The sequence below is a fragment of the Lepisosteus oculatus genome, chromosome 28 (assembly GCF_040954835.1).
Source record: "Lepisosteus oculatus isolate fLepOcu1 chromosome 28, fLepOcu1.hap2, whole genome shotgun sequence".
NCBI lineage: Eukaryota > Metazoa > Chordata > Actinopteri > Semionotiformes > Lepisosteidae > Lepisosteus > Lepisosteus oculatus.
The window spans coordinates 10,721,416-10,793,504 of NC_090723.1; the positions used below are offsets into that span (position 1 = coordinate 10,721,416).

At 45.5% G+C, this 72,089-nt stretch overlaps 6 non-coding genes across 6 annotated transcripts; 3 read left to right on the forward strand and 3 right to left on the reverse strand.

Moving 5' to 3' along the window:
• Positions 1-22,930: 22,930 nt before the first annotated feature.
• LOC138225522 (U4 spliceosomal RNA) lies at positions 22,931-23,072 on the reverse strand. The gene has a single exon (XR_011183960.1). It is a non-coding gene; the product is annotated as a U4 spliceosomal RNA (small nuclear RNA).
• An 8,983-nt stretch (positions 23,073-32,055) lies between these two features.
• On the forward strand, positions 32,056-32,128 carry trnar-ccu (transfer RNA arginine (anticodon CCU)). The gene has a single exon. It is a non-coding gene; the product is annotated as a tRNA-Arg (tRNA).
• A 14,484-nt stretch (positions 32,129-46,612) lies between these two features.
• LOC138225520 (U4 spliceosomal RNA) lies at positions 46,613-46,753 on the forward strand. The gene has a single exon (XR_011183958.1). It is a non-coding gene; the product is annotated as a U4 spliceosomal RNA (small nuclear RNA).
• A 2,197-nt stretch (positions 46,754-48,950) lies between these two features.
• Positions 48,951-49,023, forward strand: trnar-ccu (transfer RNA arginine (anticodon CCU)). Its single transcript has one exon. It is a non-coding gene; the product is annotated as a tRNA-Arg (tRNA).
• Positions 49,024-51,762: 2,739 nt separating this feature from the next.
• LOC138225518 (U4 spliceosomal RNA) lies at positions 51,763-51,904 on the reverse strand. The gene has a single exon (XR_011183956.1). It is a non-coding gene; the product is annotated as a U4 spliceosomal RNA (small nuclear RNA).
• An 18,880-nt stretch (positions 51,905-70,784) lies between these two features.
• On the reverse strand, positions 70,785-70,855 carry trnas-acu (transfer RNA serine (anticodon ACU)). Its single transcript has one exon. It is a non-coding gene; the product is annotated as a tRNA-Ser (tRNA).
• Positions 70,856-72,089: the final 1,234 nt, after the last annotated feature.

Below are 72,089 nucleotides of genomic sequence, written 5' to 3' on the forward strand. Positions count from 1 at the left end.
TTACTGGTGCCTTGTGAGAGGATGCCTACATTGTTGTGTATTTCATGTTCCTTGGGCAGGTAACACTAGAAGTGCAGATAGCTGACGTTTGATACTTGCAATTACAGGCAGGCAGATTTAGCTCTTTCTCTGGGGCCTTGGTCTGTAGTTGGATGATTACATATTATAGCGTTTACAGGTTCTTTTCAGAACAAAGGACGACTGGATACGCGATTAACAAACAAGCATTAGCTTTATTCGTTAACAACCACACACAGGATATACATGCACATGAGGAGACTGACGGAACACGTACACATCGTTAGGGTGGTAATTACCTAACAACACACTATACTTTTACAAGAATACACAGGGCACTCGAATTACTAGGACATTATTTACACAGGTAGGATCAGCCGCTGGTCATCGTGCTGACCCTCAGACTCTCCCCGGCTACCACTCCCAGCATGCCCAGCGGTACTACGAGCACCTAGGGGCGCTTCCTCCTCACCGCCAGGCGAGGGCGTTACACTGCCCCCACCTGAAGCGTCTGGCGTCTGGCGTCTGGCGTCTGGCTTCGAACACCCCCCTCAGGCTGTACTCGTACTCAGCTAACTGCTGTGGAACCCTGCGTGAGCGGCCGCTGAGCCACGGTGACGGCTGGTGACCCACGGACGCCCCACTATCGGCCGGCTCCAGCCCCGGCTGCTCCTCTAGAGCCTCCCCACACGGCTCCTCCTCCCGGGCCCGGTAGGGGGCCAGGCGGTCTCGGTGCAGGACCACCACTCTCCCCCATGTTCGCAACCAGACACGGTAGCAGACCTTGCCCACCACCCCTAGTACCTCTGCGGGCCCCTCCCACGACGGGGCCTTTGCGGCGGCGCGGGTTGTAAACCCAAACCGAGTCCCCGGGCTGGAAGGCAGGCCCCCTGCAGCGCAGGTCGTAGTGCCGCTTCTTCCTGTGTCAGGTGGGTCCGTGCAAAGCTGTGCACCCGTTGCATCCGCTGCCGCAGGTCCCACTCGTAGTCCAGTCCAGCCGGCGGCTCCAGGCGGCGGGCCGAAGACCAGGTCCACTGGGGTTCGCATTTCCCAGCCCAGCATGAGCGAGGCTGGGGTGCACCCGGTGGATTCCTGGACTGCGGTCCTATACGCCCAGAGCGCAAGGGGGAGGTGGCGGTCCCAGTCCCATTGGTGCGAGGACACCAGGGTGGCCAGCTGGGTGGCGAGCGTCCAATTAAACCGCTCCACCAACCCGTCGCTCTGGGGATGCAGCAGTGTGGTCCGCGTCTTAGTGATCCCCAGGCGCTGGCACACTCTGGCGAAGACCTGGGACCCGAAGTTAAGCCCCTGGTCACTGTGTGACTCCTCCGGCACCCCCAGCCTGGCAAACATCCCCTCCAGCAGTGCATCGGCCACCGTGGGGGCACTCTGGTCCGGGAGGGCGTAGGCCTCCGGCCACTTCGTGAAATAATCCATGGCCACCAAGACGTAGCGGTGGCGTGAGGGGCGCTGGTCTTAACAGCGCTCTTCGGAGCGGGGGTTGAGGTGTTCGAGGGGCGGCCTTCCCCACGCTGAGTCGCCCCGTTCCCGTTTCCAGACGCCGATCGAGGAGTGCGAGGTTCGGGTGCCCAGCAGAACCGGGCTCGGTGTCCCGTCTTCCCGCAGCGGTTGCAAATCACCGTGCCGGGCTGTTCCGCGAGGGTAGCTGCACGGGCTGGCTCCTCTTCCCCCTCGCTGGATTCCTCCATCGCCGCCTCGGTCAGCCGGCAGGGTACACTGCGTCTGCTGGCGCTTCCAAACACGGCCTCAGCCCGTGTAGCAAGGGCCAAGGCCTGCTCCAGGGATGTTGGCGCGGCCAGCTGCACGTGGCGCCACAGCTCCTCGGGTGAGAGGGCCTTGAGAAAGGCCTGGAGAGCCATCTCCCTCTGCGCCTCCCGGGGGAAAGTTGAGTATCCTCGGCGGGCGAGGAACGTGACATCAGCGGCAAGAGGGCCCAGTCGCTCTCCTGGTCGGCGCCGCCGCAGGGCCAGCCTCTCCCGCATCAAGTCCGGCGCCTCCTCCACACCGAAGCGCAGCTGGAGAGCTGCTGCCAGCGCTGTGTATTCGCCTCTCTCTTCCTCCGGGACGTCCAGGAGCACCTGGCAGGCCGCTCCTTCCAGCGCCGCCCGGCTCCAGCCATTCGTCCGGGCCGCGAGCTGGAACTGCGCCTCATAGATTTCCCAAGGCGCTTCCCCATTGTAGTGACCTGGTCGCAACCGCGCCGATGGGTGTGGGAATCTCTGATCGGCTCCGGTAGGGAGAGTATCCTCTATCTGGGGTGCCCGCTGACCAGGAGTAGCGGCCAGTCGCCCCAATTCTACCGGCGGGACCACTATTGAATAGCCCTGGTAAGGGCTGTAGCCACCTGTCACACCCAGGAGTTGCTCAGGCTCCCTATGTGTGCTGCGGATGGGTTCTGTTTCTTCCAGCGTCAGCCGGCGCATAATAGAATCGGGTAGTGTCTGCCACGAGTTGTCCATTCTGCCCACTTCTGACACCAATGTAACACAACGGGGGCTCAGGCGGGCGCCCTTGCCGCATTTGGTAGGCCCCCCACTGTCGGGGGCTCGAACCCGGGACTCCCGTGTCACTCTGCAGCGACCCAGCCCGGTGAGCCAAAGAGAGATCTCTTTACAGCCCAGTAGCTGTAGTCCTGCTACCACAGGGAAGGGCGGTGACATCACCTGCTATGGTACGCCGGCTCTTACACAGTACCTGTTGGCCGTAAGTGTTACAATATTCAGAGTGTTGTACTATTGCCATCACTTTGTCACCTAACAATGAATGGGGGTGTAGGGGGGTGAAAAAAGAAACTGGTGCTATTTTGCCAGAAAGATTGTTGACAATCTCATTGCCAGCTGCTCATTATTAAACATAATGAAAATCTTATTTTCAAATTTTGTTTTTACATTCTATTATTTTATTTTTAGTGAGGACATTAAAGAACCCCCCATCCCCTCAACAAGTCAGCGCAGTCGGAGTATTGACAGTCCTCAGATAAAGGGAAGATGCATCAATCTCGCGGTTGATGAGAAGTTGGTGGCCTCAAAGTCCAGAATCGGCTTCAGGCAGTATTGAAGCTGAGGAAGAGCACTATGAAAAATACCGAAGCCAACAAGTGAGGTGGCTCTTGATTTATTATTATTCCATCCATCACAATTGGTCACGTGTGTGATTATGTCACATCTCTACTACAGCAGCATTGATAAAAGACCTTCTGAAAGGAATAAAGCACTGCAAAATTGAATTTGGGAGAATCATATTGGAAATTCTGAGAGATGTCTGCATACAAGCAATCCAATATGGACGTTGAAATCTTTGAGAAGTCTTTGAGCATCAACTCCATGTTGTGCTGACTTTTTCCTGGAGTTAAACTATTGAATTTATGGAATGATTATCACATGTTTAAAACGTTATTTGGAAACAATCAACAAATTTGTAAACTACTACGAATAAGGTTTTACATGCTGGCCATAGGCACAGAACAAAAACACAACTGATGATTTCCTCGAGCCAAAGCACTGTTGAGCTTTGTGTGAGAAAACCCACACTCTAGCAGAAAGTGGAAGGATGATCAACTTTGTAACTACTGCAACCACAGGAACAACAGCAAGAAGCAGAATCAATTCCCCATTGAATGCTGTCTGTTGTGTGAAGACGTTGTGAATGCATGCGTTAATTTGGCATGTGTAAGCAGAGCATTAACATTTTAAAGCTAAAAGCAGCACATTGCCACAACCAATATTACATCTAATTGATGGCACACTACTACTACTCAAAAGTGATCACAGGAGACAGTTGACAAAATAATATTTTTTCTGCCTTTCACATCAGTAGAAGTAGCATTTTTAACCCAGAAGCATTTGTCTCTTCAGCAAAGAGACTGGCAAGAAAATGACAAGAAAATGCCAGTGATTTGTCTTTTTTCAAAAAATTGCCAATGGAGAAGTACAATCCATGTGAGTCTCTATGGTGCAATCAGCATGTTTGGCTATTAAACAAAAGGTCAGTAGTTCAAGCCCACCCAGGGGTGCAGTTTGTCACGAACCATACTCCCGCATGCACCTCCCGCCGTACACACCTGTGCCGCTGTTAGCAATTAGCACTGCACTCCCCGCATTCACATATAAACCCCTTCACTCCGTCCACTCCTCGCTCACTGTTGAGTTAGTCTTTGCCTTTCTCTTGTCCGCTTTTCTTCATTTACTGTTTACTGGATACCGACCCCGCTCTGCCTCCGACCTCGACTCCGTCTCTGCCTCACGTCTCTTGGATTTGTTTACCTCGCTGCCTCGACCTCTGGACTCCCGACCTAGCCTGGCTACCCCGACCTTAAACTTCGTCTCTATTTTTAAATACAAAATAAACATTACCCCCACTTTATAAAAATCAAGCCATTCAGAATATGTTATGAATAATTTGTCATAATGTATCAAACACATTTTTTAATATTCTGTATTTTGTAATAAATTATAAAAAAACGTAATCACACATTTTGCCATCCATATGGTACTTTATGGAGCTTGTTTCTGAACTGAGCTGATATTTTGGAAACCAAAAGGTAAAGAGCCGCAATCACACCCCGGCTACATGAGTAAAAACTAGGATTTCTAACTGCTAGACCATAGGGGTAATTGCTGTTCTGTGTGTAACGTGCTTGTTAGAGAGTTAGCTGGCACCCAGGGTCTATTTACTGAGACTCAGTAGATATACAACATCAGGATCTATCAGATCCCTGGCTCACGATGAGATCACCAAGGTGTCCATGTAGGCATGACAAAACAAAAGCAGATCTCAGCAGCTTGCTGTGATCATATAGTGATCAGTACTTTGCTTTGTGGCTGTGACAACCTCTGTTCAAATCTGGGTCATGGCAGGAGAAAACTGGAGAGTCCCCTTCTGATATTTGTTATAATGAAGGGGCATATGCCCCTCTGGGGCAGTGCGGTGGCTCTGTGGCTAAGGCTCTGCACATGTGATTGGAAGGTTGCTGGTTCAAATCCCATGGCTGGCAGAGGAATCTTCCTCTGTTATGCTCCTGAGCAAGGCCCTTAGCCCCAACTACTCCAGGGGTACCATATAATTGGCTAACACTGCACTCTCACCCCCAGCTTCTCTCCTTGTCTGTGTATCTCATGGAGAGCAAGTTGGGGTATATGAAAAAAGACAAATTCCTAATGCAACAAACTGTATAGGGCCAATAAAGTGATCGCTGAAGTAGTGTACTGCCCCATATAAGTGATGTTAAAAATTAAAGGACAACACCTGTTGTAGTTAGATGTTATTTATTTAACTTTGTTTGTCTGACAGTGGGTTCTCCAAACTAATTTCCAATTAATGTTTTTATATATTGAACTCCAGAAGGATATACAGGAAAGAATGAAGCAGGGGTTACACAGATGTGAATATTATTGCATTTCTTATCTTTCATTTCCACACCATCCAAGAAAAGATTAACTGTAAAATCAGGCAGGTCAGTACTGATACAGTGACTTTCTCATGGATAACATCAGTGAAATATTTAAATTAATCATATTTTGAAGAAAAGCTGATGGGAAAGCTATGTGTACGTCAGCGTCCACATATCTTTCCCACCACCTTTTCTTCAAAATATGTTTAATTTTTAAAATATGTTTGAATCGAAGTATCCAAGAGTATATATGAGTGACAGATGCACTCATCAGTTAATCCCTTACATTTTGAGATACACAATCAGTACAAAAATACCAACATAATCATGAAAATAAAAGAATTGTCTTCTAAAGAAATAGAAAAGCTATATATGTAATAACAAAGTAAGTGTTATGCAGGAAACAATGTCTCCTGTGATCACTTTTGAATCAGTGCAAATCAGTGTGCCATCAATTAGATGTAATATGTAATATTGTGTAGTGGTTTGATGGGTTTACTGAGACAATTATTAATTGTAGCAGTAATCACGAGGTTGTTCGTTGGGGCTTTTAGAAAATCAATCGTCAGAACAACTAACAACGCACACACACGGGTTTAATACACGGGATACATTTATTAATATAAATTGTGCACCAAACATATACTAGTCTGCCTGGATACGAGCGGCAGACCTTACTGTGAGGGTTATCAATCTACAAGGTATATAATCTCGAAGAGATGCAAACAAAAAGAGATACACAACAGAGTAAGCGCTCCGGGCTGCTAGGTGGGCTGGCATGCAAGTGGGATCTAGCCTGTTTTGCTTCCAGTACGGCAGCATCTAGCTCCTTTTGCCTTTCCTGGCTAAGCTCATTTAAACTCTCAAGTTCTTTTTCTTTTTCTTTCAAGCTCGCTTCCAGGTCTCTCCTAGCTACCTCAGCCGCAGTTTCTCTAGCAGACAGGTCATTTAGTTTACCTAAAACTTCCCTGAGTCTGTCTTCACTTTCCTCATTTTTCACTCTCTTTTCTCTGATTATATCCAACAACTCAACTCGCTCCGCCTTATATCTTTCTAGCTTTCCCTGAAGCTTTTGAAACTTTGTCAGCTCGGAAAAAGACAGTTCCAGCTGTTTAGCTAGATTTAAGGCGAAACTCGATAGGACCTGAACTGCGTTCACAGACCCTCCTGTGTTAAGCTGGTTCGCTACCTTAGCTACTAAATCTACTTGCAGCTTCTCAATATCATCAAAGTTCAACTTTTCGATACCGCTCCAGTAACCAGGATTGTCGTCGCTAGAAATAGTACTTATAAGCGACCCCACTTCAGACATTTTAGCAGCCATTGTCATTACGTCAGAGAAACTTTAAGAGTATTACTTTTTTTCCTTTTACCAAAATACAGTATGGAATCTAAACACCCGAGCAGATGGATTTCCAATCAGCACACGTTACACTAAATGCTAGAAAACAGGGGGATTTCTTTACGCAGTTATCAGCACACCCAGTATTCGCGTATAGAAGCCGCGGTGCTGTGCTGAACTTGAACTCACAGCAACATCAGTTATTCTGTGCGATTGATTCTCATTTCATTCTAAACTCACCCACCCAGGGACGCCATTAAATGTAGTGGTTTGATGGGTTTACTGAGACAATTATTAATTGTAGCAGTAATCACGAGGTTGTTCGCTGGGGCTTTTAGAAAATCAATCGTCAGAACAACTAACAACGCACACACACGGGTTCAATACACGAGATACATTTATTAATATAAATTGTGCACAAAACATATACTAGTCTGCCTGGATACGAGCGGCAGACCTTACTGTGAGGGTTATCAATATACAAGGTATATAATCTCGAAGAGATGCAAACACAAAGAGATACACAACAGAGAATATATGTCAATATATATTGTTCAGTTACCAAATCGCTAATCAGTGTTATTACCCACTGTTAATCTAAACTCGGAAGTAAATACATTTCTCATGAATTAAATTGATAACAACTTGTGTTGAGGTACAACTGAATTCTCGAGACGCAATGTAGAACATGGGGTTTACTTATCCACTGTGTATGGATTTGGAATTTCCCGGCACGAACACCAAACCAGCTGACAGGCTCTGTTGCAGCCTCTGTTCCAGCGGTTGTCCAATGGGCGTTGTCCGGGCGTCCTCTGGCTACCGGCCAACCAGTCGAGGTGTAGGACGGGCGGAGGAATCTGACTGCGGCGAGCAGGGCAGTCGTTGCTCTGAGGGGATCTACCAGCAGTCCGGCTGGCTAGTAGAAAGTCTCTATGCACAGAGTGTGACCGCGAGTCCTCACAAGTCACTCTTTTGCCTGGGAAGAAGCTGGTTCGTTCCCCGGTCCAGCGCTGCTTCTGAATAAGCTATTCAGGTTGTCGACGAGGGTCCAACTGTAGGCTGCCGTTGATCAAGCGGAGCATTCACGTTGGTAGAATTCTGAGTACGCACGGGATCCTCGGCCTCACGCTTAGAACAAAGTCCAAGTCTTCTTGCAGACAACAGCAGTTGTCACGTGATTGTCTCTGAGGATGCGCGAAAATGGCCAAGGAGAGCCCCGATCTGAGCTTGCGCTCCCTTTTTGACCAAGACACAGATGTGTGCTGATTGGTTGAGAGTTTGGTGGGCATTGGAGACCCACGTGGTATTACCACGCCCTGCCAGTCCCTGATTGGTTGGTCAAGGTGAGATATAAGTCACTTACTCTTGACACTTAGGAATGCAGTCCAGATGTCCATTTGGCACTCCCTAGACAGATAGGCGCCAATGGATGACCATTGATCATCCATTGATAGCCAGGCTTAGTTAAGTGCATCAACGTCTGGGAGCTGTTCCTTATCAAAAGAAAACATCTTAAATCAACCTGCATGAATACTTTCTCTGTGGCTGCACCCCACTGGAGGAGGCGGGGATCCATCCCAAGCCCTCAGTCTATCTGATTGGGTGGGAGGGTTCCTGCCTGGAAGAAGGCTGTGACTCTGAGTTGGGCGCTGACCCCGCCCCTGAAGTCAAAGAAAAGGCAGGCTTCCAACAATTCTTAGGGAATCTCAGCCAGAAAGGCAAAGCAAGGCGTATTTATATCAAGGTTTCTCTTGAAAACGTCTTAGATAGAGAAGCACTGATTGACACTGGGGCTGAAATTAGTTTGATGTCAGCCGATCTACTCAGCGAGCTCAAACGAGTAGCGAAAGGAAAAGGCATCAGACTTAAGGTAGAACCGTGTAAGATAGATATTTCCAGCTATACCCAGGATCATGCCAGGATCACACACCGAGTGTGGGTGGCACTTAGGTTCGGGCCAATGAACGTGGTGCATCCTGTTTACATCTCTAGGTTTAAAACAGAGCCACTACTCATTGGCCAAGACCTGCTTGACAGGCTGGAGCCTCTGGTGGACTGCCAGGGTGGAAAATTGTGGGCTCAGGTCAAAAACCCTAAGCCTGTCGCACAGCAGAAAGGGGGGTTCAGTGGTTATGCTGTGCTCACACAGTGCACATTGAACACTATAGCTGAGTTGGAGGTTCCTCCTTGTTCCTCTTGACGAGAAATAAATGTCTCTTCTTGCTTTCCAAAACTACAGGGAAGTCCTGCCCAGGCCAGCACTCCCAGGGTCTCACAACTACAGGAGCAGTGCTCCGAGCAGCTGCTTGACCCGCCAGGTAAAGCACACCCCTTTTTCATCCCTGAAGAAGAGTGGATCTCCCTGTCCGGTTATGAATGGGAGCCCTTTCTGTGCACCCTGGTACCTCAGGGGGACCAGGAAAACCACCCCATGGTGGTGGGAAGGGTCCAGGTGGCAGAAGTGCAGGTTGATGATGTAATTCTCAGCCTCAGCTCTGAGAAGTCCATAATCAGTGAAGGTCTGTTCGAGGACCTGTCGCGAAGCCGTCAGGTGACCCTGGTGATGCAGTCACAGGTTCTGTGGTGGGCACCCCCACCTCATAGGTCCATTTGGAGCAAAGGAAGCTGTGTAGCTTCCATCTCCATCGGAAAGAGGAAGTTTGCTCACTACTTCCAGGTAGCACCTCAGCTGACCCATTCGGTCTGTATTGGTGCAGACCTGTTGGTTCGACTGGGCGCCCAGCTGGAGACAGTAAACAGTGTGCTGTGGACACGGGTGAACCCAGATGCCCACTCTCTAAGTGGCGACCCCGAGAACATTCGGTCAGGTCAGACGATTCCTCAGGCCTGCCAGGTAGTAAACAAATCGGACCTGATCGTTCCTGCGTCAACAGCAGGGTTTCCGGTACGCTTTTTCCTAAAGAAGGGACAGAGAATGGATGCTGAGATGGTTTTCTTCCAACCATCAGCTCAGTTTATCAGACTGAACCTAGCAGTCTGTGGTACCCCCAGACTGGAACGGAATGGCCGAGCCACCGAGAACATTCGGTCAGGTCAGACGATTCCTCAGGCCTGCCAGGTAGTAAACGAATCGGACCTGATTGTTCCTGCGTCAACAGCAGGGTTTCCGGTACGCTTTGTCCTAAAGAAGGGACAGAGAATGGATGCTGAGATGGTTTTCTTCCAACCATCAGCTCAGTTTATCAGACTGAACCTAGCAGTCTGTGGTACCCCCAGACTGGATGTCAAAATCCCTGCTCGCACTGACATGGGACTGGTAATTGACAATGGTTTCTATGATTTCGAACTGGCCATCCCAGTACTGGGGCAGCTCCCTGGTCCCTTGGCCAGAGAGGGGGAAACCGAGCAGGTGTACTACACCTACCCCTGGCGGATGATTGCAATTATGCCAATAGAGGGATTCTGCAACCAGGAGGTGTGCAGAGTGGACCTTAGCGATAAGGATGAGATGGTTGTGTACATAGTACACGCAGGTGTTCCGTCGGACCACTCAGCCGAGAGTGCGACCCGGGATACCGCCATGCCCTCAAAAGTGGGGTTCCTAGAGCAGGTACAGGAACAGGTTGGTAAGGCAGATGCCCTGGAAACGGAAAGCCAGCGTCAGCAGCTGCGTCAGATCTTCCAGGATTTCCAGGAAGTGTTTGCACAGGACGCCTATGACTGCGGGGTGACGGATTTGCACACAGTGCGCATTCCCACGGCCCCTGGCGCCCGCCCAACCTATGTCAGGCAGTATCGCATTCCCCTCACAGCATACGAGTCCATAAAGCAGACGTTGGATGCTCTACTAGAGCGTCAGATCATAAGGGAGTGTAACTCCACTTATAACTCTCCACTGTGGCCGGTGCTGAAACCCAATGGTATGTGGTGTCTGACCATTGACTACCGGCAGCTGAATAAACAGGTTCCTTTGTCACAATGGCCAATGATCTACCTAGATCAGGAGCTAGCCAAGGTGACAACAGCGAAATATTTCACCACAGTGGATGTGGCCAATGGGTTCTGGACCCTTAAGGTAGAACCGACAGACCAGTGCAAACTGGCCTTTTCCTTTGGAAACAGGCAGTTCACCTGGAATCGATGCCCCTTTGGGTATTCCAACTCCCCAGCGGAGTTCAACATATTTCTGCACAAAGCCATGAGTGATGCAGCCGCCAGGGGCAACCTGGTCTATGTGGACGATATTCTGATGCGGAGTCAGACCTGGGAAGAACACATGGCCGAGATCAGGCATGTGTTGACCCAGCTCTCCCGTGCAGGGGCCAAACTGTCCCTGGCTAAGGGACAGTGGTGTAGGACCCAAGTGGAGTACGTGGGACTATTGGTTGGAGCCCAAGGCATACAGCCACAGTCCAGCAGAGTCCAAGCTATCCAGAATATGAAGTCGCCCACTAACCTGTCTGAACTGCACAGCTTTCTGGGAATATGTAATTATTCCCGGCAGTTCATTGAGGATTACGCTGAAATAGCAAGGCCCCTCCACAAGCTGTTGCAGAAAGACATGCCCTTTGAGTGGGGGCCTTCCCCTGAACAGGCTGTGATGGAGCTGAAGCGCAGACTCGGTAGTGCGCCGTGCTTGGCCTACCCTGACAAAAATAAAGTCTTCTACCTTGAAGCAGGGTTCTCAGAGCACTGCCTTGGGGCTGCTCTGAGTCAGGAAATTGACCAAGAGCGAAGGGTGGTGGCGTATGCCAGTCGAGCCCTGAGCCCAGTGAAGCAAAAGTTCTTGGACTGCGAGAAGGCCCTGTTGTCTACGGTCTGGACGGTAGAACACTTCCGTAGTTATGTTGGGGGACAAAAGATCATCATGGAAACCTGCCACCAACCTGTGACATTCCTGCAAAGCCAGAGACTGAAACCGGGCAGGGTGTCAAATAGCAGGATTGTGGCATGGATGATGGCCCTACAAGGCTATGAGATAGAGGTACGTTATGCACAGAGCAAGAAAATGTACCTGGGACAGGGCCTGGCTTTGGGCCAAGTGTGTCACGGCTGTGACACTGACATGGAAGCTCCAGAAACTATTCCCACTGCTGAGCTACCGAACAATCATTGGTACTACGATGAGAACGTGGGACAGGGCTTACTCATGGCCTATGTTGACGGTTGCTCTTTTTGCCACGAGCAGCAGGTGCTAGCAGGGGTAGGAGTAGTCTGCCAAGACAATACTCCCTGTGGGCCGACCCGCTATAAGCTAGGACCAAAGACTAGTCAGTATGCGGAAGTAGCTGGGGTGCTGATCACCCTCCAGCAGTCCCTGACAAATGGCCTTAAAGAGTTTGTCATCTGTAGTGACTCGAACTACGCCCGACATAGCTTCGTGTCCCATCTTCCGTATTGGAAGGGTAACGGCATGAAAAATGCCCGGGGCAATGAAGTAAAGAACAAAGAGTTGTTCCTGGCCAGTGACAAGCTCACGACCGAGGCTGGAATGATGGTTTACTGGAGGAAGGTGAAGGGACACTCCCAGGTGAAGGGACCCGACAAAGATGGGAATGATGAGGCCGACCGGCTGGCCAAATCTGGCACCTTAGAGGGTGAACCCTGGCAGTTCCAGCAGGAATGGCTACCCCAGAAACCGTGGCTGAGGTCAAGGCGGTCACCCGAAGCAGGGCTAGACAGGATGTCGGAGCTGACCCTCAATCTGTAGTGCTTGGGTCACAGGGTTTTAACACCGATCTTGCGGAAATGCAGAAACAGGACCCAGCAATTGGGCAAATGTATCAGCATATCGCTGACCCAGTGCGTCAACCTCTTTTGGAGCAGGTGCTGAGCCAGTCTCCAGAGCTAAAGGAGCTGGCAGAGGTGAAAGACAACCTAAAAATTATAAAGGGGTTGTTGGTTTGCGTACCAGTTGCACAAGGTGTCCCAAAGTGGGTAGTTCCCCGCTGTCATCGGGGGTCATGATCCAACACGCTCATGACGAACCCTGTGGGGGTCATCGGGGAATCAATGCTATGCCATATCACCCAGCCATATCACCCTGCAACTCACAACTGGCAACCCACTGAAGCTAAGCAGGTGTGAGCCTGGTCAGTACCTGGATGGGAGACCTCCTAGGAAAAACTAAGGTTGCTGCTGGAAGAGGTGTTAGTGGGGCCAGCAGGGGGCGCTCACCCTGCGGTCTGTGTGGGTCCTAATGCCCCAGTATAGTGATGGGGACACTATACTGTAAACAGGCGCCATCCTTCGGATGAGACGTAAAACCGAGGTCCTGACTCTCTGTGGTCATTAAAAATCCCAGGGCGCTTCTCGAAAAGAGTAGGGGTGTAACCCCGGTGTCCTGGCCAAATTTCCAATTGGCCCTTACCAATCATGGCCTCCTAATAATCCCCCTCTATGAATTGGCTACATCACTCTGCTCTCCTCCCCACTGAGAGCTGATGTGTGGTGAGCGTTCTGGCGCACTATGGCTGCCGTCGCATCATCCAGGTGGATGCTACACACTGGTGGTGGTGGAGGGGAGTCCCCATTACCTGTAAAGCGCTTTGAGTGGAGTGTCCAGAAAAGCGCTATATAAGTGTAAGCAATTATTATTATTATTATAATGCTACGTACGACACTATCCAGCAGGTGGCATTCTGGCCTCACATGGGCCAAGACATCGCTGCGTATGTAAAGGGGTGTCTGACGTGTAGCCAGTTCCAACCATCACGGCCCTTGCACCGTGCACCACTCCAGAAAAAGGACATGACATTCCCCTGGTCCAATCTACAAATGGATTTGGTGGGGCCGCTGGTGAGGTCATCCAGAGGGAACAAATATTTCCTCACTGTTACGTGTGCATTCACAAAATGGATTGAGTGCCTCCCAGCACCCAACGACACGGCAGAGACAACTGCAGTGCTGTTGGTGAACCATGTGTTCAGTCGATTGGGACTCCCCCAATATGGAATATGCTTGGGGTCAAGGCCCAGTTCCATATCTCCTACCACCCTTAATCCTCGGGCCAGGCAGAAAGGGCAAACCGAACGGTGGTTAGTATGCTCAAAAAGTTTGTCTCCACCAGCAGTAGGGACTGGGACATTAAGCTGCCCCTGGTTCTGATGGCCATCCGAGCTACGACCCATTGCTCTACGGGGGTCCCACTTTTTGAGACGATGACAGGTCGGAAGATGACTCTTCCCCTACACTATCTTTATGGGGTGGAGGACCTGAGCTCGACGGGGGCTGCTATGGCCCATCAGTATGTGTCAGACCTGCGAGCACATCTGCAGGCAACCTTTGCTTTTGCCCAGAACAATCTGGGAAGGAGTGCAGAGGGTAGGAAAGCATACTATGACCGAAAGGCAGTTAACCAGGAACTCCAAGTAGGAGACAAGGTCCTGTACTTCCAATTTGCCAAACCCACAGGGGTGGCCCGAAAGTTCTTACCCAGTTGGACAGGACCCCACAAGATTGTAGATAAGGTATCACTGGTAGCTTATCGAATTCGGATTGAAAAGGGAAGGCAATCTCTGGTCTACAAATGGGTGCATCACAACCACCTCCGGTTGTATCGCCCACCTCAAATGGTGCCGGAGGACACAGAATAGGGTTAAAAGTCCAAACCTGATCAAAGAGGGGGGTGCCCCTTTGTAGCTGCAGGTAGTTAGGTACTGTAGTGTAGGTCCTGCTATGAAAATATATTCAAACTTATAGTGGAACTGTACCATGTGCCTCATCTGTGTTCCAGAATGGGAATCCTAAAACTGCCACGGCTGGTCCTGACAGTACTGTGGATCGCCTCGACACAGCCCCTTGAACTTGTGGAACGCAGTCCTCCTACTGGCATAGTCCTGCAGGACGCTCCCGGATTGTTGTTAACAAATTGCAGAACATATACTCAGCGAGTGTATGTACGGCTGGACCCACATGATGTGTTTCGGAAGCACATCAACATGAACAGTAGGGTGTCCTATCATGGTAGGCAGTGGGCTGGGGATACTATATGGCATGCCCAGCTAGACACTATACACATGCTCCACCAGCTGAGTAAGGCAACAGTCACGCAGGAGGAGATGACAGGCCTCAGCCGCCCCAAAAGGTTCTTGGGGGGTCTGATTTCTGTGGCATCCGCCGTGGGTTCGCTATTTTCAGCGGGTCTGTTTGCTGCTAACACTGTCACCCTGACCACCCTGAGAAGGCAGGTGTCTGGGTTACGTAAGGAAATGCCAGAAATTTATGACAGGTCTTTATCAACAGCAGCAGCGGCTGGAAAGCCTAGGGAAAACCTTACAGGGCACAATTTTAGCAGTAAACCTTCATGCAGCAGTGTTAAATAACACCCTCCACACCGTGGGCAGGATTGTCGACGTGTTACAGTGGGACTATGCTTATGTGCAACAGGTCAGAATGCTGATGCAGGATCTGCTTAGGGAGCTTAGTGCCACGGTAACCAGCCTAGACATGGGACAGATTCCAACCTACTTGGTTCCACTGTCCTTAGTAGAAGAAGTACTGAGGACAACCACTTCCGAGATGGTGCAGCCATTGCAAGTACATCTTGCATACAGTCTAGGCAGTGCCGTTCCCATGCATGTCAACCCCGAAGCCAAGGAAATAGGTTTCCTGTTGAACCTTCCCATCATGAGTAGCAAGGATATCTATAGACTCAAGTCTATATCGAACGTTGGCTTCTGGAGGGGGGACATGCATGTGAAGTTGACCACCCCACCGCTCGTAGCTTACCAGGAAGATGATCCAAATTTGTACCTTGTTCCAAACCTGGAACTGTGTATATCAACCAAGGATATCCACTGGGTATGCCCAAGTAAGCCATTCCTTAGGGACACAATGCAGAGGTTGTGTGGTATCAGAAAGGGGGCTGCCACTGAAAAGTGTAAAGCCACAGTGACGAGCAAAAGTGAGGTTAACGAACCCCAGGTTGAGCAGGTGGGAAAGATTTGGCTGGTCAGCACACCACAGTTAACGGTTACAATAACATATGACAGGCATGATACAGTTACCGAAGTGCAGCTACCCAGCCAAACAGTTTTTCTACAAGTTCCTGAAGGAGCTATAGTGCATCTCAACAATTTAGCACTATATCATCTGGAGTCAGAACTGTATGAAATGGAACTCGAGATTGTGGACGCTTTCAGAGAACACAGCGTTGACTTGGATGAGAGAATCCAAGAGACAGTAAGTCTTGAGGGTTTACAGGTAGTCGAATTTGTTCTCAACGACACAAACTTAAAAACTACACTGGTAGGTCCCAAGCACAGTCGTTGTGGATCCTCTGGGGGGCTAGGAACAGTAAACGTGGTCATCTTGACACTGCTGCTGGGTAGCTGGATCATGGCTTGTATCAAAGCCTTGCGGGGTAGTTTGAATGAGACAAAGGGAGCAATGGTGTATCACCGAAATCAGGTAACCACTCCCAAACGTCTGCCTGCTGCAGAGCTATCTGATACTGATAGTGAACTGCCGGAAGTTTAAGGTCTAGGGCTAATGATAATGCCCGATGCCTCATTTCTAGGTACCTTATAACTGAGAGCAGATATACGCAATATTCTTTCCAACACTATTTCCTGTACAAATTCTCGAGAGGTAATGTGAATATTGGGTGGTAGAATCCACCGTGGTACAACAGACATCACTTAACTCTGTTTTTGTTTTGAAGGCAACAACGCCTCAGGACCTCGTGACCTTCAAAAAGGGGGGATATGTAGCGGCAATGCTTGTTAATAAGACAAAATTAAGCGTTGGAATGCTTTCCTAAAGGAGGCCCCATCTCACTCTCCATCTCTGTGGTGCAGCCACAGAGAAAGTATTCATGCAGGCTGATTTAAGATGTTTTCGTTTGATAAGGAACAAGCTCCCAGACGGGGATGCACTTAGCTAAGCTTGGCCATAATGATCAATGGTCATCCATTGGTGCCTATCAGTCTAGGGAGTGCCGAATGGACATCTGGACTGCATTCCTAAGTGTCAGGAGTAAGTGACTTATATCTCACCTTGACCAACCAATCAGGGACTGGCAGGGTGTGGTAATAACACGCGGGTCTCCAATGCCCGCCAAACTCTCAACCAATCAGCACACATCTGTGTCTTGGTCAAAAAGGGAGCGCAAGCTCAGATCGGGGCTCTCCTTGGCCATTTTCGCTCATCCTCAGAGACAATCACGTGACAACTGCTGTTGTCTGCAAAAGGACTTCGACTTTGTTCTAAACGAGAGGCCGAGGATCCCTTACATACTCAGAATTCTACCAACGTGAATGCTCCGCTTGATCAACGGCAGCCTACAGTTGGACCCTCGTCGACAACCTGAATAGCTTATTCAGCTGCACCTCGACTGGTTGGCCAGTAGCCAGAGGACGCCGGGACAACGCCCATTGGACAACCGCTGGAACAGAGGCTGCAACAGAGCCTGTCAGCTGGTTTGGTGTTCGTGCCGGGAAATTCCAAATCCATACACAGTGGATAAGTAAACCCCATGTTCTACATTGCGTCTCGAGAATTCAGTTGTACCTCAACACAAGTTGTTATCAATTTAATTCATGAGTAATGCATTTACTTCCGAGTTTAGAGTAACAGTGGGTAATAACACTGATTAGGGATTTGGTAACCGAACAATATATATTGACATATACTCTCTGTTGTGTATCTCTTTGTGTTTGCATCTCTTCGAGATTATATACCTTGTATATTGATAACCCTCGCAGTAAGGTCTGCCGCTCGTATCCAGGCAGACTAGTATATGTTTTGTACACAATTTATATTAATAAATGTATCTCGTGTATTGAACCCGTGTGTGTGCGTTGTTAGTTGTTCTGACGATTGATTTTCTAAAAGCCCCAACGAACAACCTCGTGATTACTGCTACAACTAACAATTGTCTCAGTAAACCCACCAAACCTCTACAAAACGATGAGTAAAATGTGAAGTAAACCACTTAAGGACGGTTCCAGATAAGACAACCTCAAACTCAAGCCTGTGTAACAAAACAGAGAGGTCAACCGTGTCAAAGGCAGCTCTAAGATCTAGAAGCACAAGCACTGTTGCATTCCCCACATCAGTAGCTAAGAGAATATAATTTGCGACTCCTGTTAATGTAGTTTCAGAAAAGAGACTGAAATTTCTCAAGTATATTGTTTGAATCCAGATACAACTAATGTCTCAAGACATTTAGATTGAAATGGGACCTTTGAGACAGGCCTGTAGTTGTTAAGAACTTGTGGATCCAAATTTGACTTCTTAAGGAGCGGTTTAACAACCACTACCTTAAATTGATCAGGTACAACGCCTAACGCAAGCGATGCATTCATCATACTAATTATAGGTCCTGCAAGTCCTTCGAGGGAATCTTTGACTAGCTGAGTGGGGATGGGATCTAGCGAACAGGTGCTTGACTTTGTCTTACGTCTGTGTTCATGAGTCCACCATAAGAAGAAATCTGAACAGGAGTGGTGATCATGCGAGGTCACCACGGAGGAAACCACTGCTCTCCCCACCAAAAAAACCACCACTGCCCCTCTCAAGTTTGCTAAAGACCACATGGATGTTCCACAGCAACTCCTGGAACAATGTTCTGTGGACAGACGTGACAAAAGTTGAACTTGTTGCTAAATGTGCACAGCGTTATGTTTGGAGATAACAAAACACTGCATACCAACTCCAAAACCTCATCCCACCTGGGAACCATGGCGGAGGCTGTACGGCTTGCAATCATCGAGGGACCGATGAATTCCAAGATGTATCAGGAAATTCTACAGCAGAATGTCAGGGTGTCTGCCTGTGATCTAAAACTCGAAAGACGCTGCGTCATGCAACATGACAAAAACAAAGGAGTACATCAACAACATGTCCTCCTTTGAATAGAAAGCCGTGTAATTCCGTGTACGGGCTTTCTCGTGCAGTTTCATGGTTCTTGTAACCCAAATCCTACACTGGCCTGAAGTTCCCCCTCATTTCACAGCATTTTTCAGCTGATTTAAAAAGTACCTAAAGGAGAAGCATTATTGAAGACCATCAATTACCAAGAGCTTTTGTCAAAGGCTTTGGTGGTCATTTTTAATGACCACAGAGCAGTATGACCTCGGTTTTACATCTCATCCAAAAGACAGCGCCCTTTTACAACACAGCTTCTCCGTCACCATATTGGGACATTGGGACCCACACAGACCTCAGGGTGAGCACCCCCCCACTGGCACCATTAGCACCGCTTCCAGCTGGAAGCTTTGTTTTTCCCTGTAGCTCACCCTCATCCGGGTACTGAGCTGACTCACATCTGCTTAGCTTCAGTGGGTTTTCAGTTGCGAGTTGCAAGGGGATGCAAGTGATGGAGCCGCTTGCTGCAAAAGCCACTGCTTGGCCGGGAATCAAACCCAAGCCTCCCGCGTGGCAGGCAAGAATTCTACCACTGAAACACCAATGCTCAGTGCCTGAGCCTTCAAAAAAGACGCTTTTTGGTGCTCTGTGCAAAAAGCGTCGACATGCTTCCAGCTGCAAAATGGCATTCGCGGACGCTGAAGAACTTATTTCCAAGGCAGCGGGTACAAGCGATTTGGTGTTTTAAAGCCACCAGGAACAGCAAAGAGGCGCGCTTCTTTGCTTGCGCCGGAACACACCGACTGGAGGCAGACAACGTAGTCGGCAGGATTCAAACCTGCGCGGGGAAACCCCAATGGATTTCTAGTCCATCGCCTTAGCCACTTGGCCACGAATACAGCAAACCCCACCGCCGCTGCATTCTTGCTACAATCTTATCTGGATCGCGAGGCGCCGGCGGAAGCCTATTTCAAAGTCGTTCTCCGTTTCAAAAAAACATTTCCAAAATACAAGCCTTGCAGACAGACACGCCTCGGAGGACTTAAGGGTGGCTTCATGTCTGAATGATAAAGTCTCCCCGTTCGGACATGAAAATGCCACTTTGTTACACACAAAAAAAGAATCAACAACAGAGAAATGCCCACAAGCATTTGAAAAGCCGCACCTCGCCGCACTTGAAATAGCTCTTACGTTAGTGGTAGATGCAGGAATCGCCTTTTTATTTACGCTCTTACCAACGCGATGGAAAGCAAAACAAAGCAAAGCAGAGCAAAACAAAACGAACAAACGAAAACCCTCACGTCCCGCACTTGCACGTGACGCCGTTACGTGCCCAAGCGGTATTGTACGTCATCCTAACACTGCATCCCGGGGCGTACGGTATATGGGAACGAACACAAACCACAAATTGTCTTGGATCACTCCCTACAGCTGTAAGGCGTCTTGAAGCGTGCACCCCCAACATTCTTCTTTGCGCATCTGTGAAAGGTAAACTCTTGAGCAAACTCTGAACCAGCTCTAAGGAAACTAATCCGATTAGACGTTACTTTGACTCATCCTTTAAGGCACCCTTGTTAATTGGAGAAATCAATGATTTCGAATGAATTCTGTATGCTATACACAGAAAACATGCAGGACACTGCTCATGATGTTTTCCGAGCCGAAACACAGTGAGTTCTCAAGAGAGAAGTAGAGTCTGGAAGAAGGGACAATTTTCTGATGCTTTGGAAGGTAGTTTTTTTTTTCTTTGAAATCGAAATGAATCAGAATATCGGTGCAAAAGACAAACTCTTGGTTTGGTTTAAAGAGATATGGTTTTAAAACAGACAATATGTAGAAAACAGGTGTTTCTCACTTTTGGAAAAGAATGGACCGGGGGTAATATTTTACTAGTTGCAGTGCTGAGCTCACTGGGTTACAGTCCTGCAGTGTCACACCACGGCAAGTGGCGCAATGGATAACACGTCTGACTACGGATTAGGAGTTTGTAGGTTTGACTCCTGCCTGGCTCCGGTTGTTTTTAAACGCATCAGGCTACTCCCTAAGTAGCCTGTGCTACTTACTGCATTGTAATCGTACCCAGTAAGATATTTCCTTCATGTAAATGAACTGCACCTGACAGCTTTAGAAAAACACCTGGGCTCAGTACGGTGCTGAGAGCTCAGCAGTGTTGTTGTTCTAATTAGCACGCACTGCATCGGCTATGACCTGAACTTTTCAATTATTCCGATCAGTAAGTCAACACGTAGTCCACATGAAAGGTAGAAATATTCTCTTGTCTGTCTCTTGTTTGTATAGAACTGAATGTCCCTGACAATGTACTGTTAGTTTTTATTGAAGAACGGCACTTGTGTTCAAATATACCAGACAAGTTTATGTAACTGCTCTTGCGACACTCAGTTGTAATTAGTCAAGAAATAAAGTCGAACAACAGCTGCGTGTTTGATTCTGAACGTATGAGATTGCAGCGCCTTTTACTTCCATTGACAAATGATAGAGATTCGAAGAGAGATCCTTCAGACCAGCAAGCAAACCCACAGCTATTTCGGTTTTCTATCTAGGCAACGTTGGTGTCTGCAATAGCATACATGAAAGCGTGATGCAATTTCTGTGGCTACATTTGTTGCACGTCATGCACAGTAAGAGTGTTTCTAACACCAGATACAAAGTCAACAATTAGCGATCACGCCTTCTCCTCAGTTAACCCACTGAAACCCTTGCTGTTAACAGTTCTTTACTGCGTGCTTTACGAGCACCTACATATTGTGTCAGTTCTTTCAGTTTTATTCATTAGGTTTTCAAAGGCATAAGTAGAGCACCAGAGGTGCGAACGCAAAATGTGTGGTTATCTGAAGAATTGGTTTCCATGGCAGAGCCTCATGTGGTTCCATGTGGTTATCTCAAGAATTGATTACCTGCGCAAAGCTGACGGTTGCCAGGCAACCGCGGGGATCCTATGGAAATCGTTATTAATCGTCTCATGGCATGTCATTGCTGTAACTGTCACGATTATAGTCCCCCCTCCTTAAGGGTGCTCCAGCCCTTTCACTTGAGACTTTATTCTGTGAACCTGTTTCCTATTTCTAGCCCACCTTAAAAGCCAGGCGCTGACGCTCATCCGGGCTCTGCATCTGGTTTCCGCACCGTGCGAGTCCGGGACCTGGAAGCGCCTGTTCCCGTTAAGGTTTTAACCTCTGTTCCTGTTCCTAGTCCGCCGGTTCCGACCCGGTTCGTGGTTTTAATTCCGTGTTTTGATGGATCTCCTGGTTTTGGACTTACCTTTGTGTTTTGGATACTGTCTAAGGACTACTCTTTTGGATTGTTCGACTCGGCTACACCTCCCCCGTGCACCAGCGAACCTTGGACACGCCCCCCTGTCTTCAGCCCCATATTCCTGCATGATGTTTCCCCATTGTTTCCCCACTTCTTCGGATTGTCTTGTCCGCATAGGGTCCGGAAAGAACTGTTCGTTACAGTAACGATTCATATTTGTCGTCTTCTTCTTCTAGCTTGAGGTTTTGAATTATTTCATGACAGACAAGGGCTCCGTCGGGAACAAAGGGCGTTGTGAGAAAACCGTTGCTTATTTTCAGCAGCAGAAATACAACCCTTTAAATACAAGATGACAGAACAGTGACGAAGGGCATGCCGGGAGGAACTCATGCACTACAGAGGAAAGGGGGCGGGCACGTACAGTTCACATTCAAGCCACAAGTACTCTTCTCGGATGTTGCACAAACAAATCCTAACGTCCTGAAAGCATTGCAGCATGTTTGTGTCCCACTTCCCGTGGCTGCAGGACGACTGACACGAACGGACAAACACAATCTGTGGCGTTTAGCGTGACATAATCTTGCAGGCATCGTGCTGTCTCACTGCAATACTATACCGCTGGAGGAAACAGCCCGGGTTCGATGAGCCTTGGAATGTGACTAGGAAAGTGAAGCCTTTTGAAAGAGGTAAAGCACTGCACAAAGGAATTGAGGGAGAATCTTACAGGGGATTCTGAGCGGTGTCTGCATACATGTCAAAGGTTTGCTTTGCGAACGCTGCAGGACATCGCACAATCTCTTTTGAATGGGGACAAACGATTTCTTATGGGGCGCAGTAAGTACAGACGTTTAAAAAGCTCCACTCATGCGGCCGATGCAGCATGAAGAAGCGTAACCTAACGTTTGACAGACAGAAGCCGGGCGCCGCTACGAGCAATATGAAATCAAACTGACAGCACACGGCGTTTCACGCTGACTCAAAAGTGATCTCGACGGACGCTGTTCTCTGCATAACGCTGAAAGATCCAAAGAGCGTTTCTGTTGAGACGTAACAAGCTCGTTTCTTTCTACCATGATGTCACCATGACAAAATCTGTCTTTAAACACCTTGCTCAGTCTCTGACGAGACTGTTAAAAATTGCTTTCGCCGATTGTATTGCAAACCGGCGGAAACGGGGTATTGGGAAAAGTTTTCAACTCGCAATAATCGCGCCTCGGCTAAACCTCACAGGCTACGATACTGCCACTGCGCAAAGCTGACGGTTGCCAGGTTGCCAGTTGAGTGAGGTGCTGCCTGTGAATGCATACTGTATGTGACAAGTCAGATTAAATTGAAAAGCCTACTCTACATTTGTCATTCACATACCCTTGGGGTGTGACCTACTGTATGTGCACCTTGTGAATGCAAATGTGTGGCGAGTGTTGGTCATCGTTGCCTGTCCTGGTCTACTTCTAAATGTACTATAATGCATACTTTTGGAGTCTGGGCAAACAGGAGGCTAGGTAATTACACTATGCTAACTAATCAATGCTGCACCACTGTCCCATGTGTGCTTCCTAGGCCACAATTGTAGGATGGAGGATCTTATCGATTTCCTCAGGGAGAGGGACATTCCAGAGTCCACTATCGAAAAAATGAAGGAAGAAAAGGTAGCTAACAGAATGAATGTGTTCCTGTTTATTATAACTAACTCCCACTGACCTACTGTAGATATTAACAGCACTTTAAGTACTGTGAAAAGTCAGAGACCACCCTTTTGCTTATTTAATTTCCAGTCAAAATGGTCATTAAGTGCAATTGATTTATTCTTCAATGTCAGGAATTATTCCAGGAAACATATATTTAACACACAATTACACAAAAGCATCCACAACTAAATATAATGTCAAATCTTTCATTGTTTAGTGTGTCCACCCTTTGCCTTTATTGCAGCTTCCATTATTTACAGGAGACTTTCTTTGAGTTTTTCAAATAAATCCACTGGGATATTTTTTCATGCTTCCTGTAAACACCTCCAAAGTTCAGTCTTAGAAGTTGGTTGTATTTTCTGCTTCTGCTGGTTCAAATCCAAATCCACTCTGTAACTCATCGTCCATTAAACCTTACTTATCTCAAGTGTCCAGTTTTGGTGTTCTAGGGCAAATTTTCTTCTCTTTTGTCTATTTCCTTTTCAAATAGTGACTTTTTGACAGATACACATCCCTTCAGACCCATAGCATTGTGTTGTCTTCTTACAATGGAAGTATTGACAAAAACATTTGTGGATTTTTTTCAGATCTGTGCAAGAGTGAGCAAAACGTTAACTTCTGTCTATGTGATGGTGATGTTCTCAGTGGTCTACCAGGCCTTGCATGATTGTTAGGGGTCCTATTTTCTCTATATATTGTAGTAATTTTTATCTCCAGTTTTGGAAACTTGTTTTTCACTTATTTTCCTTTGGCTTATATTTTCCTAATGCAAGTGAACTATCTTTATACCTAATCTCATCAGAAATATTGCCTCTTGCCATTTCAGATGCACATGACAAAGACATGTGCAAGGCAGCTATGGTGTGTTTGGGTAGTTGTTTGAATGTTAGTGTCACTTTTAATGGAAAGTGTTCTAATATAATGTCAGTGACAGTTTTGGGATCAACTTGTGTTGGGAGGACACAGCTGTAACTTGTTTGATTGGACGGATGGAAGACTTAAAGTGCCAGAAGGGTGCACAAAAGTAAAGAGTGGGCAAATTAAATACTGATAGATTTGATATTATATTTAGTGTACTCTTCTGTCAAATATATGTGTCTTGCATTATTTTCTGACACCAAAAACTAAATAATTTGCACTGAATGGCTGTTTGAACTGGAAATTAAATAAATGCAAGGGTGGTCTCTGACTTCTGCACAGTACTGTACAGTATATTGATATTTTCACGTATAGTAGATTTTTTCACTTCATACAGTACCTCCAAAATCCCGAATGGACTTTTTCCTTAAACCAGTATCAGCATATTGATCCACATAAAATGATGCTTTAAGTATGGTATTTTGAAACTGAAAATTGATAATACACTATTCATTTTTAGATTGATGCCAGTGTCCTGATGTTAACGACAGATGAATAGATGAGGGATTATTTGCAATCTTATGGAGACAAATTGGCAGTGATGGGATATTGTAGGAGACACGAAAAAGAGCCCAACAGTAGGAAATCAAAGCTTTTTGATAGACTGAAGTCAAAACTGAATAAAATAAAAAAATGTAAGCATCCAGAAAATATCACTCATCATCAAGATGTGAACACACAGAGGAAAGTAAGGAAAGTGGAGTTGGGCTGGATGCTGTATGATGAAGGAAAAGGAGGCTTTATCCAGGTGAGAACCAAAAAGGGTGGTGGAACACGAAAGTTAAGTGTTTCAAAGGACTGGAAAAAAAAGACGTCATAACAGAGCAATAGGTTTGTTTTTCCCAGATGGAAAGAATGCACATGGAAATATTTCTGAGTTTGAGGTGGATCTGACAAATTATCAAGCAGTTTCCTTAGATGAGGACAGTACAGTGGGAGCTCTATATGAAGCCTCAAAGTTAACTATCATGAGGTTCTATCTGTCAACCAAAAAGAAACATGACAGTGGTGGTGTGGAGATACAGCAAGAATCAAACACTGCAGATAACTCATAGGAAAACACACAGGATTTTCCCTATACAGACTCACAAATTGATCCACCATTGGAATTAGAAACATTAGATGTCATCTATGTTGGAAATACTGGAAATGATTTGAACTTAGGCAGTGATGACGTGGCACAATTTTATCCTGCGGATGTCACAGACGATTCCAGTTTAGATCAGCAAAGTTCTACCATATTTACTGTGGAAAATGTGGAGGATAGCAATATCATTACAATTTTCAATGGAGACCTCTCTGAGATGGGAGAACAAAGTCTAGAAGACACTTTGCCTCTGGCATAAGAACTCAGGGAACCAGGCAAAAAAATCCTTGTTGTCCATCGCAGCCAGATACTATCTGAGCTTATTGAACATTTCACTGATGAATGCCTTTCATATACTCAATCAGAAATTCAAGTAAAGCTTCTACTACCAAATGGGCAGTATGAGAATGGATATGATGATGGAGGCGTTCTCAGAGATTGCCTCTCTGAATTCTGGCATGAATTCTAAGAACAATGTACAACAGGCAGCACTTTCAAGATACCATTTCTCTGACATGACTATGGCAAAAAAAAGTGGCAGAGTATAGGTAAAATTATTTCTTTTGGTTGGAAGAAAGAGAACTATTTGCCCATCAAGCTTGCTCCTGTAATCTTGGAACAGGGAGCTCTTGGATATGTGAAGAGTGATCTTGTTGACAATTTTCTAAAGTATGTCTCAGAATCTGACCGTTATACCTTGGAATGTTGTCACAGAGACTTCAACAGTTCTGACCAAGATGAATTACTGGAAATCTTGGACAACTACAGCTGCCGAAGAATGCCAAATGCACACAACATTGAACAGATTCTGCAAGAACTGGCTCACAAAACCCTTATTCAAGAGCCTGCTTATGTTATCGAACAGTGGGAAAGTGTACTCGCTCCCCTCAGCAAAGCCCTTGAGGAAATTGAAACTGTCTATGAAAACTTGCAGCCAACGGCAAGGAAAATCATACGGTCACTGTCATGGACGTCCAAAGGGACTAACCGTGGGGAGCAGGAGAGCAGAAAAAGACCCATATGCGTAGCGGCGAGACGGGAAAAAGGCCCGGGCTCATTAGTGCAAAGAGTTCAGGAATGCCGTATAGAAACCTATGCCCTCAGGAAGCGGACGTGGGGCGCCCTGGTGCTAGGTGGGTCTCAGGACATCCGAACATCAATGCTGAGCGAGGACAGAGTGCAAGACCCGGAAATATATAGCCCAAGGAAGAGAGGGACAGGAAGAACAGCAGACCAGAAACTAGGGACAGGACAGAGAAGGAGCGCCCTCTGGCTGCAGAGGGCGTGACAGTACCCCCCCCTTCACGGGCGGCTCCCGACGCCAAAACAAATAAATAAGCTGCACTGCACTGGGGGGAGGAAAAACCTCATTTAACTGAAAGGAAACCTCCGGGAATCCACGGCTGAGAGCTACCCCTTCCTCTGGGGTATAAACCTTTATTGGGTGGAGGAAGGGGGGGTAGAGAAGAGCTCCGGAGACTTAAAACAAAAAAAGAACACAAGCACAAACCCAACAGACAAAAACCTGGGAAAGACCACGGAGACAAACCACACAAGACAGATAGGAACCAAAAACAGGTAGGAACCAAAATTCCGAGACACAGAGAGCAGGGGGGACCAAAAAGGAGGGGAAACCAGGAGGAAAAAAATCAAAACAAAAGGCAAAAAACAAGAAAAAAAACACAAAAATCCCGGGGAAAAATACCGCAGACTGGGCAAATGGCACGTTCACATTCTAACACTGATATCGGAGTGGACAACCTGAGGAAAGCCAGACCGAAGTCCGCTCACAGACACAGATGCCTGGAGTGATATCCAGCGAAAAGAATGGAGGAACGGCAAATGGGCACGTTCACATTCTAACGCTGATGTCGTAGTGGACAACCTGAGGTAAGCCAGACCAAAGTCCGCTCACAGACACAGATGCCCGGAGTGATATCCAGCAAAAAGAATGGAGGAACGGCAGAAAGCTTACCATTCTATCACTGATATCGGAGAGAGCAAGACCAGGAAGTGCCAGGCACGAGAACCCGCTCCAGACACAGAAGCTCGGAGTGATATCCAGTAATAAGAATAGGCAAGCCAGCTCAACATTCAATCACTGATATCGGAGTGATCTACCCGAGGAAAGCCAGGTACAGGACCCGCTCACAGGCACGGAAGATCGGAGTGATATCCAGTGATTAGAATAGAGGAAATGAAAAAAAAATAAGCCCAGAGAACAAGAAAAAAAAACTGCGGCAAGACAAAAAAAAAACGCCGCTCGCGGGGTCAGTAGGTGGCTCAGCATTCTGTCATGGACATCCAAAGGGACTAACCGTGGGGAGCAGGAGAGCGGAAAAAGACCCATATGCGTAGCGGCGAGACGGGAAAAAGGCCCGGGCTCATTAGTGCAAAGAGTTCAGGAATGCCGTATAGAAACCTATACCCTCAGGAAGCGGACGTGGGGCGCCCTAGTGCTAGGCGGGTCTCAGGACATCCGAACATCAATGCTGAGTGAGGACAGAGTGCAAGACCCGGAAATATATAGCCCAAGGAAGAGAGGGACAGGAAGGACAACAGACCGGAAACTCGGGACAGGACAGAGAAGGAGCGCCCTCTGGCTGCAGAGGGCGTGACAGTCACTGAAGTTTCCCTGCACAATGAATGCACAGGAAAAGGAAATATCAAAGCATATTACAACATACCTGCGAGAGTGTGATGGAAGGAAACAGTCTCTGTTCCTGAAGTTCTGCACAGGCTCAGATCTTTTTCTCGGCAAGACTGTAACTGTTGACTTCACACACATGCAAGGATTTGAGAGAAGAAGTGTGGCACATACATGTGGCTGTTATTTGAGAGTGTCTATTCATTATGATAGCTATCCTGACTTCAGGTGTGAAATGAACAAAATTTTGGAGAGTAATATACAGTATGGGTAATGGACATAGTTTAATATTTTAGTCTGTCGACCTACAGACTACACAGATTAGAAATATGTGCATCTTTCACCATTCAAAACTTTTGGTAAAGTATACTTATTCACAGTATGCATTTAAAGGCTATCTGACCAAGTCTGTACCTTTACACATATAAGCATATAAGATATACTGAGTTTTGAGTGTACTTATGATAGAATGTTCATAATTTCACTGAAGAAATTAAAAAGTCTCAGGTTAAATTGCACTTTTATTTTTGTCATTTTGGTACAAGAATTTCTTTTAGACTGATTGTTCATACAGTATATTGAGTGAGAAACTAATGGATGTTTTTTCACCTTAAAAGAAAATATGGTGATGCAGTTTAATAAAAGTTCTTTTGTGAGCGATGTGTATTCTCTAAGCTACCAAGCACTTTTGTGCCAATGAACTCTGGTGCCATGTAGTGTCTAATAATGTTACAACTTTTGCGTTGTATGTAATTTAGTCACAATATGGCAGCAGAGTTTATTTGCACAATAACTGGACAGTTCATGGCAAAGATGAATTCTAAGTGCTCACTTTGGTCAGCACTTAATTTAGAATGAATCTTTGTCATTAACTCTTCAGTTAGATGTTTCTTGGGGTAGCGGTAACTTTGCAGAATCTGAATTATTTTATTTGTGTTTGACTAGTTTGGCTATTTGTGGATTTTGTCTGACATTTTTATGAAAGGTCAAGATTGCAGATGAGTTCAAATGCCTTGCGTTTAGGGAATATTATTTGTACTATATTTACATTGCATTTGGTGAAAGGAAATGAGAGAGGTGAGGTAATGTTATTGTCAAACATTTCATATAATGTTAGATCATGTTATTGTCAAATCAAAGTTGGGTTGCTTTTATGGGTGAACATTGTCTATAGTCCATTAAAGATTGTTTACACTGTTTGCATCTTTTGGCACATTTACTTTCATTTGTTCCTTGTTTCATCCTATTTCACACTCAATGTTAAATCAGATCTAAAGACAACACATTAAAAGTGGTAACATCTTTACCACTTTTAATGTGTAACATCAAATGCTGTGGCATTTGAGAAAAACAAAACACCCTTATACCTAGATCCCACATTTGTAAGCAGTTGATCTTATCCAGAGAGTGCAAAGTCCCCTATTCTCCTATTCCTACTCAAGGTCCATCCCATTGAGGACCATTTCACGTAGTCTTAAGTAAAGGTCAGTGATTTCAAACACATCATCTGGCATTGCAAGGTTCTGTTCAGCCATCAGTTCAACACAAAGATGGAAGACATCCTCATCACAGGGGTAGTCCTTTACACAACAGTCTCCTCGACAGATATCGACTTTGATTTGGTCAACTGCCTGCAAATAGTTCTGTGCGCCATATAAACTAGGGGCAGCATACATCACTGAAGGTCGTCCACTAGGAGCGCGAGGGTTGTGGGTTGGCCTTATTCTGTGATTATTCCAGGCAGTCAGCACTTCATTGAGCTCCTCCTACACAATAGAAATCAATTGTTTTGAAATAAGGTTTGTTAAATGCAGTGCGTGCAGTTACAAAGTTGAACGTCTTTACACGATTTGCTGCAGTTTTCAGTGGGCGGGCTTTGTCAGATGGCTTGGAAAAACGCACTGTGTTTCGGCTCGGGAACCATCATGAGCAGTGTCCTGCATGTTTTCTGTGTATAGCTGTCTTTTAATGCATACAGAATTCATTCGAAATCATTGATTTCTCCAATTAACAAGGGTCCCTTTTTGAACCTGCGAGAAGCATTCTTTCAATGTAACAGATTTACTCCGGGAAAGGCAGCATGACATTGAGAGTAGCTCAAGCTTTCAGCACCCGTATCGGATTGCCTGTATGCAGACACCGCTCAGAATCCCCAGTAAGATACTTCCTCAGTTCCGTTGTGCAGTGCTTTACCTCTTTCAAAAGGCTTCACTTTCCTAGTCACATTCCAAGGCTCATCGAACCCGGGCTGTTTCTTCCAGCGGTATACTATTGCAGTGAGACAGCACGATGCCTGCAAGACTATGTCACGCTAAACGCCACAGATTGTGTTTGTCCGAATTTGAACTTTCACAAAATGCATGCTGGCGGACAAACGCGCCTCGGAGGACTTCAAGGCTGGCTTCAAGTTGGAATGATAAAGTCTCCTCGTCCGGTCAGGAAAAGGGAACTGTAACACTTACGGCCGACAAGCACTGTGTAAGAGCCGGCGTACTGGAGCAGGTGACGTCACCGCCCTTCCCTGTGATAGCAGGACTATAGCTACTGGGCTGTAGAGAGATCTCTCTTTAGCTCACGGGGCTAGGTCGCTGTAGAGAGACGCGGAAGTCCCGGGATCGAGCCTCCAGTCGGGATGGGGCCGACCAGATGCGGCAAGGGCGCCCGACTGAGACCCCGTTGCGTTACAGAACTTTGTTAGACAGAAAGAAGGAAGTAACAATAACGGAGAATTGTGTGCAAGGATTTTAGAAGCAGCGCAGCCCTGCAGTTTCAATAGCACGTTTATTCGTGTTAGATGCTGGAATTGCCTTTTTTGACGCTCTTACGAATGTGATGTCAACGAAAACAGAACAAAGCAAAAAAAACCCTCAAGTCCTGCAGTTGGATAGAATGCCGTTACGCGTCCAAGCCGTATTTGACTTCATCCTACCATTGCAACATGGGGCGTATATGGAAACGAACACATGCTAATCAGTCCCTACAGTTGTAAGGCGCCTGGAAGCATGCACCCCCATCATTAATCTTTGCGCATCTGTGCAAGGTAAACTCTGGAGCAGTCTTTGAAACGGCTCAAAGGAAACACGTGATTGATTCCATGTGCATCTGGGGTTCATTTCTTATTTACATTTAATTCAAGGGAAAGGCTTGGGTCAGTTTCAGCGGCCTCCAACAGCGAGATTCAAGCGCCCCACCTTCAGCCCAATCTGCGCCGCCAGAACGCCAACGGCTCCTCTGCTCTCCAGGGTGCGGTTGTGACCCCATAACCTAAAGTGTTGGTGGCAGACAAATGGAGACTAACAGGTGACGTCCTAGGACATGACTACATTGTGACACTCGGTGGGGATGGTGACCATTGCTTGGAAAAGAGTGCGAGGCCCCTTTAGAAAAACATTTTGTTAACAGGCATTCTGCCTCAGCCTAAACACCTATAGCTTGCAAAGCGCATGCTATTAGACAGGCACCTCTGCAAGACCTTTAGAGTCTCTTAAACTAGTGATAGTAAGGTGTTCCCAATGGGCGATGTTCGGCTTTCAAATCATCTCTCCGTGGAAGCGCCAAGATGCAGCTGTTTAAGGCTTAGAAGCAGCTGACTGTTTCTGTACCTAGCTTATCACTGTCAGTCAGGGCGCTCAGAGGTTAAAAGCCTGTCTGAGAGACAATTCGCCGTCGATCAGTTCAATATGTTCCGTACCAGCTCGGCGCACCTGAGATCATCTTGGTAGCCGTGTAGCTCAGATGAGTGAGAGCGTGTGTGTGTGTACCACCGTGATTGGATGCCGGTCCTTCTCAGGTCACAGTAAACCTTCTGCTGCCTAACTTCCCTAATTTTGGGGATCCCTTTGAAAAAGCAAAGGAAAAAAAAACTGGCTCTTCATCAGCGTGATTGACCCCACCCAGTGTGCCCCAGTGGCCTAATGGATAAGGCACTGGCCTCCTAAGCCAGGGATTGTGGGTTCAAGTCCCATTTGGGGTGCTCCCGTCCCATTTTGAGCATAAAAATGTCCTTGCGATTTGCGAAGCTGCATCCCCACCTTACTCAGTGAGCGTCTCTGCTTTTCTCTCACATACAGTTGGGAGAAAAACTTTTGTAAACAGCCCTTCGGAATGATGTGGATTTCTGCATGAATGGCTCCTAACATGTGATCTTATCTTTATCTAAGTCATAATAATTAATAAAGAGAGTCTGATTTAACAAACAACACACGCCCAACATTTGACATTGCTGTTTCTTTATTGAAAAAATGGTTTAAACAATCAAGGCCATTGATGGAAAAAGTACGTGATCCCTTAAATTTAGGAGCTAGTGGAACCTCCTTTATTGACAAAAACCTCAACCCCCACTTTCTGTAGTGGCTGGTCAGACCTGAGCAGCGGTTAGAAGGTATTTTGGCCTATTCCTCTATGCAAAACTGTTTCAGTTCATGTATATTTTTGGGATGTCTTGCTCTGAACGGCCTGCTTCAGATCACGCCACAGCACTTCAATGGGATTGGGGTCAGGACTCTTACTTGGCCATCCCAAAATACGGAATTTCTTCTGTTTCAGCCACTCTGTTGTTGATGTACTCCTTTGTTTTTGTCATGTTGCATGACCCAGCGTCTTTCGAGTTTTAGATCACAGGCAGACACCCTGACATTCTGCTGTAGAATTTCCTGATACATCATGGAATTCATCAGTCCCTTGATGATTGCAAGCCGTACAGCCTCCGCCATGCTTCCCAGGTGGGATGAGGTTTTGGAGTTGGTATGCAGTGTTTTGTTATCTCCAAACATAACGCTGTGCACATTTACCAACAAGGTCAACTTTTGTCACGTCTGTCCACAGAACATTGTTCCAGGAGTTGGTGTGGAACATCCATGTGGTCTTTAGCAAACTTGAGAGGGGCAGTGGTGGTTTTTTTGGGGGGAGAGCAGTGGTTTCCTCCGTGGTGACCTCGCATGATCACCACTCCTGTTCAGATTTCTTCTTATGGTGGACTCATGAACACAGACGTAAGACAAAGTCAACCACCTGTTCGCTAGTTCCCATCCCCACTCAGCTAGTCAAAGATTCCCTTGAAGGACTGGCAGGACCTATAATTAGTATGATGAATGCATCGCTTGCGTCAGGCATTGTACCTGATCAATTTAAGGTAGCGGTTGTTAGACCACTCCTTAAGAAGTCACATTTGGATCCACAAGTTCTTAACAACTACAGGCCTGTCTCAAAGGTCCCATTTCAATCTAAAAGTCTTGAGAGAATAGTTGTTGCCCAAAGTCAATCGTATCTGGATTCAAATAATATACTTGAGAAATTTCAGTCTGGTTTCTGAAACTGCATGAACAAGAGTCGTAAATGATATTCTCTTAGCTACTGATGCGGGGAATGCAACAGTGCTTGTGCTTCTAGATCTGAGAGCTGCCTTTGACACGGTTGACTTCTCTGTTTTGTTACACAGGCTTGAGTTTGAGGTTGGCTTATCTGGAACCGTCCTTAAGTGTTTTACTTCACATTTAACTCATCGTTTTCATTATGTTCAAATATCTAATAATTGTACTGCTTCATCAACGTCACCAGTTCACGGAGGCAACAAGACTGATAGGACTTTGCTTGTTAAAGAGTGCGAGGCCCCTTTAGAAAAACATTTTGTTAACTGGCATTCTGCCTCAGCCTAAACACCTATAGCTTGCAAAGCGCATGCTAAATTAAAGAATGCTGCGCTTTTATTTTTACTGAAACATGGCCATCAGACAGTATTACGGACTCGGCAATACACCTTGAAGGATTTTTTGCCTTCCGCGTGGACAGAACTACAGAATCCGGTAAAACCAGGGGTGGGGGAGTGTGCATTTTTATTAACAACGCGTTGTGCAACAATGTATCTACCATCACGAAACACTGCTCACCTGCTCTGGAATATTTAGTGATCAAGTGTTGCCCCTTCTATCTGCCGAGGGAATTTACAACTGTTATTATCACCGCTGTCTACATCCCCCCTGACGCTAATGGCAAAGAAGCGCTAGAGGTACTGCACACTGCAATAAACAAACAGGAATCTGCACATCCCGACGCAACCTTTATCATCGCGGGTGACTTCAATCAAACAAATCTCAAATCCGTTCTCCCAAAATACCATCAGAATGTCTCCTTCTCAACGAGAGGAGAAAACACTCTGGACCTTGTTTACACATGAACGCTTACAAGGCAGTTCCCATCCCCCACTGTGGAAACTCAGACCACATCACTCTGTTTCTCCTCCCAGATTAAAGACAGCTGCTGTCACACTCACAAAAGAAATAAGAACCTTTCCTAACCAGAAACCATGGATGAACAGTGAGGTTCGCACCCTAATCAAAGCAAGGGATGCAGCATTCAAATCGGGCAATAAATCAGAACTAAGGTCAGCCAGGATCAATCTTAACAATGGTATTAAACATGCAAAAAACACGCTCAAACAGGAATTAGAGGAACACTTCACCACTAATGACCCAAGGCGCATGTGGCAAGGTATACAGGCCCTCACAGACTACAACAGGAAGAACATCTGTGCACCTGCCTATGATGCCTCCTTACCTAACGAGCTCAACACCTTCTATGCTCGGTTTGAAGCCAACAACACAGAACCAGTCATCAGAACTGCACCCTCCGCAGCTGACTCTCACTGTCTGCAGATGAGGTGAGGAGATCTCTGCTAAAAGTGAGCACACGCAAGGCTGCAGGACCCGACGGCATACCCAGTCGCGTCCTCAGAGCCTGCGCCAATCAACTGGAGGGTGTATTCACAGACATTTTCAACATGTCTCTGGCCCAAGCCGTAGTCCCCACCTGCTTCAAGACAACCACCATCATCCCAATACCAAAGAAAACCACAGTGACATGTCTTAATGACTACCAACCAGTGGCACTAACACCTGTCATCATGAAGTGCTTCGAGAGGCTGGTCATGAAGCACATTACGGACACCATCCCAAACACAGTGGACCCGTACCAGTTTGCCTACCGGTCCAACAGATCCACAGATGACACAATCTCCATTGCCACACACACGGCCCTATCCCACCTGGACAAAAAGAACACATACACAAGACTACTATTCATCGACTTCAGCTCAGCTTTTAACACTATCATCCCAGAGAAATTAGTCAAGAAACTCAGTGCACTGGGTCTCAACACCACCCTCTGCAACTGGATTCGGGACTTTCTGACAGGCAGACCTCAGGCTGTCAGCCTTGGAAACCACACCTCCAGCACACTAACTCTGAACACTGGGGTCCCCCAGGGGTGTGTGCTTAGTCCATTGCTCTACTCCCTCTATACCCACGACTGTAAGGCCAAACACAGCACCAACTCCATCATCAAGTTTGCCGATGACACCACAGTTGTAGGTCTGATCACAGACAATGATGAGAGAGCCTACAGGGAGGAGGTCAATCTCCTTTCAACATGGTGTGATGACAACAACCTCACCCTCAACGTCAGCAAAACCAAGGAGCTGATAGTTGATTTCAGGAAACTGCAAACTGGACATGCCTCTATCCACATCAACGGGACTGAAGTGGAAAGGGTCAGTAACTTTAAATTCCTTGGTGTCCATATCACCGAGAACCTCACATGGTCTCTCAACACCACCTGTCTGATCAAGAAAGCGAAACAGCGCCTGTACTTCCTAAGACGGTTGAAGAAGGCTAAGATATGTCCCCAGATCCTCACTAACTTTTACAGATGCACTACAGAAACTACACTGACAGGCTGCATCACAGTGTGGTATGGCAAGTGCAGTGCTGCTGACCGCAAAGCCCTACAGCGGGTGGTGAAAACTGCCCAGTCCATCACTGGGGTTACCCTCCCATCTATCCAGGACATTTATGACAGACGGTACCTGAGGAAAGCTCTAAGCATAATCAAAGACCCCACACACCCAAGCTACAGACTTTATAATCTGCTACCATCTGGAAAACGGTACCGGAGCATTCGGGCCCGGACTGCACAAGTTCCTCCTTGGGCCGCCAGTACATAATCTAAAGCTAGTCGGTTCTGCATGGCCACTGTTCTGAGGGCTACCATCTCATCATTAACAGCCTTCAGACTAGATGAGGTAGAATTTGCTAATTCTTCTAAAGTCGAGGCCATTTGAATTAACTCTCGACTCAGAAAGTTCATGCCGGCTTGTGGAAATATTATACCTAAATAATATTCCCAATCAGCCAATTTTCATTGTGGTCTGTGGTTAGGTCCGAAGGGGCTGTGGGTTTGAACACGGATATGAGGAACCACATATCCTAAATAACATGAGCCAGACCACTGGGCTGGCAACCATGGGTAGGCTCATTTTCCACAAATGAAATATGTTCCGTTTGGCGCTCCCCATGCCTCTGAAAATAAGAAACTTATACCGAATTGTGGGGTGTGCCGATCCCATCCTGGAATTTGGAAGGTAGAGGTGGATATATTTGCAGCGATGGTAAGGTTGCAACGACTCCATCCAACCAAGTGCAGACCATTAGTGTGCTGAAAACATATGTTTCCCTCACGTTCCTTATTTACAGTCAGGTATGGTGGTGTATGGCTTCTGTTATATTTAGGAGCGTAAGAGCCTGTGAAACTCGTGGGCTCTAAGCCTCGCTCCTGTAGATATTGTAATGTTGTGCAGGTTAAAGTCGTGTTATGGCAACCCCCATAGTTTGTCATATTAAAACCTCCTAAATTATCCCTCCAAATGATCATGCCTATGACTTCCTCGAGACGCCAAGGAATGGCCCCCATAGGAAGTCCTCCCTGTACATATTTGGGTAATGCGGCACACACCCAGCAGGCACTTTGGTTGGTTTTCTTAGCTGTCAGATAGGAGAGGCCTAAAAAGGAATTAATTCCATGTTCTCCTTTGTGGGAGAGATGATCATTAATCCCTGCGGAACATAGTTCTACAGCAACAATTATCATTATTGACAGAAATGATTTCATTCTGGGTTTGGGGATGAGGCTCATCGGCAGTGTGACACGTGGATCCAGCGATCTTTTCCTTCCACTCGAACCGCAGACTCGGTTGTCAACAGGATCTGGTAGGGTCCGTCCCACCTGGGCTGGAGAACCTGTGAAGGAAATTTCCTGATCCACACCCACTCTCCTGGGATGAGGTCGTGCCCTCCTTCAGGTGGTGGTCCCCACGCCTCCAGGACCTGCTCACGGGCTCCTTGGGTGGCCTCTGTCAGCAACTTGCAATAATACAAAGGAATGGTAGATCCATCTGAGGAAACCCCAGTCTCAGCACCTGTAAGAGAACTTGTTTCAAATTATTAAAGGCGGCTTTTGCTGCGGGAATCAAGGCAATCTTGTCCTTGTACTGCACTCCCCCCTTAAGCAGATCTGTTAAGAGTTATGCTCACCCTGTAAAAAACATTGCACCCAGGCCCTGTTAAAATTTCACAATGCTAGACACAAAAGGGCCTTATCATAACTGCTTCTATTAGACACTCTAAAGCTGAAGCAACTCAGACTTGTGGGTTTCCTCGTCAGGGGAAGCACTCAGAATACCATCAACATACTGAGTGATCACAGCCAGTTGAAGCCACGTGATACCCTGTTCTGGATAGTCATTCTTTGTAATACATAATATTCCAACCCAATAGATCTGGAATAAAACCACCCATTAAAATCTGGTACTCGGCAAGTAAAACTTGCTGTTCCAATACTCCTGTGGCCTCCTGCCATCTTCCCATATACATTGCTCTATAGTACACTGTTGAACAGAGGAGTGAAACAAGCAGGACAGTAGTGCTCCAGTATCCCCTAACAGAGAAACCAACACTCCATTAACGGTACATTTTTATCCACTGGACTGGGACAGACTTAGGGAGGCTACAAGGGATTTACAGGATCTAATCGTTAGGTAGACAGATTTTCTCACAAGACGTTATTCTCCCCAGTCTCGATTCTAAACCTACAGTGTTTCAGCATGTCTGGTTTCGAGACATTCGAATAAAACCAAATTGTTTCCACTATTGCAACTAATTGTATAAATTACAATTTATAATAATTTATAATAATACAAAAACTGTTTAACTACTTTTACGTCCACCTGTACTGTACTTATACGTTTCAGACGCTCTTATATTTTCCAATCTCCTTAAATTGATTTTCGTCAAGTCTCTGTAGTTACGTCTCTAGCCAGTCCCGCTGGCTAAACACACTCACACCGTCATTTAGTAGACCACAACTCACAGTTACACACATACATGCCGGCACACAAATTCATAAAACACACATACACATCGAGAATATATTTTTCTCTTCGTAATACAATGTGCTGTATTCTTGTTTTACTTCTACATGAATCCTTTTAATTCCTGAAGCGCACTCCAGGTTCGCTGCATTTCTAATTTCGGGTGCGGTACTTTAGCCCACCGGTCAATATCTTACGGTTTTGGATTTGATCGTATGGGGGAAATCAGGGAAGGTAGGTGCGATTGCAGACCCCCTCGACGGGGTGCGAGACAGTGTTAGAGTGGCGCTGTCATCAACGGCGCCAGCCCCTGCTACATCAAGTCCTTTCCCACTTCGAGTGAGAGTACAGATCTGCGGGCGCCCTCCCTCTAACAGGGGAGACCCTGATCCGTCTTTATCACACTCATACCAAGTGTTATCCCAATCAGACCCCCCTTCTCCATATGGCCACTGAGGGAATTGATCCCAATTATTTTCGTTTCCTGTCTGTTTGTTCCCCTGTGGGAGAGCAGGACATAACTTAGTCGCCGGCTGCAGCACATTAACCAGTGCAGCGTGACCAGGAGTTAATTCCTTCTTTAGTTTCTCATTCTCCTGTACTGCCTCTTCTAGCTTTTTTTCCTATACTCTTTCGTAGTGAGTAAAGTATATTTTCCCCGTAAACACACTTTTAAGTCACATCCCAATTTCTTTCTTTTTCGTCATGTATCTGCCACCACTGGTGCCGGCCGTGCACCAGGGTGGGAGCTACATGCTTGTGCTTTTGCCAATCAATACTCATATATGCTTTCTTTACAGGCGTCTTCGCCCCAAATTCCCTCTGACAAACTCAGCTTTTTCCATATTTTTCTCCTTCTTTTCCGTCAACTTACACTTTTCCGATATTTAAACGGACCCTTCCACCACTTTCTCAAACCATCAGTTAGCGCACATGTTCGGTCTCTTTAAGATTTACTTTTGTCGTGTGTGAGGTAACAGCTCATTCAGTAGCGGGATGCTTTCACTTGAAAAACCTGTGCATTCCTGCACTCATTCAGCCAAGGGCGTCTGTTACCTCCAGATCTAAATGCCTCTCCGAGACTTTAGAGAGGACTTACACTGCACAGTTCACAGGTAAGAAACGAGACCTCGAAAACCCCCTTTCTTGATCAGTAATTCACCATCCCCAGAACACCAGCATTGCTGCTTTTGCCCCGGGGTGGACTTACGCACTGAGCTCAATCAGGGCAATTCTCGGGTCTCAACGTCCTTTAAATCCTGCTACTTAATGCTTTGCTCTTTTATTATGAGGTGTGTTTATGTTAGTGTCGTGCGTGTGTATATGTATTTCACAAACAAGGAAAACACCAAAAACATACATACATATATCTCTTCTACTCCTGTTTCCTTTAAAACAAAAAAAAACCACGCCACGCCAGAAACCACGCCACTCCAATCTGTGCACGATCAAGGCGTAGCTAATCTCAGGACCCCGGGCGTAATTAAAGCCCACACCAATCCTGGATTATACGTGCATTTAATGCACCACTCAGCTCCAGAACCCCGGGCGCAATTAAGGCCCACACCGATCCTGAGCCACAGAACTCCGGGTGCAATTAAGACCCAAACCAGTTCTGACCTTCAGAACTCCGGGTACAATTAAGACCCACACCAGTCCTGAACTACGTGCATTTAATGCACCACTTGCTCTAGAACCCCGGGCGCAATTAAGGCCCACACCGATTCTGAGCCTCAGAACTCCGGGTGCAATTAAGACCCAAACCAGTTCTGACCTTCAGAACTCCGGGTGCAATTAAGACCCACACCAGTCCTGAACTTCACGGTAAGGGTCCAAAACCCGTTCAAAACTCCACGCGCAATTAAGGCATACACCAGCTTCGAACGCCTGTACACAATACCGCGGAACCCCTGCCAGACCAAATTCTGGGCTTACAGCAACCAACCCATTACATACACCGGTGCCTTCCCCGGGCCAGAGGAATTCAGAAACTCACGTTTACTCCGTCATCTCGGGCGATTCTCGCAGGGAGCAGAGATTTCCCAATCGGTCAGAGAAAGTCGGGACTTTTAAATAAAAGAGGAGTCCTTACCTCTTAGTTATGTGCGCGCTGACCGTCTCTCCTGCCGATGGGAAGTTCTGCGCCTTCTGGAGCATCCGCCGACTACGCCAAATTTGTTGTAACAGAAGAAATAAGGTTCTTGATCCCGAGATGAAGTAAAACAGATGAGTTTATTGCATGCAAGGAACAATAAAGCCGAAGTCTTGTTTCCCGCAAGAAACAACAAAACCGAAGTATTGTTCCCCGTACTGTTACAAACTTTTGGGTTATATACAGTTTTCTTCTCCGTTTCTGACGTCACTCGGTCTGATGGTAAAGAGGGGGGTTCATGGTATTTGGCCAGTTTATGATGTTCTGGGCAAATGGTCAGTTTAACATTACACCCAGGGGGGTTCCTAGCTGGCATCTGCAAACCTTATCAGTTAACCCCCTTTCCTGCCATAAACCCCTGCTTGTGACTTGGAAGTCTAAACCCCCTACAGAAAAGATTAAATTCAAACCCCCGTCTTCACATCTTTCTTCAGTTATTAACCCTTTTAACATCTTGTCTCTTACCTCATTCCCCCCTTATAAAATATGGCATACGTCAGGACTGCCTATTTTTACACATACAATGTCAGGGCAGATCTTTCCTTTTTAGATGTACAGGCATGCATTACCATGACATTGTGCGTTCCACGGTTACAAGATGTTATTGATATTTTTGTACAAGTGATAGTTACAATTATACATATAAAACAACCCTAATCCTACAAATACATAAAGTCCTACTCCAGGACCCAAATGCAGACCTCAGCCATGTGGAGATCTATCGTCAGGATCTTGGAATAGCAATATTGACCCAACTCTGATTATAATTTCTTTGGCTGATAGATATGCCAACACCCTGAATGTATTGATACCATATCCCCAGTAATGCTCCTCAGGCCTAACATGCACACTGTTGGTCTTCGGAAGCATCAGACACAGAAATGGTAACAACATCCTTCTTTCTGTTCACTCAGTCTCTGGTGCCGTGGGTCGGTGAAAGTGCGATGCGCGGATCCAGCGATCTCATCCTGTCACTCAGATGGCACAATCAGTAGTTAGTGGCACTTGATATGGTCCCTCCCAGCAGGATTGCAACGTCTGGCAGGGTATCTCGTCTTCACCTACACCCACTCGCCAGGTATCCGGTCGTGTCTCCCCTCTGCTGGAGGTCCCCAAGCGTCCGGCACCTGTTCATGACCCCTGTGTACCGCTTCAGTTAACAAACCTACAATACTTTAATAGAGAGTTAGTTAATTCATCAGTGCGTTAGCCAAACTTGGCCTCCAGGGAGTGTCTTTGGCTGCCCGTGATGATCTCAAATGGGCTCAGTCTCACAGTTCTGTTTGCTCCAGCCCGCAAACCGCACAGGACTGCAGGTAGGGCATCTACCCACGGTGTCCCTTCAGTTGATATTTCCTTAGTTGGTCTTTCAGACTGTGGGTGATGGTGTCAATGTGACTTCCAACTTACCCCTAGTGCGGCAATTACAGCCTGGCACACCTTCCCAGTGTAGTATGCCCCTAGATCAGTATCCAAGGGGCAGGGCAGTCCGTACCACGGGATCATCTTTGTCATGCACTTGAGAATGCGCCAGCCCACATCCCATCATTATACAACCCCACATTCTTTACACCTTTGTTCTAACCACTATTAAACATCTATTAAAGGCCTCAACCTGAATTCTCCCTTTTCCCCAATAGAGGATTCACAGGGGTCTCAGACTCCCGCTCTCCCAGTGCCGCTCGTCTGGCATCTGCATCTGCATGGTTGTTACCTTGAGTTACTGGAATTCTTTATTTATAGTGTTATTGACACCTTACTCAAGCTGCTTCTGTTGGTGTCACGGACATCCAAAGGGACTAACCGTGGGGAGCAGGAGAGCAGAAAAAGACCCATATGCGTAGTGGCGAGACAGGAAAAAGGCCCGGGCTCATTAGTACAAAGAGTTCAGGAATGCCATATAGAAACCTATGCCCTCAGGGAGCGGACGTAGGGCGCCCTGGTGCTAGGTGGGTCTCAGGACATCCGAACATCAATGCTGAGCCAGGACAGAGTGCAAGACCCAGAAATATATAGCCCAAGGGAAAGAGACGGACAGGAAGGACAGCAGACCAGAAACTAGGGACAGGACAGAGAAGGAGCGCCCTCTGGCTGCAGAGGGCGTGACAGTACCCCCCCCCTTCATGGGCGGCTCCCGACGCCCATACAATACATGAGCTGCCCAGCACTGGGGGGAGGAAAAACCTCATTTAACTGAAAGGAAACCTCCGGGAGTCCACGGCTGAGAGCTACCCCCTCCTCCGGGGTATAAACCTTTATTGGGTGGAGGAAGGGGGGATAGAGTAGAGCTCCGGAGACTTAAAACAAAAAAGTACACAAGCACAAACACAACAGACAAAAACCTGGGAAAGACCAGGGAGACAAACCACAAAAAACAAATAGGAACCAAAAACAGATAGTAACCAAAGTTCCGAGACACAGAGAGCAGGGGGGACCAAAAAGGAGGGGAAACCAGGAAGAAAAAAATATCTAAACAAAAGGCAGAAAAACAGAAAAAACCCCGGGGAAAAATACCGCAGACTGGGCAATGGGCACGTTCACATTCTAACGCTGATATCGGGGTGGACAACCTGAGGAAAGCCAGACCGAAGTCCGCTCACAGACACAGAAGCCCGGAGTGATATCCAGTGAAAAGAATGGAGGAACGGCAAATGGGCACGTTCACATTCTAACGCTGATATCGGAGTGGACAACCTGAGGAAAGCCAGACTGAAGTCCGCTCACAGACACAGATGCCCGGAGTGATATCCAGCGAAAAGAATGGAGGAACGGCAGAAAGCTTACCATTCTATCACTGATAATGGAGAGAGCAAGACCAGGAAGAGCCAGGCACGAGAACCCGCTCCAGACACAGAAGCTCGGAGTGATATCCAGTAATAAGAATAGGCAAGCCAGCTCAACATTCAATCACTGATATCGGAGTGATCTACCCAAGGAAAGCCAGGTACAGGACCCGCTCACAGGCACGGAAGATTGGAGTGATATCCAGAGATTAGAATAGAGGAACAGAAAAAAAAAAACAGCCCAGAGAATAAGAAAAAAAAACGGTGGCAAGACAACAACAAAAAAAACGCCGCTCGCGGGGTCAGTAGGTGGCTCAGCATTCTGTCACGGACGTCCAAAGGGACTAACCGTGGGGAGCAGGAGAGCAGAAAAAGACCCATATGCGTAGTGGCGAGACAGGAAAAAGGCCCGGGCTCATTAGTACAAAGAGTTCAGGAATGCCATATAGAAACCTATGCCCTCAGGGAGCGGACGTAGGGCGCCCTGGTGCTAGGTGGGTCTCAGGACATCCGAACATCAATGCTGAGCCAGGACAGAGTGCAAGACCCAGAAATATATAGCCCAAGGGAAAGAGACGGACAGGAAGGACAGCAGACCAGAAACTAGGGACAGGACAGAGAAGGAGCGCCCTCTGGCTGCAGAGGGCGTGACAGTACCCCCCCCCTTCATGGGCGGCTCCCGACGCCCATACAATACATGAGCTGCCCAGCACTGGGGGGAGGAAAAACCTCATTTAACTGAAAGGAAACCTCCGGGAGTCCACGGCTGAGAGCTACCCCCTCCTCCGGGGTATAAACCTTTATTGGGTGGAGGAAGGGGGGATAGAGTAGAGCTCCGGAGACTTAAAACAAAAAAGTACACAAGCACAAACACAACAGACAAAAACCTGGGAAAGACCAGGGAGACAAACCACAAAAAACAAATAGGAACCAAAAACAGATAGTAACCAAAGTTCCGAGACACAGAGAGCAGGGGGGACCAAAAAGGAGGGGAAACCAGGAAGAAAAAAATATCTAAACAAAAGGCAGAAAAACAGAAAAAACCCCGGGGAAAAATACCGCAGACTGGGCAATGGGCACGTTCACATTCTAACGCTGATATCGGGGTGGACAACCTGAGGAAAGCCAGACCGAAGTCCGCTCACAGACACAGAAGCCCGGAGTGATATCCAGTGAAAAGAATGGAGGAACGGCAAATGGGCACGTTCACATTCTAACGCTGATATCGGAGTGGACAACCTGAGGAAAGCCAGACTGAAGTCCGCTCACAGACACAGATGCCCGGAGTGATATCCAGCGAAAAGAATGGAGGAACGGCAGAAAGCTTACCATTCTATCACTGATAATGGAGAGAGCAAGACCAGGAAGAGCCAGGCACGAGAACCCGCTCCAGACACAGAAGCTCGGAGTGATATCCAGTAATAAGAATAGGCAAGCCAGCTCAACATTCAATCACTGATATCGGAGTGATCTACCCAAGGAAAGCCAGGTACAGGACCCGCTCACAGGCACGGAAGATTGGAGTGATATCCAGAGATTAGAATAGAGGAACAGAAAAAAAAAAACAGCCCAGAGAATAAGAAAAAAAAACGGTGGCAAGACAACAACAAAAAAAACGCCGCTCGCGGGGTCAGTAGGTGGCTCAGCATTCTGTCACGGACGTCCAAAGGGACTAACCGTGGGGAGCAGGAGAGCAGAAAAAGACCCATATGCGTAGTGGCGAGACAGGAAAAAGGCCCGGGCTCATTAGTACAAAGAGTTCAGGAATGCCATATAGAAACCTATGCCCTCAGGGAGCGGACGTAGGGCGCCCTGGTGCTAGGCGGGTCTCAGGACATCCGAACATCAATGCTGAGCCAGGACAGAGTGTAAGACCTGGAAATATATAGCCCAATGGAAAGAGAGGGACAGGATGGACACTTAGGGTGAGAGTACAGGTCTGCGGGCACCCTCTGTTTAAGAAGGTAGTTCCTGTTCCCTCTCTATCACACTCGTACCAGGTGTCATCCCACCCAGACCCCCCGTCTCCATATGGTCACTGTGGGAATTGATCCCATTTATTTTCATTTCCTGCCTGTCTGTTCCCCCATGGGAGAGCAGGATATAACACATTAACTAGTGCAGTGCATCCAGGAACTAATTCTTCTTTTAGTTTCTGATTCTCCTGCACTGCCTCTTTTCCCTTTTGTTTATACTCTTTCGTAGCGAGTAAAGTATCTTTTCTTCCGGGTTTTTGTTTTCCCCGTAAACACACTTTTAAGAAGTCACATCCCAATTTCTTTTTTTTCTCATGTATCTGCCACCACTGGTGCCGGCCGTGCACCAGGGTGGGAGCTACATGCTTGTGCTTTTGCCAATCAATACGCATATGCTTATTTTACAGGCGTCTTCGCCCCAGACTCCCTCTGACAAACTCAGCTTTTCCCATATTTTTCTCCTTCTTTTCCTTCAACTTACACTTTTCCGATATATAAACGGACCCTTCCACCACTTTCTCAAACCATCAGTTAGTACACATGTTAGGTCTCTTTTACTTTTGTCGTGTGTGAGGTAACAGCTCATACAGTAAGGGGATGCTTTCACTTGAAAAACCTGTGCATTCCTGCACTCATTCAGCCAAGGGTGTCTGTTACCTCCAGATCTAAATGCCTCTCAGAGACTTTAGAGAGGACTTACACTACACTGTTCACAGGTAAGGAATGAGACCTCGAAAACCCCCTTTCTTGATCAGTAATTCACCATCCCCAGAACGCCAGCATCGCTGCTTTTGCCCCGGGGTGGACTTTCACACTGAGCTCAATCAGGGCGATTCTCGGGTCTCAACGTCCTTTAAATCCTGCTACTTAATGCTTTGCTGTTTTATTATGAGGTGTGTTTATGTTAGTGTCGTGCATGTGTATATGTATTTCACAAACAAGGAAAACACCAAAAACATATATATGTACGAAGTAAATTATTTTCGCAGTAATTAATTTACACGTGTATAATAAATATAGTAAATATAATAAATTAATTACTGCGAAAATAATTTACTTCGTGCACTGTGCAGAGTGCCGTATACTCCTAGTTGCGGCACACACGATACATACAGTAAAAAGCCTCAGGCACTGTGTTAGATGTGTTTTCGACGTTATATATGCGTTTATTCATGTCGTCGATTTTACGGTTGCAATTCGACGTTGATTATACGTCGAGGCGACGTATATATACGTATAGCCGTATTTTCGCCGTAACTATACGTATATTCGACGAATCAATGCCCACTGGGATGAGACGATTGATAACGATTTCCATAGGATCCCCGCAGTTGCCTGGCAACCCGTCAGCTTTGCGCAGTGGCAGTATCGTAGCCTGTGAGGTTTAGCCGAGGCGCGATTATTGCTAGTTGAAATCTTTTCCCAATACCCCGCTTCCGCCGGTTTGCAATACAATCGGCGAAAGCAATTTTTGACAGTCTCATTAGACTGATTTTGTCATGGTGACAGCTTGTTACGTCTCAACAGAAACGCTCTTTAGCTCTTTCAGCGTTATGCAGAGAACAGCGTCTGTCGAGATCACTTTTGAGTCAGCGCGAAACGCCGTGTTTCTGTCAGTTTGATTTCATATTGCTCGTAGCGCCGCCCGGCTTTTGTCTGTCAAACGTTAGGTTGCGCTTCTTCATGCTGCATCGTCAGTTTTTGGAGCTTGGAGCTTTTTAAACGTCTGTACTTACTGCGCCCCATAAGAAATCGTTTGTCCCCGTTCAAAAGAGATTGTGCGATGTCCTACAGCGTTCGTAAGGCAAACCTTTGACAGTTTGAAAAGAGGAATTTATTCTGCTTCCTGTGCGTGCAGTAGTTACAAAGTTGAACGTCTTTACACGATCTGCTGCAGTTTTCAGTGGGCGGGCTTTGTCAGATGGCTTGGAAAAACGCACTGTGTTTCGGCTCGGGAACCATCATGAGCAGTGTCCTGCATGTTTTCTGTGTATAGCTGTCTTTAAACGCATACAGAATTCATTCGAAATCATTGATTTCTCCAATTAACAAGGGTCCCTTTTTGAACCTGCGAGAAGCATTCTTTCAATGTAACAGATTTACTCCGGGAAAGGCAGCATGACATTGAGAGTAGCTCAAGCTTTCAGCACCCGTATCGGACTGCGTGTATGCAGACACCGCTCAGAATCCCCTGTAAGATTCTCCCTCAATTCCATGTGCAGTGCTTTACCTCTTTCAAAAGGCTTCACTTTCCTAGTCACATTCCAAGGCTCATCGAACCTGGGCTGTTTCCTTCAGCGGTATAGTATTGCAGTGAGACAGCACGATGCCTGCAAGACTATGTCACGCTAAACGCCACAGATTGTGTTTGTCCGAATTTGAACTTTCACAAAATGCATGCTAGCAGACAAATGCGCCTCAGAGGACTTAAGGCTGGCTTCAAGTTGGAATGATAAAGTCTCCCCGTCCGGTCAGGAAAAGTGAACTTTGTTAGACAGAAAGAAGGAAGTAACAATAACGGAGAATTGTGTGCAAGGATTTTAGAACCTGCGCAGCCCTGCAGTTTCAATAGCCCTTTTATTCGTGTTAGATGCTGGAATTGCCTTTTTTGACGCTCTTACGAATGCGATGTCAACGAAAACAGAACAAAGCACAAAAAACCCTCAAGTCCTGCAGTTGGATAGAATGCCGTTACGCGTCCAAGCCGTATTTGACTTCATCCTACCATTGCAACATGGGGCGTATATGGAAACGAACACACGCTACGAATTGTCTCTAATCAGTCCCTACAGTTGTAAGGCGCCCAGAAGCGTGCACCCCATCATTAATCTTTGCGCATCTGTGCAAGGTAAACTCTGGAGCAGTCTTTGAAACGGCTCAAAGGAAACACGTGATTGATTCCTTGTGCATCTGGGGTTCATTTCTTATTTACATTTAATTCAAGGGAAAGGCTTGGGTCAGTTTCAGACGGCCTCCAACAGCGAGATTCAAGCGCCCCACCAACGCCAACGGCTCCTCTGCTCTCCTGGGTGCGGTTGTGACCCCGTAACCTAAAGTGTTGGTGGCAGACAAATGGAGACTAACAGGTGACGTCCTAGGACATGACTACATTGTGACACTCGGTGGGGATGGTGACCATTGCTTGGAAAAGAGTGCGAGGCCCCTTTAGAAAAACATTTTGTTAACAGGCATTCTGCCTCAGCCTAAACACCTATAGCTTGCAAAGCGCATGCTATTAGACAGGCACCTCTGCAAGACCTTTAGAGTCTCTTAAACTAGTGATAGTAAGGTGTTCCCAATGAGCGATGTTCGGCTTTCAAATCATCTCTCCGTGGAAGCGCCAAGATGCAGCTGTTTAAGGCTTAGAAGCAGCTGACTGTTTCACTACCTAGCTGATCACTGTCAGTCAGGGAGCTCAGAGGTGAAGAGCCTGTCTGAGAGACAATTCGCCGTCGATCAGTTCAATATGTTCCGTACCAGCTCGGCGCACCTGAGATCATCTTGGTAGCCGTGTAGCTCAGATGAGTGAGAGCGTGTGTGTGTGTACCACCGTGATTGGATGCTGGTCCTTCTCAGGTCACAGTAAACCTTCTGCTGCCTAACTTCCCTAATTTTGGGGATCCCTTTGAAAAAGCAAAGGAAAAAAAAACTGGCTCTTCATCAGCGTGATTGACCCCACCCAGTGTGCCCCAGTGGCCTAATGGATAAGGCACTGGCCTCCTAAGCCAGGGATTGTGGGTTCAAGTCCCATTTGGGGTGCTCCTGTCCCATTTTGAGCATAAAAATGTCCTTGCGATTTGTGAAGCTGCAACCCCACCTTACTCAGTGAGCGTTTCTGCTTTTCTCTCACATACAGTTGGGAGAAAAACTTTTGTAAACAGCCCTTCGGAATGATGTGGATTTCTGCATGAATGGCTCTTAACATGTGATCTAATCTTTATCTAAGTCATAATAATTAATAAAGAGAGTCTGATTTAACAAACAACACACGCCCAACATTTGACATTGTTGTTTCTTTATTGACCAAATGGTTTAAATAATCAAGGTAATTGATGGAAAAAGTACGTGAACCCTTATATTAAGGAACTAGTGGAACCTCCTTTATTGACAAAAACCTCAACCCCCACTTTCTGTAGTGGCTGGTCAGACCTGAGCAGCGGTTAGGAGGTATTTTGGCCTATTCCTCTATGCAAAACTGTTTCAGTTCATGTATATTTTTGGGATGTCTTGCGCTGAACGGCCTGCTTCAGATCACGCCACAGCACTTCAATGGGATTGGGGTCAGGACTCTTACTTGGCCATCCCAAAATACGGAATTTCTTCTGTTTCAGCCACTCTGTTGTTGATGTACTCCTTTGTTTTTGTCATGTTGCATGACCCAGCGTCTTTCGAGTTTTAGATCAAAGGCAGACACCCTGACATTCTGCTGTAGAATTTCCTGATACATCTTGGAATTCATCGGTCCCTCGATGATTGCAAACCGTACAGCATCCCCCATGCTTCCCAGGTGGGATGAGGTTTTGGAGTTGGTATGCAATGTTTTGTTATCTCCAAACATAACGCTGTGCACATTTACCAACAAGCTAAACTTTTGTCACGTCTGTCCACAGAACATTGTTCCAGGAGTTGCTGTGGAACATCCATGTGGTCTTTAGCAAACTTGAGAGAGACAGTGGTGGTTTTTTTGGGGGGGAGAGCAGTGGTTTCCTCCGTGGTGACCTCGCATGATCACCACTCCTGTTCAGATTTCTTCTTATGGTGGACTCATGAACACAGACGTAAGACAAAGTCAACCACCTGTTCGCTAGATCCCATCCCCACTCAGCTAGTCAAACATTCCCTTGAAGGACTGGCAGGACCTATAATTAGTATGATGAATGCATCGCTTGCGTCAGGCGTTGTACCTGATCAATTTAAGGTAGCGGTTGTTAGACCGCTCCTTAAGAAGTCATAATTGGATCCACAAGTTTTTAACAACTACAGGCCTGTCTCAAAGGTCCCAGTTCAATCTAAAAGTCTTGAGAGAATAGTTGTTGCCCAACGTCAATCGTATCAAACTCCTGATCCGTAGTCAGATGTGTTATCCATTGCACCACTGGCCTTGGTGTGACACCGCAGGATGTAACCCAATGAGCTAAGCCCTGCAACTAGCAAAATATTACCCCCGGTCCATTCTTTTCCAGAAGTGAGAAACACCTGTTTTCTACATGTTGTCTGTTTTAAAACCATATCTCTTTAAACCAAACCAAGAGTTTGTCTTTTGCACTGACATTCTGATTCATTTCGATTTCAAAGAAAAAAAAAACATTATCTTCCAAAGCATCATAAAATTGTCCCTTCTTCCAGACTCTACTTCTCTCTTGTAGTAGTACAGCAGACCTTTCCAGGTGAGCAGATCACAGAGTCCGAAATGAGCTTCCTCCATCAAGCAAAGTACCTGAACATGACTCTGTCATCATAAAAGCACCCCTGTAATAAAGAAATTAAATCCGAAATCAAGAGGGCAGTTGCCTACTGAAATACAAGAAGTCATCAATTTTAACGTAGCAAAACATTAAAGGCTGCACATATACAAGTACGATTCTAGAAATGCTCACCAGATTACGTTTTAAGAAGGAACTGCGCCTCAGGTTCGATTCCCGGCCAACGTAGTGGCGAATGTTTTCAAATGCTGTCATGAGCCTTGGATTGTGACTAGCAAAGCGAAGATGTTTGAAAGGGCTAAAGCACTGCACAACAGAATTGAAGGAGAATCTTACAGGGGATTCTGAGCGGTGTCTGCATACACGGAGTCTGATACGGGTCCTGAAAGCTTGAGCTACTCTCAATGTCATGCTGCTTTTCCCCAGAGTAAATCTGTTACATTGAAAGAATGCTTCTGGCAGTTTCAAAAAGGGACCCTTGTTAATTGGAGAAGTCAATTATTTCGAATGAATTCTGTATGCGTTAAAAGACAGCTATACACAGAAAACCTGCAGGACACTGCTGATGATGTTTCCCGAGCAGAAACACAGTGAGTTTTTCCAAGCCATTTGACAAAGCCCGCCCACTGAAAACTGCAGCAGATCGTGTAAGGCCGTTCAACTTTGTAACTACTGCACGCACAGGAAGCAGAATAAATTCCTCTTTTCAAACTGTCAAAGGTTTGCTTAGCGAACGCTGCAGGACATCGCACAATCTCTTTTGAACGGGGACAAACGATTTCTTATGGGGCGCAGTAAGTACAGATGTTTAAAAAGCTCCACTCATGCGGCCGATGCAGCATGTAGAAGCGCAACCTAACGTTTGACAGACAAAAGCCGGGCGGCGCTACGAGCAATACAAAATCAAACTGACAGCACACGGCGTTTCGCGCTGACTCAAAAGTGATCTCGACAGACGCTGTTCTCTGCATAACGCTGAAAGAGCTAAAGAGCGTTTCTGTTGAGACGTAACAAGCTCGTTTCTTTCTACCATGATGTCACCATGACAAAATCTGTCTTTAAACACCTTGCTCAGTCTCTGACGAGACTGTCAAAAATTGCTTTCGCCGATTGTATTGCAAACCGGCGGAAGCGGGGTATTGGGAAAAGTTTTCAACTAGCAATAATCGCGCCTCGGCTAAACCTCACAGGCGACGATACTGCCACTGCGCAAAGCTGACGGGTTGCCAGGTTGCCAGTTGAGTGAGGTGCTGCCTGTGAATGCATACTGTATGTGACAAGTCAGATTAAATTGAAAAGCCTACTCTACATTTGTCATTCACATACCCTTAGGGTGTGACCTACTGTATGTGCACCTTGTGAATGCAAATGTGTGGCGAGTGCTGGTCATCGTTGCCTGTCCTGGACTACTTCTAAATGTACTATAATGCATACTTCTGGAGTCTGGGCAAACAGGAGGCTAGGTAATTACACTATGCTAACTAATCAATGCTGCACCACTGTCCCATGTGTGCTTCCTAGGCCACAATTGCAGGATGGAGGATCTTATCGATTTCCTCAGGGAGAGGGACATTCCAGAGTCCACTATCGAAAAAATGAAGGAAGAAAAGGTAGCTAACAGAATGAATGTGTTCCTGTTTATTATAACTAACTCCCACTGACCTACTGTAGGTATTAACAGCACTTTAAGTACTGTGAAAAGTCAGAGACCACCCTTTCGCTTATTTAATTTCCAGTCAAAACGGTCATTAAGTGCAATTGATTTATTCTTCAATGTCAGGAATTATTCCAGGAAACATATATTTAACACACAATTACACAAAAGCATCCACAACTAAATATAATGTCAAATCTTTCATTGTTTAGTGTGTCCACCCTTTGCCTTTATTGCAGCTTCCATTATTTACAGGAGACTTTCTTTGAGTTTTTCAAATAAATCCACTGGGATATTTTTTCATGCTTCCTGTAAACACCTCCAAAGTTCAGTCTTAGAAGTTGGTTGTATTTTCTGCCTCTGCTGGTTCAAATCCAAATCCACTCTGTAACTCATCGTCCATTAAACCTTACTTATCTCAAGTGTCCAGTTTTGGTGTTCTAGGGCAAATTTTCTTCTCTTTTGTCTATTTCCTTTTCAAATAGTGACTTTTTGACAGATACACATCCCTTCAGACCCATAGCATTGTGTTGTCTTCTTACAATGGATGTATTGACAAAAACATTTGTGGATTTTTTTCAGATCTGTGCAAGAGTGAGCAAAACGTTAACTTCTGTCTATGTGATGGTGATGTTCTCAGTGGTCTACCAGGCCTTGCATGATTGTTAGGGGTCCTATTTTCTCTATATATTGTAGTAATTTTTATCTCCAGTTTTGGAAACTTGTTTTTCACTTATTTTCCTTTGGCTTATATTTTCCTAATGCAAGTGAACTATCTTTATACCTAATCTCATCAGAATATATTGTCTCTTGCCATTTCAGATGCACATGACAAAGACATGTGCAAGGCAGCTATGGTGTGTTTGGGTAGTTGTTTGAATGTTAGTGTCACTTTTAATGGAAAGTGTTCTAATATAATGTCAGTGACAGTTTTGGGATCAACTTGTGTTGGGAGGACACAGCTGTAACTTGTTTGATTGGACGGATGGAAGACTTAAAGTGCCAGAAGGGTGCACAAAAGTAAAGGGTGGGCAAATTAAATACTGATAGATTTGATATTATATTTAGTGTACTCTTCTGTCAAATATATGTGTCTTGCATTATTTTCTGACACCAAAAACTAAATAATTTGCACTGAATGGCTGTTTGAACTGGAAATTAAATAAATGCAAGGGTGGTCTCTGACTTCTGCACAGTACTGTACAGTATATTGATATTTTCACGTATAGTAGATTTTTTCACTTCATACAGTACCTCCAAAATCCCGAATGGACTTTTTCCTTAAACCAGTATCAGCATATTGATCCACATAAAATGATGCTTTAAGTATGGTATTTTGAAACTGAAAATTGATAATACACTATTCATTTTTAGATTGATGCCAGTGTCCTGATGTTAATGACAGATGAACAGATGAGGGATTATTTGCCATCTTATGGAGACAAATTGGCAGTGATGGGATATTGTAGGAGACACGAAAAAGAGCCCAACAGTAGGAAATCAAAGCTTTTTGATAGACTGAAGACAAAACTGAATAAAATAAAAAAATGTAAGCATCCAGAAAATATCACTCATCATCAAGATGTGAACACACAGAGGAAAGTAAGGAAAGTGGAGTTGGGCTGGATGCTGTATGATGAAGGAAAAGGAGGCTTTATCCAGGTGAGAACCAAAAAGGGTGGTGGAGCACGAAAGTTAAGTGTTTCAAAGGACTGGAAAAAAAAGACGTCATAACAGAGCAATAGGTTTGTTTTTCCCAGATGGAAAGAATGCACATGGAAATATTTCTGAGTTTGAGGTGGATCTGACAAATTATCAAGTAGTTTCCTTAGATGAGGACAGTACAGTGGGAGCTCTATATGAAGCCTCAAAGTTAACTATCATGAGGTTCTATCTGTCAACCAAAAAGAAACATGACAGTGGTGGTGTGGAGACACAGCAAGAATCAAACACTGCAGATAACTCACAGGAAAACACACAGGATTTTCCCTCTACAGACTCACAAATTGATCCACCATTGGAATTAGAAACATTAGATGTCATCTATGTTGGAAATACTGGAAATGATTTGAACTTAGGCAGGGATGACGTGGCACAATTTTATCCTGCAGATGTCACAGACGATTCCAGTTTAGCTCAGCAAAGTTCTACCATATTTACTGGGGAAAATGTGGAGGATAGCAATATCATTACAATTTTCAATGGAGACCTCTCTGAGATGGGAGAACAAAGTCTAGAAGACACTTTGCCTCTGGCATAAGAACTCAGGGAACCAGCCAAAAAAATCCTTGTTGTCCATCGCAGCCAGATACTATCTGAGCTTATTGAACATTTCACTGATGAACGTTTTTCATATACTCAATCAGAAATTCAAGTAAAGCTTCTACTACCAAATGGGCAGTATGAGAATGGATATGATGATGGAGGTGTTCTCAGAGATTGCCTCTCTGAATTCTGGCATGAATTCTAAGAACAATGTACAACAGGCAGCACTTTTTAAGATACCATTTCTCTGACATGACTATGGCAAAAAAAAGTGGCAGAGTATAGGTAAAATTATTTCTTTTGGTTGGCAGAAAGAGAACTATTTGCCCATCAAGCTTGCTCCTGTAATCTTGGAACAGGGAGCTCTTGGATATGTGAAGAGTGATCTTGTTGACAATTTTCTAAAGTATGTTTCAGAATCTGACCATTATACCTTGGAATGTTGTCGCAGAGACTTCAACAGTTCTGACCAAGATGAATTACTGGAAATCTTGGACAACTACAGCTGCCGAAGAATGCCAAATGCACACAACATTGAACAGATTCTGCAAGAACTGGCTCACAAAACCCTTATTCAAGAGCCTGCTTATGTTATCGAACAGTGGGAAAGTGTACTCGCTCCCCTCAGCAAAGCCCTTGAGGAAATTGAAACTGTGTATGAAAACTTGCAGCCAACGGCAAGGAAAATCATACGGTCACTGAAGTTTCCCTGCACAATGAATGCACAGGAAAAGGAAATATCAAAGCATATTACAATGTTGAAACAGAAGAAATAAGGTTCTTGATCCCGAGATGAAGTAAAACAGATGAGTTTATTGCATGCAAGGAACAATAAAGCCGAAGTCTTGTTTCCCGCAAGAAACAACAAAACCGAACTATTGTTCCCCGTACTGTTACAAACTTTTGGGTTATATAGTGTTTTCTTCTCCGTTTCTGACGTCACTCGGTCTGATGGTAAAGAGGGGGGTTCATGGTATTTGGCCAGTTTACGATGTTCTGGGCAAATGGTCAGTTTAACATTATACCCAGGGGGGTTCCTAGCTTGCATCTGCAATCCTTATCAGTTAACCCCCTTTCCTGCCATAAACCCCAGCTTGTGACTTAGAAGTCTAAACCCCCTACAGAAAAGATTAAATTCAAACCCCCGTCTTCACATCTTTCTTCATTCCCCCCTTATAAAATATGGCATACGCCAATGTAGCCTATTTTTATACATACAATGTCAGGGCAGATCTTTCCTTTCTTGGCGAACAGGTATGTATTGCCATGACATTGTACGTTCCACGGTTATAGCAAGATGTGATACATGTTTTTGTGCACGAGATGATTACAATTATACATATAAACAATACTATTCCTACAAATAAACACTGTAAAAAAGTTCCACCCCAGGCCCCAAACACAGACTTTACCCAAGATCCAATTCCCCAATTTTCAGTATAATAGTCCTGATATTTCTGTCCCTCATTGTAAATGTGTTGGGCCAGATCTGAGATGTGCTCAGAATTATCAGGTATATATATGTGCAGCATTCAGTGCCAATTACTGCACAAGTTCCTCCTTGGGCCGCCAGTACATAATCTAAAGCTAGTCGGTTCTGAATGGCCACTGTTCTGAGGGCTACCATCTCATCATTAACAGCCTTCAGACTAGATGAAGTAGAATTTGCTAATTCTTCTAAAGTCGAGGCCATTTGAATTAACTCTCGACTCAGAAAGTTCATGCCGGCTTGTGGAAATATTATACCTAAATAATATTCCCAATCAGCCAATTTTCTTTGTGGTCTGTGGTTAGGTCCGAAGGGGCTGTGGGTTTGAACACGGATATGAGGAACCACATATCCTAAATAACATGAGCCGGACAACTGGGCTGGCAACCATGGGTAGGCTCGTTTTCCACAAATGAAATATGTTCCGTTTGGCGCTCCCCATGCCTCTGAAAATAAGAAACTTATACCGAATTGTGGGATGGTGCCGATCCCATCCTGGAATTTGGAAGGTACAGGTGGATATATTTGCAGTGATGGTAAGGTTGCAACGACTCCATCCAACCAAGTGCAGACCATTAGTGTGCTGAAAACATGTTTCCCTCACGTTCCTTATTTAGAGTCAGGTATGGTGGTGTATGGCTTCTGTTATATTTAGGAGCGTAAGAGCCTGTGAATCTCGTGGGCTCTAAGCCTCGCTCCTGTAGATATTGTAATGTTGTGCAGGTTAAAGTCGTATTATGGCAACCCCCATAGTTTGTCATATTAAAATCTCCTAAATTATCCCTCCAAATGATCATGCATATGAATTCCTCAAGACGCCAAGGAATGGCCCCCATAGGTAGTCCTCCCTGTACATATTTGGGTAATGCGAAACACAGCCAGCAGGCACTTTGGTTGGTTTTCATAGCTGTCAGATAGGAGAGGCCTAAAAAGGAATTAATTCCATGTTCTCCTTTGTGGGAGAGATGATCATTAATCCCTGCGGAACATAGTCCTACAGCAACAATTATCATTATTGACAGAAATGATTTCATTCTGGGTCTGGGGATGAGGCTCGTCGGCAGTGTGACGCGTGGATCCAGTGATCTTTTCCTTCCACTCGAACTGCAGACTCGGTTGTCAACAGGATCTGGTAGGGTCCGTCCCACCTGGGCTGGAGAACCTGTGAAGGAAATTTCCTGATCCACACCCACTCTCCTGGGATGAGGTCGTGCCCTCCTTCAGGTGGTGGTCCCCATGCCTCCAGGACCTGCTCGCGGGCTCCTTGGGTGGCCTCTGTCAGCAACTTACAATACTGTAACAGAGAATCAGTTAGTATACTCAAGCCTACTCTGTCATGTCCTGGAGAGTCATTCAGTCTCATGGGACGCCCCGTGATCACCTCAAACAGGCTCAGCCCCACTATTCGATTTGTCCCAGCCTGGATGCTGCACAGTACGGCGGGCAATGCATCCACCCAGGGGATCCCTCCCAGGTGGTACTTTGTCAATTCAGCTTCCAAAGTCCGGTTCACCCGTTCCACCATGCCGGAGGACTGCGGGTGATGAGGGCAATGCAGGTCCCATTTTATCCCTAGTAGGTCTGCCACCACCTGACACACTTTTCCAGTAAAATGTGTGCCCTGGTCTGAGTCTATGCGACACGGGAGTCCCCATCGGGGAATTACTTCTGTCACGAGATATTTGGCAGTTGTCTGCGCAGTCTCTCGTTTGACAGGGACAGCCTCCACCCATCTAGAAAACTGGTCCACCATCACTAGGAGGCCTGTTTTCCCTTTACAGGGTGGCAGTGAACAATAGTCTATTTGCCAGTGTCTAAAGGGCCCCTCGGGTGCAGGACGTCGAAGATTAGGAGCCGGAACCGGCGGTGCTCCAGAGGCTTTTTGGCACTCTCCACAGCGTTGTACCACATCAGCTGCGAAGGGTGTGAAGCCTGTGCCCACCCAGCTCTGAGCAAAGCGTCGAGTCATTTGGCTAACACCTGGGTGCCCTGTGGAGTGTATTTGCTGTGCCAGGTAGGGCATTAGTTGCTTGGACAGGCGGGTCTGCCAGGTCCCATCCTTCTGCAGCCCCACATTGCGTTCCATCCAGGTCCATTTCTCAATCCTTGGAGCCTGGGCCTGGAGCTCGCTGAGCTGTTCCGTCCGGAGTGCCTGTATGTTCACTGTGCAAACTGAAATAATCTGAAGAGGTTTTTCTATAGCCCACTCCTCCCATTGCCCCAGGGCAGCTTGACGTGCTGTCCAGTCTGCCAGCTTATTGCCCCTGGCCTCGGGAGTGTCCTCTCTGCTGTGGCCCTTACATTTGACTACAGCTACCTGCTTTGGGAGTTGGAGAGCCGCAAGCAGCTCAGACACCAGATCTGCATTCTTTACCGGAGTGCCAGCAGAGGTTAAAAAATCCCTATTACTCCATAACCTTCCAAAGTCATGGCATACTCCAAATGCGTATCGTGAGTCTGTGTATATTGTGGTGGTCTTGCCTTTTGCTAATTTACAGGCTTCCACCAAAGCTTTCAGTTCAGCTCGCTGTGCTGACGTGGGTACCTCAAATCTTCCCCCACATTGGATATCATGTTCTGTAGTCACAGCCCAACCCGCTTTCCTCTCCCCACTAGAATTTATGAATGAAGTTCCATCAGTGAAGAGGATGAGGTCTTCATTCCTTAGTGGTTGCTCGGCTATTTTGATGCCCTCATCTTCTCCCATTGCCCAAACATCACAGCTGTGTTCTAACATGTAGGCTTCTGATGGGTCAGGTAACAATGTGGCTGGATTTAGAGCTCCTTCAAGTTCAATGGTAATATTTGGAGCCTCTAACAAGACCTGCCACTTGCTCCACCGTATCGCATTAACCTGACTGACCCGATTCAGGGACATGAGTGTGTGTACCGCATGTGGGCATCGAACAATCAGTTGTTGATCTAGCACTATGTTATTGACTGCCTGTACTGCTAGACAGACGGCCTGAATGGCTCGTAGACATGGTCCCCAGCCCCTGGCTACCTCGTCCAAGGATCCAGAGTAATACCCTACCGGGCGGTACCTACCCCCATGTTCCTGTGTTAGTACAGCTGTCCAGAATCCATTCTTTTCACTTCACGTAGAGGTAGAATGGTTGATCTGTCTGAGGAAACCCCAATGCAGGAGCCTGTAACAGAGCTTGTTTTAAATCATTATAAGCATGTTCAGCTTCAGGACTCCAAGCAATAGGATCAAGGGACCTCCCTCCCCCCTTTAATAGGTCTGTTAGTGGTTTGGCCCTTTCAGAAAAAGCATCAACCCAATTTCTATTGAAATTGCACAGACCCAGGAATGATCGGAGCTCTCTCACCGTATTGGGACTAGGGTGTGTTCGGATTGCCTGGGCCCGATCTTCTGTCAATTCCCTTTTTCCCTGACTAATCTTTTGTCCCAAGTAAATTACGGTGTCTAGGCATAACTGTGCTTTGCTATAACTAGCCTTGTGTCCTTTTTTAACCAAATGGTCGAGAATAATTTGGAGGTCCTTCTTGTGGGTTTCCTCATCAGGAGACGCGATTAAAATATCATCCACATATTGGATAACGACGGAGGACACTTGAGGCAGCTCCCGGAGATGCCTCCGAAGTGCCATGTGATATACGGTGGGGCTGTTATGAAACCCCTGTGGTAACCTGGTCCAAGTATATTGTTCTCCATCTACAACAAAAGCGAACCAATCTTGTACCTCTGGGTGTAGAGGAACAGACCAGAACCCATTAGCCATGTCAATTACTGAAAACACCTGGTGCTCAGGGGTCAGTAGTTGAAAAATAGCAGAGGGGTCTGCTACTAAGGGGGTGAGACGGTTGATGTGTTGATTAGCTTTTGAGTAATCAACTGTGAATCGTCATGCTCCGCTGGCTTTCTTTACGGGCCATATTGGACTGTTGCTTGTACTATGTGTTTTTCGTACAATGCCTTGAGTCAATAGTTTTTGTATTACTGGTCGAACCCCTTCCTCCGCCTCTTTGTTGATTTTATATGGCTTTGTGTATGGCGGGGATTTCCCAGTAAATGTGGCGGGTTCCATATCCAGAAGCCCTCATTCGTCCTTATCCATAGTCCAAATTGAATGTCCTTTTAGTTCGTCTTTTTGGAGGGACCAAATGTTTACCTCCACCATCTCCTCATATACGGTTAATGTAACCCCTTGTTGGTATTTCAGAGCATCCCATCCCAACAGATCTGGGGTAGATCCTACCCACATGACAGCATTAAATGTTACCTCCCCATCTCCTAGTCTAATCTTGAGTTTTTGAGTTTCTCTGAGTGTTATTCGATTACCCCCTACACCAGTGGCCTCCAGCTCCCTCCCTTAATTTTGGGTGCGGTACTTCTTTAGCCCACCGGTCAATATCCTCCGGTTTTGGATTTGATCGTACTGGGGGTTCAGGGAAGGTAGGTGCGAGAACGGACCCCTCGGCGGGGTGCGAGACAGAGTTAGAGTGGCGCTGTCATCAACGGCACCAGCCCCTGCTACATCAAGTCCTTTCCCACTTCGAGTGAGAGTACAGACCTGCGGGCGCCCTCCCTCTAATAGGGGAGACCCTGATCCGTCTTTATCACACTCATACCAAGTATTATCCCAATTAGACCCCCCATCTCCATATGGCCACTGTGGGAATTGATCCCAATTATATTCATTTCCTGCCTGTTTGTTCCCCTGTGGGAGAGCAGGATATAACTTAGTCGCCGGCTGTAGCACATTAACCAGTGCAGCGTGACCAGGAGTTAATTCCTTCTTTAGTTTCTCATTCTTCTGTACTGCCTTTTTTAGCTTTTCTTCTAGTACCTCTTTTGCCGCAAATAAATTATCTTTCCTCTCATTTAACGCTTTTATTTTTTGTGTGAACTCCTTCTCTTTTTTATCCCATTCTGATTTCTCCTTCATGCTAATCTGCCACCTCAGGTGTCGGCCGATCACCAGGGCTGCAGCTAAATCTTTGTTTTTGTTCCAATGTTCATACGCTTTTTTACAGGCATCTTCGCCCCAAACTCCTTCTGACAGACTCAGCTTCTTCCTATATTTCTCTTCCCTTTCAGTCAATTTACACTTTTCCGATATGTAATCAGATACTTCCACCACTTTCTCAAACACCCAATTAGCACACATGTTTGGTTTCTTTAAGATTTACTTTTGTCGTGTGTGAGGTAACAGCTCATTCAGTAGGGGGATGTTTTCACTTGGAAAAACCTGTGCATTCCTGCACTCATTCAGCTAAGGGCGTCTGTTACCTCCAGATCTAAATGCCTCTCCAAGACTTTAGAGAGGACTTACACCGCACTGTTCACAGGTAAGAAACGAGACCTTGAAAACTCCTTTCTTGATCAGTAATTCACCATCCCCGCCAGCATCGCTGCTTTTGCCCCGGGGTGGACTTACGCACTGAGCTCAATCAGGGCGATTCTCGGGTCTCAACGTCCTTTAAATCCTGCTACTTAATGCTTTGCTCTTTTATTATGAGATGTGTTTATGTTAGTGTCGTGCGTGTGTATATGTATTTCACAAACAAGGAAAACACCAAAAACATACATACATATATCTCTTCTACTCCTGTTTCCTTTAAAACAAAAAAAAACCACGCCACGCCAGAAACCACGCCAATCTGTGCACGATCAAGGCGTAGCTAATCTCAGGACCCCGGGCGCAATTAAGGCCCACACCAATCCTGGATTATACCTGCATTTAATGCACCACTTGCTCTAGAACCCCGGGCGCAATTAAGGCCCACACCGATTCTGAGCCTCAGAACTCCGGGCGCAATTAAGGCCCAAACCAGTTCTGACCTTCAGAACTCAGGGCGCAATTAAGGCCCACACCAGTCCTGAACTTCACGGAAAGGGTCCAAAACCCGTTCAAAACTCCACGCGCAATTAAGGCATACACCAGCTTCGAAGGCCTGTACACAATACCGCGGAACCCCTGCCAGACCAAATTCTGGGCTTACAGCAAACAACCCATTACATACACCGGTGCCTTCCCCGGGCCAGAGGAATTCAGAAACTCACGTTTACTCCGTCATCTCGGGCGATTCTCGCAGGGAGCAGAGATTTCCCAATCGGTCAGAGAGAGTCGGGACTTTTAAATAAAAGAGGAGTCCTTACCTCTTAGTTATGTGCGCGCTGACCGTCTCTCCTGCTGATGGGAAGTTCTGCGCCTTCTGGAGCATCCGCCGACTACGCCAAATTTGTTGTAACAGAAGAAATAAGGTTCTTGATCCCGAGATGAAGTAAAACAGATGAGTTTATTGCATGCAAGGAACAATAAAGCCGAAGTCTTATTTCCCGCAAGAAACAACAAAACCGAAGTATTGTTCCCCGTACTGTTACAAACTTTTGGGTTATATAGTGTTTTCTTCTCCTTTTCTGACATCACTCGGTCTGATGGTAAAGAGGGGGGTTCATGGTATTTGTCCAGTTTACGATGTTCTGGGCAAATGGTCAGTTTAACATTACACCCAGGGGGGTTCCTAGCTTGCATCTGCAATCCTTATCAGTTAACCCCCTTTCCTGCCATAAACCCCAGCTTGTGACTTAGAAGTCTAAACCCCCTACAGAAAAGATTAAATTCAAACCCCCGTCTTCACATCTTTCTTCAACAACATACCTGCGAAAGTGTGATGGAAGGAAACAGTCTCTGTTCCTGAGGTTCTGCACAGGCTCAGATCTTTTTCTCAGCAAGACTGTAACTGTTGACTTCACACACATGCAAGGATTTGAGAGAAGACCTATGGCACATACATGTGGCTGTTATTTGAGAGTGTCTATTCATTATGATAGCTATCCTGACTTCAGGTGTGAAATGAACAAAATTTTGGAGAGTAATATACAGTATGGGTAATGGACATAGTTTAGTATTTTAGTCTGTCGACCTACAGACTACACAGATTAGAAATATGTGCATCTTTCACCATTCAAAACTTTTGGTAAAGTATACTTATTCACAGTATGCATTTAAAGGCCATCTGACCAAGTCTGTACCTTTACACATATAAGCATATAAGATATACTGAGTTTTGAGTGTACTTATGATAGAATGTTCATAATTTCACTGAAGAAATTAAAAAGTCTCAGGTTAAATTGCACTTTTATTTTTGTCATTTTGGTACAAGAATTTCTTTTAGACTGATTGTTCATACAGTATATTGAGTGAGAAACTAATGGATGTTTTTTCACCTTAAAAGAAAATATGGTGATGCAGTTTAATAAAAGTTCTTTTTTGAGCGATGTGCATTCTCTAAGCTACCAAGCACTTTTGTGCCAATGAACTCTGGTGCCATGTAGTGTCTAATAATGTTACAACTTTTGCGTTGTATGTAATTTAGTCACAATATGGCAGCAGAGTTTATTTGCACAATAACTGGACAGTTCATGGCAAAGATGAATTCTAAGTGCTCACTTTGGTCAGCACTTGATTTAGAATGAATCTTTGTCATTAACTCTTCAGTTAGATGTTTCTTGGGGTAGCGGTAACTTTGCAGAATCTGAATTATTTTATTTGTGTTTGACTAGTTTGGCTTTTTGTGGATTTTGTCTGACATTTTTATGAAAGGTCAAGATTGCAGATGAGTTCAAATGCCTTGCGTTTAGGGAATATTATTTGTACTATATTTACATTGCATTTGGTGAAAGGAAATGAGAGAGGTGAGGTAATGTTATTTTCAAACATTTCATATAATGTTAGATCATGTTATTGTCAAATCAAAGTTGGGTTGCTTTTATGGGTGAACATTGTCTATAGTCCATTAAAGATTGTTTACACTGTTTGCATCTTTTGGCACATTTACTTTCATTTGTTCCTTGTTTCATCCTATTTCACACTCAATGTTAAATCAGATCTAAAGACAACACATTAAAAGTGGTAACATCTTTACCACTTTTAATGTGTAACATCAAATGCTGTGGCATTTGAGAAAAACAAAACACCCTAATACCTAGATCCCACATTTGTAAGCAGTTGATCTTATCCAGAGAGTGCAAAGTCCCCTATTCTCCTATTCCTACTCAAGGTCCATCCCATTGAGGACCATTTCACGTAGTCTTAAGTAAAGGTCAGTGATTTCAAACACATCATCTGGCATTGCAAGGTTCTGTTCAGCCATCAGTTCAACACAAAGATGGAAGACATCCTCATCACAGGGGTAGTCCTTTACACAACAGTCTCCTCGACAGATATCGACTTTGATTTGGTCAACTGCCTGCAAATAGTTCTGTGCGCCATATAAACTAGGGGCAGCATACATCACTGAAGGTCATCCACTGGGAGCGCGAGGGTTGTGGGTTGGCCTTATTCTGTGATTATTCCAGGCTTTCAGCACTTCATTGAGCTCCTCCTACACAATAGAAATCAATTGTTTTGAAATAAGGTTTGTTAAATCACTTTATGGAACTCAAAGAAGAGATCTTTAATAAGTATAATCGTATAAAACATAGTAGAATTTTATGTTTTATTATTCATATCAAAATCTGTAATGACAGGTATGTTACATTTACCTGTATGGTGTTTTGGAAGCAAAACTGAATGAGTGATTTGTCGATGAAGGTGTCAACAAAATGCCCATCTTCTCTCAGCTGTTCAAAATGGTCCATCCAAAACTGACTGCACTGTGCTCTTAGTGTAGCCCACCAGCGTTCAATTCTGTGATTCCCAGTGTTTGGGCCAAGAGTGACACATTCTATCCACACAATGCTATCCTCATTCATTTCGTGCAGAAACTTTTGCATTACAGCAACGTGGGTGTTTTCGGTTCCATGATCAAGTCGTACTCTTTGTGGAAGACCATTGTTTTTATAGACAGCGTCTATAAAATAACCAGCAATAATTCGTGGGTCATTATTGGTTTTGTATGCTTCTAACCAGATCATTTTTCTCGAGAAGCCATCAATGCACCCGTTGATGCATATCCCGTAAGGTTTTAATTTGTCATACCCATCTATATGCAACACATAGTTTGGTCGGCGGCTGTAATACTGCCGGCATCTCAGGCGATTTTGCGCACGCAGATCTACTCCTCGCCCGTCCATAAGGCGCAGTAACTGACGGACAGTCTCTCTATCCATTATTATCCCTGCCATCCAGCATTTCTGGTGCATCCACCGATAGCCATGATGTCTGCCAGAGGTCTGTAGTTGTTGGTGTATGAATGAGGCGACCTCCGCTTTATCTGTCTTGATTCGCCTTCGCCAGAGCTGATTCTTACACAGCATTCTTTCCAAGGTCCGAAGACTCAGTTTTACATTGTGTGATTCCACCAATAACACCAAAATTTCATGGTTTGTGTAACCACAACAAAATAAGTCCTCTATAATGGTGTCCATCTTGCAAACCGTGTAGGGATTATAAAGAGCAAAACTATTGTAGACCTGCATTAATTTGATTTTTATCAGGGCACTTGACAATACAACTCTCCATGCCTTTAGATCTTGTACGATTTATGAATGATTTTAAGTCGCAATTCTGAGTTACTAAGTCGGAATTCTGAGTTGCTAAGTCGCAATTCTGAGATACTAAGTCGGAACTCTGAGTTGCTAAATCGCAATTCTGAGATACTATGTCGGAATTCTGACTTACTAAGTCGCAATTCTGAGTTACTAAGTCGGAATTCTGAGATACTAAGTCGGAATTCTGAGATACCATAGTGCGTTTTTTTTTACTCCCTGGCGGAAAGAGGCTTCCATAGGTTTGCAATACAATCGGCGAAAGCAATTTTTGACAGTCTCGTCAGAGACTGAGCAAGGTGTTTAAAGACAGATTTTGTCATGGTGACATCATGGTAGAAAGAAACGAGCTTGTTACGTCTCAACAGGAATGCTTTTTAGCTCTTTCAGCTTTATGCAGAGAACAGCGTCTGTCTGCCAACAGCACTTCAATGGGATTGGGGTCAGGACTCTTACTTGGCCATCCCAAAATACGGAATTTCTTCTGTTTCAGCCACTCTGTTGTTGATGTACTCCTTTGTTTTTGTCATGTTGCATGACCCAGCGTCTTTCGAGTTTTAGATCACAGGCAGACACCCTGACATTCTGCTGTAGAATTTCCTGATACATCTTGGAATTCATCGGTCCCTCGATGATTGCAAGCTGTACAGCCTCCGCCATGCTTCCCAGGTGGGATGAGGTTTTGGAGTTGGTATGCAGTGTTTTGTTATCTCCAAACATAACGCTGTGCACATTTACCAACAAGTTCAACTTTTGTCACGTCTGTCCACAGATCATTGTTCCAGGTGTTGCTGTGGAACATCCATGTGGTCTTTAGCAAACTTGAGAGGGGCAGTAGTGGTTTTTTTGGGTGGGAGAGCAGTGGTTTCCTCCGTGGTGACCTCGCATGATCACCACTCCTGTTCAGATTTCTTCTTATGGTGGACTCATGACCACAGACGTAAGACAAAGTCAACCACCTGTTCGCTAGATCCCATCCCCACTCAGCTAGTCAAAGATTCCCTTGAAGGACTGGCAGGACCTATAATTAGTATGATGAATGCATCGCTTAAGTCAGGCATTGTACCTGATCAATTTAAGGTAGCGGTTGTTAGACCACTCCTTAAGAAGTCACATTTGGATCCACAAGTTCTTAACAACTACAGGCCTGTCTCAAAGGTCCCATTTCATTCTAAAAGTCTTGAGAGAATAGTTGTTGCCCAACGTCAATCGTATCTGGATTCAAATAATATACTTGAGAAATTTCAGTCTGGTTTCTGAAACTGCATTTACAAGAGTCGCAAATGATATTCTCTTAGCTACTGATGCGGGGAATGCAACAGTGCTTGTGCTTCTAGATCTTAGAGCTGCCTTTGACACGGTTGACCTCTCTGTTTTGTTACACAGGCTTGAGTTTGAGGTTGGCTTATCTGGAACCGTCCTTCAGTGGTTTACTTCACATTTTACTCATCGTTTTCATTATGTTCAAATATCTAATAATTGTACTGCTTCATCAACGTCACCAGTTCAATTTGGGGTACCAGAGGGATCAGTGCCGGGACCAATATTGCTCTCTCTCTCTACATACTGCTGCTAGGTAGGATAATATGAAAACATAATATGAACTGATTCATATACTGATGACACTCAAATAAACATTTTGTTTACACCAAATGACAACTCTTCTATTATCACTTTAGTTAAATGCATTAATGAAGGAAAGACTTGGATGTGTGAAAACTTTTTGTGACTCAACTCTGAGAAAACTGAGGATCTGTTGATCGGAGGCAACAATACTGATAGGACTACTATAACTTCTGATAGGACACAGAATAAGTGCAAACACATCCTAAATACAGTGTTCCTGCACCTTTGACCTCATCCAGAATGTATTGTTTTTTGAAAGGGATTGCTGTCAGAATGCACAACTGAATCCCAAAGAGAATCTCTAGTCAAATATGATCATTTGTGAAACAGGCAAATGAGTCTCTCAGGTGCCCATTGCTCATTTTCAGACACATTTTTGCAATATTTTCACCATGCGTTGAGCAATAGGGATTAAAGATACCAGAGGTAAGGTTTAAAAATGATTCTGAGGTGCAACACATCAGCGATACAGCTAGGCATCTGAAAAGTGGGGTTTGAGAGCCCTTCAGGGAACACCGTACCCTAAAGGTACCAGAAGTCCACTAGTATAAGCATTAAGTCACTGTCACCCCTGTTACAATGTGATTGCTACATATCTTCATTTCTTTGGTTTTTAAGGAGTAAGAGTGCAGGGGGTCTATATCTGCGATCCAGTGTGTTTAAGTATTTCACAACACTACCTGTAGCCCGTCTGGAAATAAATCCTCATTCTGATTATTGCCCTGGGCATGTACCAATAAATCACTGAGCATATATATATATCACTGTGTTGAAGCTAGAGATGTATGTAATAATATGATGCTAAAATGTTATTTTCACATATATTAATGTAATAAATGATTGCTTATGCTTTATAAACAAACCTAATTAAAATAAAAGCTTAAGTTTTGTATTTATCCTGTACCATAGAACATGATTTTCTTTGTATTTCAAGCCCACAAAGTGTCCAAATGATGCACTACATGATATAAGGAAGATTATCACATGCATATCGGCATTATCTTTCTTATGAAAATGCATTCCTTTCATTACCTTTTAATTTTTAATATGAACTCAAGTTGTGTATAATGTAATAATTTAAGTAGAATAGATTCTAATAATATAATGATCCAGTGTGTTGCACTACTTCACTGCTTCACTGTTCTATGCCGTCTGGAAATAAATCCTCAGACTGCTTACTGCCCTGGGCTTGTACCAATAAATTACAGGAGCACATCTATATATCACTGCGTTGAAGCAGGAGACACACAATCACTGCAAACACATCCTAAATACAGTATTCCAGCACCTTTGACCTCATCCAGAACGTATCATTTCTTGAAAGGGATTGCTGTCCGAATGCACATCTGAATCCCAAACAGAATCTCTAGTAAAATACGATCATTTGTGAAACAGGCAAATGACTGTCTCAGGGGCCCATTCTTCATTCTCAAGACATATGTATGCAGTACATACACTATGCATTGAGCAATAGGGATTAAAGACACCACAGGTATGGTTAGAAGTCATTCTGAGGTGCCACATGTGAGGGATATATCTAGGCATCTGAAATGCAGGGTTTGAGAGCCCTTTCAGGAGCACTGCATCCTTTGAGACACACCCGTGCATGTTAAACAAATGATCATTTCTTCCAGCATTAGGGACTAAATATACTAAACGTATGATGCTAAAATGTTATTTTCACATATATTAATGTAATAAATGATTGCTTATGCTTTATAAACAAATCTAATTAAAATAAAAGCTTAAGTTTTGTATTTATCTTATACCATAGAACATGATTTTCTTTGTATTTCAAGCCTACAAAGTGTCCAAATGACACACTACATGATATAAGGAAGATTATCACATGCATATCAGTATTATCTTTCTTATGAAAATGCATTCCTTTCATTACCTTTTACTTTTTAAAAAGAACTCAAATTGTGTATAATGTAATAATTTAAGTAGAATAGATTCCAATAATATAAAGATCCAGTGTGTTGCACTGGCCTGGTCAGCCTGGCCTGGGGGATGGTGCACATAGCACTTTCAGTCCCTGAGGTGTTAATGGCGGAGGTGTTAGAGAGTGGTAGCTGTGTGGGATGGGTGGGTGCATAGCTGTCGGGGGTTGTAGCTTTTCCTTTGCAGCTTGTCCTATACCTTCCTCCTGTAGGCATCCTTGCTGTCTCTTAACTTCTGTTTTAGCTCCCATCATGTAATGATGAACATGATTTACATGATATAAGGAAGATTATCACATGCATATCGGTATTATCTTCCTCATGAATATGCATTCCTTTCATTACCTTTTAATTTTTAAAATGAACTCAAGTTGTGTATAATGTAATAATTTAAGTAGAATCGATGCTAATAATATAATGATCCAGTGTGTTGCACTACTTCACTGCTTCACTGCTCTATGCAGTCTGGAAATAAATCCTCAGACTGCTTACTGCCCTGGGCTTGTACCAGTAAATTACAGGAGCACATCTATATATCACTGCGTTGAAGCAGGAGACACACAATCACTGCAAACACATCCTAAATACAGTGTTCCATCACTTTTGACCTCATCCAGAACATATCATTTCTTGAAAGGGATTGCTGTCCGAATGCACATCTGAATCCCAAACAGAATCTCTAGTAAAATACGATCATTTGTGTAACAGGTAAATGATGGTCTCAGGGGCCCATTCATCATTCTCAAGACACATCTATGCAGTACGTACACCATGCATTGAGCAATAGGGATTAAAGACGCCACAGGTAAGGTTAGAAGTCATTCTGACTATATTCTAAAATATTGGACTCATATTCTTATGATGGGAGTCACTTATGATAGTGACAGAGACACTGTGTTGTAAAAGGGTGCTGTCTTTTGGATGAGATGTAAAACACAGCGAGCTGAAAAACACGTTTTGAAAAGTGTGCTTTTCCTGCCCCAGAAGTTAAATGGGGGTGACCAAAGTTGCCCAAACATGTTTATTTCTGCTGAAAAACACGTTTTGACAACTTCTGCACAGTGGGGTTAAGGGCTGACTCAGTGGGCTCTTCTGAGCCAGACAGTTACATTGGGATTCAACAGTCTGAAAAAACATGTTTATTTCGAGCTGAAAAACACCTTCTGAAAAGTGTGCTGTTCCTGCCCCAGAAGTTACATGGGGGTGTCCAAAGTTGCCCAAACGTGTTTATTTCTGCTGAAAAACATGTTTTGACAACTTCTGCACACTGGGGTTAAGGGCTGACTCAGTGGGCTCTAATGAGCCAGGCAGTTACATTGGGATTCCAAGGTTTGAAAAAACACGTTTATTTCGAGCAGAAAAACAAGTTTTGAAAAGTGTGCTTTTCCTGCCCCAGAAGTTAAATGGGGGTGACCAAAGTTGCCCAAACGTGTTTATTTCTCTGTCACTTTGCTGGGGCATTGGGACCCACACAGACCTCAGGGTGAACGCCCCCCCCGCCGGCACCATTAACACCGCTTCCAGCTGGAAGCTTTGTTTTTCCCTGTAGCTCACCCTCATCCGGGTACTGACCTGGCTCACACCTGCTTAGCTTCAGTGGGTTTTCAGTTGCTAGTTTAAAGGGGATGCAAGTGATGGAGCCGCTTGCTGCAAAAGCCACTACATTGGCCGGGAATCGAACCCAAGCCTCCCGCGTAGTGGGCGAGAATTCTACCACTGAACCACCAATGCTCAGTGCTTGGACCTTCAAAAAAGACGCTTTTTTGGTGCTCTGTGCAAAAAGCGTCGACATGCTTCCAGCTGCAAAATGCCATTTGCAGACGCTGAAGAACTTATTTCCAAGGCAGCGGGTACAAGCGATTTGGTGTTTTAAAACCACCAGGAACAGCAAAGAGGCGCGCTTCTTTGTTTTCGCCGGAACACAACGACAGGAGGTGGACAATGTAGTCAGCAAGATACGAACCTGCATGGGGACACCCCAATGGATTTCTAGTCCATCGCCTTATTCACTCGGCCACGACTACAGCAAACCCCGCTGCCGCTGCGTTCTTGCTACAATCTTACCTGGATCGCGAGGCGCCGGCGGAAGCCTATTTCAAAGTCGTTCAAAAAAACATTTCCAAAATACAAGCCTTGCAGACAGACACGCCTCAAAGGACTTAAGGGTGGCTTCATGTCGGAATGATAAAGTCTCCCTGTCCGGACATGAAAATGCCACTTTGTTACACACAAAAAAAGAATCAACAACGGAGACATGCCCACAAGCATTTCAAAAGCCGCACCACGCTGCACTTGAAATAGCTCTTACATTAGTAGACGCAGGAATTGCCTTTTTATTTACGCTCTTACCAACGCGATGGAAAGCAAAACAAAGCGAAGCAGAGCAAAACAAAACGAACAAACGAAAACCCTCACGTCCCGCACTTGCATATAACGCCGTTACGTGCCCAAGCGGTGTTGTACGTCATCCTAGCACTGCACCCCGGGGCGTACGGTATATGGGAACGAGCACATGCCATGAATCATCTCGAATCACTCCCTACAGCTGTAAGGCACCTTGAAGCATGCACCCCCAACATTCTTCTTTGCACATCTGTGAAAGGTAAACTCTTGAGCAAACTCTGAATCAGCTCTAAGGAAACTAATCCGATTAGACGTTACTTTGACTCATCCTTTAAGGGACCCTTGTTAATTGGAGAAATCAATGATTTCGAATGAATTCTGTATGCGTTAAAAGACAGCTATACACAGAAAACATGCAGGACACTGCTCATGATGTTTCCCGTGCCGAAACACAGTGCGTTTTTCCAAGCCATCTGACAAAGCCCGCCCACTGAAAACTGCAGCAGATCGTGTAAAGACGTTCAACTTTGAAACTACTGCACGCACAGGAAGCAGAATAAATTCCTCTTTTTAAACTGTCAAAAGTTTGCTTTGCGAACGCTGCAGGACATCGCACAATCTC